Here is a 72,089-nt window from a genome sequence, read left to right on the forward strand (position 1 = left end):
TATACTTATCAATCAAGCCAGACGAAACCATTCAGTTAGCTAAACTTCAAGTATGCATTAGAGATATCAAATCATGGATGACCTACAATTTCCTGATGTTAAACTCAAACAAAACTGAAGTTATTGTGCTGGGCCCTAAACACCTCTGAACATCATTATCCCAAGATATAATTACTCTAGATGGAATTGCCATGGCCTCCAGCACTACTGTCAGAAATCTAGGAGTTATTTATGATCAGGATATATCCTTTAACGCCCACTTAAAACAAACCTCTAGAACAGCCTTTTTTCACCTTCGTAACATTGCCAAAATTAGGAACATCCTGTCTCAAAACGATGCTGAAAAACTAGTCCATGCATTTGTTACTTCCAGGCTGGACTATTGTAATTCCCTATTATCAGGATGCTCAAATAAAACTCTTATGACTCTCTAGCTGATCCAGAATGCTGCAGCGCGCGTTCTGACAAAAACTAAGAAAAGAGATCGTATTTCTCCTATATTAGCTTCTATGCATTGGCTTCCTGTAAAATCCAGGATTGAATTTAAAATCCTTCTCCTGACCTACAAAGCTCTAAATGGTCAAGCACCATCATATCTTGAAGAGCTCATAGTGCCTTATTGTCCCACTAGAGCACTGCGCTCCCAGAATGCAGAGTTACTTGTGGTTCCTAGAGTCTCTAAAAGTAGAATGGGAGCCAGAGCATTTAGCTATCAGGCTCCTCTCCTGTGGAACCAGCTCCCAGTCTGGGTTAGGGAGGCAGACACCGTCACCCCTTTAAGAGTAAACTTAAACCTCTCCTCTTCGATAAAGCTTATAGTTAGGGAGTGAGGAGCTGCAGCGTTCGCCTAGACCGAGGGGTTGGGTGTGTAGCCACAGTCATGGCGCACCCCTACCCTATCGCTGCTTCTCCCCATAGAAAGCTTACATATACTTAGGGAGTAATAAGTCACAGCGTTAGCCTAGACCGGCGGGGGAAGGTGTGTAGCCACAATCACGGAACACAGCCTCCCTATCTCCCCTTCTCTGCAGCTCTTAGTTATGCGGTTATAGTTCTAGACTACCGGGGTACCTCCTTGGACACACTGAGCTTCTCTCTCCTCTCTCTTTCCATCTGTGTGAATTCGTGTCACAGAAATGCTTGTTACTAACATAGCTCCGGGGAGCTTATTCCCCGGAGTCCTTATGTTCTTTTTCCGCCCAGCATCATCATCTTGGATCATGATGGCACCTACATCATGGTGTCAGCTGTCGCCGTGGTCCTGCCCTATGCCCTGCTGTGCCCTATTACACCCTGCTACGCCCTGCTGTGCCCTATTACACCCTGCTACGCACTGCAATGCCCGGCTTCGACTTGCTATGTCCGGCCAACGCCCTGCCACGCCCTGCTGTGCTCTACGACACCATGAACTATTATAACTATTACAATATCTTTATTGTGACTATTATTGCCATTGTTCATCATATCCCCAACCGGCACCGTCAGACACCGCCTACCAAGAGTCTGGGTCTGTCCGAGGTTTCTTCCTAAAAGGGAGTTTTTCCTTGCCACTGTCACACTTACGCATTCATGCATGCTCTTGGGGGAATCACTGGAATTCTTGGGTCCTTGTAAATTATAGAGTGTGGTCTAGACCTACTCTATCTGTAAAGTGTCCTGAGATAATTCCTGTTATGATTTGACACTATAAATAAAATTGAATTGAACCATAATCCTAAAACGAAGTATTAACCCTCAAATGGCTCTTTAGAAAAGTGGGCCAAAAGACAGATGTACACAAAGGCTATACAAATTTGCATACACATTAAAGAACATACAGAGTCCTACTCTGTCTTTCTAGCTTAAACACACTCACAAAAATGTAGTACATGCACACATATAGGCGTAGACCTGCACACAAACAAGATTTACAGTATGTCTCACACACACACACACACACACACACACACACACACACACACACACACACAATCTATAATAATAAAAAAGCTCCCCTGCCACATTCCTCCTCAGCAGCAGGCAGACAGACCAGTTGCTTCCGCAGTGGATCGATAGAAGACAAAGACGAACTCAGAGTAAAGTAGCAGAGGAATAAATAGAGAAAGGAAAGAAGAGAGAACGAAGGGAAGAGGTTGGGCAGGATTTGGAGAGAGGAGAAAATATTTGTGCGTGTACTGCTACTAGCACAGGAATAAATTCAATAACTATTGATTTGATTGTACTTTTTTGTTAATACTATATCTTTAATTTTACTTGCTTGTGTCACTGGCAGTGCAATTGTTTGGCAACATAGGAGATATACTGTAGATACGCAGAGGAAGGGAGGGGCAGGAAATAAAAGAAAAGAGTGTGAGTGAAGAAGAAGACATAGGAAGAGACAGAGAGAGTAGAGAGGGAGGAAGAGCGAGAGACAGGGAGTGGTGACAGTGATAGAGAGCGAGCGGACTCCTGGGACAGCAGTAGAGGCGAGTCCATCGATCCAGGACAGTGAACTGGCTCACATTTCACCTCCTCAGCAGTAACACCGGCGCTTTGCCATGGAACTGAGCCCTATATCCCGTCTGGACAGGGTCACCTCCACTCTGTCTGCGCGTGAGCGTGCACATGTGCGAGACAGACACAGGAAAACAGATTTGAAAAAGAGATATCTGTGATATTTACTCTATTGTGCATTAAATTATCTTAATATAAATTATAAAAAGCAAGAACAAGGACAACTAAATAGAAAACACAATACTAGATTAAATAATATTTTTGATACAATAGCCCTTGACACTATTCACAGTTTATTTACAATGAAAGGTATCCCAGCAAAGGAACATTGTTTTTATTGCGCTGCTGTTCCTCCACATGGCATCTAAACACTTTATCAAATTTGGATCGTGCCCTAAGTCACATCCCACCCTCATCAGGGGGAACTGATAGCCTGAATGAATCGCATCCATCTGTAAGTGGTGGGCTGTAAGGGGGACTAGACTCGGCTCTCAAAGCCATCCACTGTCATCCGAGAGGGGCTGAGCCATGTGACAGACGACCGAGCATGTGGCATCTCGATGACCCCTGACCCGGAAACCTTTCCCCTATCTGCCCCTGCTGTGGCTAACGGATGGCCCAGAACCTCAGCGACCACAGGCCACTGGGACTCTTTTGTGCAAGTGGTCAATCACATCAGAAAAGGTCACACGGGGGTCAGATCAGAAACAGGTGAACTTTGACCCTGCGGCGCAGGCCGTAGGTTGTGAAATTTGGGTAGGGTGTGTGGGAGCATTGATAAGATTGACACTTGTGGACCGATAACATACGATTAATAAAAACAGTTAGCAACGATAGTATATGTGTATGAAAGCAGACAAGATAAACAAACAAACACAGCTAGAAAACACTTGCCTAACATTCCTTACACATCGAGCAGAAACAGGACACCATGGGCATCCCACTGAAGTTATTTTTTTCTCGCCACATGTTACATTCAAGTGCAGACTCTGTTGCATTTTATCCCAAGTTCGGTCCAGCAACTCCTCATTTTTCCAAGCTAGGCGTTTGACCTTATTCATCAGCCACATGTTTATTTTGTCTCTCTGCCATTTCCAACTGGGCAGTTAGTGTCCAATCTTTTCTGCATTAAGCTAAGGTCCACATAGGAATTTCACATGTCAAGAGGTCTGGAAAAATATAGTACTGGGGATTTTCCAGCCAATTTTTGCTAAAGTCACAGAGTCTAGAAAAACTATTTAAGACCTTTGTAAATGAAATTTAAGACTCTTTAATACCTTTTAATGAAGCTTAAATCTAAGCTTTTTAAGTGAGAGTTCAACTTAAACAAACTACACCGAAATTTTGAAACTACAGACAGCACAAGAGAGAAAAACATTTTAAAACAGTTTGCCAAACCTGCCACGACCAAAAGTGCCAATCAATGAGGCTAGTTGCATAAAAGAGATTGTAAGCAAGTTACCCATTTAAATTCTCCACTCAGTCTACCATAAAGTTGGAGAAAATCTACAATTTCCATGGCAAATATTTTTATATCTTTCAGGAGGAGTCTAAGGGCCGGCTAAGGACTTTTTTCTGGACCCGGCCCAAAACCTTTTCAGCACCAGTTGGGTTTATAACTCCACCTGACAAACATGACCACCCAGCAGGCCAGTGACATTTACAGTGAGCCGTTTCAGCCCATTAGCCGGCATCAGATCCTCATGCTGCGGCACCTCGTGAGCGACATGACCAGCGGGTCCAGGATTTAACTGAACCCCAACACCGCCATCACCACCTCCTCTGCTTCTGGTGGAACAATAACAGCTTAGTACTGTAACAGGAAGAGGAAATGCGGTTCCCCATGGATTTTTCCCTGCTGTTCCTGCTACTATTTCACATAAATTCACACCCGAAATCAAGGCTGATGAAATGAAAAAGGGAAACCGTGGCTAACAGCTCACATTCTCTACATGAGTGAGTGAGTGATTGAGAGAGAGAGAGAGAGAGAGAGAGAGAGAGTGTGAGTGTGTGTGTGTGTGTGAGTGTGTGTGTGTGTGTGTGTGTGTGTGTGTGTGTGTGTGTGGTGAGAGAAAGACACAAGAGTTTATCCCATGCAGAATATTTTTGGATATGAATCAATGATTGATTTATAATACGTATGAAAAAAACAAATGATCCTTTAAGAAAGGACAAAGACATTATAAAAAAATATATTTTAATCCTCATAACATTTCTTGGACAGCACTGTGGACAGTTTCAAAGAGTTCATTTCCTACACTCCACAGCCTTCTGAACACAACTTCTGAACTTACACTGATCCAAAGTCAGAGTTAAAAACCACAAAGGAACCGTCACACAGGATCCCCAACCTCACAGTCCTCTTGTCCCAGGTCGGCTTCACAGCTCGAGGGACACATCTACAATATTGCTAAACTAACATCTCCCTGGTCTCAGGTCGGAAATTAAACACGAGAGAAAAAAGGGGCTACGGTATGATTTCGCCGCTTTTCACTGGAAGTTTATTTTTGTTCAGAGCCAAACGTCTCACATGCAATCAAAACATCCATGTACATAACTGCACATGCACACTTTCACACATAAACACACACATTAGTGATTAGCAAGGAAATTCTTCTGACCCTCAATCGCTATGCCGTGCTAATGTCTTGTACAATCCTTGAAATTATGTTTATTTATACTTTTTTCCCACAGGAGGAGACAAAAGACAGACTGTACATCCATTTCCTTCACATAAGCCTCCACAACATTTCTACTGTTCTCTTACAGTAAGTGGAATAAGTTTTAAAGAACTTGTTTTTGCACAATTTTTCACAGACATGAGCCCACAACAGTTCAACTCTCTCTCTCTCTGACCATCTGGCTGGTCAAATGGATAGCAGACTCAAAAGGTCAAGGCAGCTATGATCCATTGTGACCCTGTCAATATCACTGCTACACTTATCTGTAATGGAAGACCCTTTGTGGGGCCGATAAGTCAGGTGGGGGGTCGTGGACCGTGCATGTGGGAGCGGTGACTGTGTTCACATGATTGAAAGCGTGTTATGCTAGCATCCCAGCCAGGATTGTGCCCTTGAAACCGGTCAACACAAGAAAAATCTCAGTACGTGTGTCGCCTGGCTCTGGGAACTATTACACCCCGAGTCCTTGACACACTGACTAAGTACCAAAATGTATGCAGGAGTAGCGGAGCCTATAAAAAGCTTTGTTGGAATGAAAGCTGGGCTGCCCTCCCTGTAGCAAGCTGTGATAGTGTAGCCCTTCCTGCGCTGGAGCCAGATAATAATGAAATGCTGGTGTCAGACAAGAGACAGGGAGAAACAAATCAGGCCTGTGGAACAGAGAGCTAATAATAGAAGCTGAAACTGTGGTATTACCACCACTGGCTGAGGAACCATCATCTCACTTCCACACACACACACACACACACACACACACACACACACACACACACACACACACACACACACACACACACACACACACACACACACACACACACACACACACACACACACACACACACACACACACACACACACACACAGAGTTTGAACAGTAACCTGATCAAGCCACCGCAGAAACCAAAGCAATCAAGAATCAAAGCAAAGCCTGCATGTGTACAGTATGTGCATGAGCGTGCATGTGCTGCACGCATGTGAGCGTGTGCGGATGTGTGTGTGTGCAGGGAGTAGGGCAAGCGAGCCAAAGATAAATGGAAGCAGAGTTTGGTGGAAACCACTTTTCCCTCCATAAAGCTAGCAGTGCATGCCTCTGATGTGCCCTACCAGAGAGGAAAGAGGGCCTTTCATTCAGCATGAGGAGATCTGTCTCTTCTCCTTTAGCCCCTCATTTCCCCCTTGTCTTCGCTCCTAGAGAGCATCTGAAGCCCATTGTCTCCCTCTCCTCCCCTCTCCATCACCCGCAAATATAACAACGTATCTCTCCACGACAAGACGAAAGGCTTTTTGCTCCTAATTGTACCCAGACGTCACAGAGACGAAAGAGGTGAGCACATCGGGAGAGGAGGGGAGAAAAAGGAGAGGAGAAAGGAGTAAGGCAGGGAGGAGGAGTCAAAGGAAGAAAGAAGAAAGGGAGAAATGAAAGATGTGTTTGTTCAGTACCACAGGCTGACACATCTCTCTTATCTCTTGCCCAGCCAAACCATATGCCCCTAGGCCACAAGGGGAGGGAGGGGAGAAAGATGAGGTGTAAGTGTGTGAGGGGGAGGGTGGAGGTCGATAAAAATATGTCTTAGCAGGATATAGGAAATCATAAAAGAGGCACATGGCCTGCGTACAGTAGGTAAAAGTTATTCGAGGTCAGCCAGAAATATAAAGATGAATAGAGATGAAAGCATGAAGAGCGGACACTAAACAGATACATGGCGAGGCACTGACTTGAACCGAAGGGGGCTTCTGCCTCGACCCGCAGCCCTCTCGCTCTCCTACAGTGTCCCAGCTGCCTGTTGACCACACACGCCGCCTGGCACAGCGCGGACGCCAACGCCACACGACACAGAGCCGCCGTAAAAGCCTCAGACACTCCAGCAGCAGGAGCCATCAGGCACGGCTGCATGGAAGAAGAAAATCAAACAGTTTTGATTATAAACAGGCATTCACTCTCTGGAAACAAAAGTGGACACAAATTGTGAATGTCAAACACCATTTTGACTGCTACTGTATTTGGGAAAAGTTCTGTTTGGTTAGTTTTGTGTTACCGGCAAGAACCCAGAAGCCTGCCAAGACATTAACATACAGCTGGAGGTTTGATTTGTTAAGTTGAATGTACACAGTAGTATCCTGACTGGGTGACCGGGGCGATGTATGTATGTGTGTGTGACTGGTCCCACATGTTCAACTCCGGCTGAACCATGCGTCCGATTCCCCCGTTTATTGACTGGAAGCTGATACCTTAAAGGGCTTCATTCATGCTACATTACGTGAGGTAAATTCAATAGCCCAGGCATCATGGTTTGGTCATTCACCTTCTTGCCCTGGGTGATTTTTACATGTTGGATGTCTGCCTCTCCCTGCGTTTTCCTTCACAGAAGCCATTCTGTTTCCCAGCGCTCTGCTGCACAGCCTCATTTCACATAACACCTCCAGCTCAGGCCGCTAAACACGCCCAGAGGGCTGGTGAAATTGGTTTTATTTTATTCAGTGTGAGTTTTACACACCTTTAATAGGCGCAGAAATTTATACGGTTGGGGATTTTATCAGCTAGATTCCCAATGTGCGACTCCACATTACTGGAGCTCCATTAAATGTAAACTCCTGGAAAGTACGCTGCTTTTAGGAATCGATCCTAGAACTGTACTTCTGTGTGTGTGTGTGTAAGTCAGTGTGTGACCAGATAACTCATGATGTGGATTTACAGCGTGCCTCCCGACTATACTTCCGACCCAACACACACACACACGCTCTCTCTCTCTCCTGGGTGCGGAAGGTGCGCTCTTTATCACTGTGACATTTCCATTTAACACGCAGCCCAAGAGCTCTTACATTCACATCCTGCCCCATGCTGAGGCACAATACCAACCACTTAACATTTAGCAATGGCAGATCAGCCCCAAATTCTTCCAGTCCCAACACGTCCATGGGAAAACTCATTATTTAGCTTTGCTTTAGAGCGACAAGAGTTATGAAGGGACCACAACCTATACTACCAAGAAACAAAGGAAGCACGGGCTTACTGCCGGTTTATGAGGCACAGGAACAGTTGTATCTGCTCTAAACTTAAGCGCTGAGCTGCAGTGTTATGAGCAGAGTCAAAAGGCCTGTGTGCAGAGAGTGGTTCCCAAGATAAATATAAGGGGGTCATAAGATGATTAGAGGGATAATGAAGATAAAAACACACTTATGTTGCACACAATTACATGTATTTGTTCTGGCTTTGGTCTAATTTTATGAAATAGGGAATACTTTTACCTTTTTGCCCCCCTGAAAACCCCTCAAGTGAAACAATCAAAGAAGGGAAAATTACTCATGTTCATCCTTTGGCCATAACCTACGATGAGTTTGCAAGCAGGGCTTTTATAATAGTTTTTGATGAATTGATTAATTCGAAAAATTCCCGTCACAATTTATCACAGGCCAATGTGTCTACAAATGTCTTACTTTGTCCGAACAACTGTTCTAAATTCAAAGATATCAATGTTCTATCACGTAAGACAAACTTAAGCAGGACATCTTCACTCTTGAGAGGCTTGAACCAATGCATTTGTGTAAATAACTTATTTCTTGCAGTTGAAGAGTTTCTGTTGATTAATTAACTCATCATTTCAGCTCTAGATTTGCATTACAAGCCAAGAGGGTTGGGAATCTAGACTAGCCTACAGTTTCCAATGCATTTAAGAGAGGACACATACTCAATTTAAAACAGCAGTCCTGTTTAGAAAGACCCTAGTTGTCATTACGTAGGTTACTTAGTTAGCAGCATCATGACTTCGTTTCTAAACACGAAATGGGCCTACTTGTGGTTGCGGTCCATCTCTAGGAAGACTCATCATAGCACTTATTTGGTGGGCCTACACATATTTAGTATACATTTAGAATATCATATGTCAGTTTGGAGTTTACATGCCTACCTCCTGACTTAATTTATGTGTTAGACATCAGTTCAGTCACCCAACTAAAAGGAGAGCTCATGAAAAGTATGGTGGACTTCACTGTATCTCACCTCTGCCTCTAATGTGAACCAGATGTGACGGATGATGACTTCTCTCCACTCTTTCATTTGCTACCGACGGATGCTGACCCGGGGCGTCATGGCTGCCCGGGCCGGGGTCCCTGTCGGCCTGAGGGAAGCTCAGCTCCAGTGTTTTAACGCGGTGATTAATCACACGCAGCGGCGGACGTGCTGTGCTGAACACGGCCAATTCCTCCATTAAAGCGGGGGCGCTCCGGCGGACACAGAGAGCACTTTGTGCCGGGGAAACACAGGTCATTGTCTGTTGCGACGCCAGGCCCGGTGGGCAGACATGAAGGTGGACTTTGTGCGGGTGTTTTGACAACCTCGGCTAGGTTTCCGAAAACCGCATGTGTGCCACATTTCCTATTTCATATACTGTCTTGGTTACCAGCATTACATGGGATTAAAATAATAGATCACTCTTTGGGCATTGTACTGCTGCTTTAATCAGTTAAGGTAACTTCACTAACAGTATGCAGCAAAATGTTTGAGTCTAATTGTCAAGTCATTTCTATCATGATGGCCTGTAAGCATAGACTATTAAGTTAACAAAAAAGGTCAATAACTTACTTCTTCCTCCATTAATCTGCTGCAGTTTATCCTTTATCTCCACAAGTGGTCTTTACCGCCCCCTACGGATTATCTTGCCATGCTGTAGCCAGTTCTGTGTTACCTATAGTACATTGCAAATACAAATCTAATTTTTATAATTTAAAAGAAAACTACACCAATAAAAAAAAAAAAAAAAAAAACAGCTACTCATCAGGAACCAACTAACTCACTGTTTATTACACTAAATAATCAAAATGTAGAGGCTTGGTATATTTTAAAACAGCACAAAGGCAAAAACCCATTACTACCTTGCTGAAAGTATCTATAAATTGTTAAAAGGGGAGAAAGGCAAAGGTGGCAGAAGTGCTAAAGGTCCTGCCTTTAAAATCCTACCTGAGTAAAAGTACAGAAGTACTATCAGCTAAATTCCGAAGTAGAAAAGCAGCCCTTTGTGACTGATATGATGAACAAAATGATTACTGAAGGTGGAACTACAGTTTAAGATACTTTATATAGGCCTACAGTTAGGTATTTAATACAGTGGTTACCAAACTATGGGCCAGGGCCCCTCGCGAAGGGTCAGAAGATAAATCTGGGGGGTCATGAGATGATTAATGAGGTACAGTAGGAAAGAAGAGAGAAACTCAGTTGTGCTACATACATTTAAAGTGATAGTTTAGGGGGTTTTTTTGCGAAATATTGGAGAGTTTTACCTCTTTGGGCCTCAAACACTTATTTGAATAAAACAATGCTTGACGTTCAGAGGAAAAATCTCTTTTTGGAGGAACTGTTAACAACTCATAGATATCTGCTTTTGTAACATGCCACAAGCCAAAGCGTTTGGGAACCACTGGTTTAATATAAACTATTCTATTCTATAACTGGTGATATGTATTTTTTTGTTTTTAAAAAGCTGACTAAAGCTGTCAAATAAATACAGTGGAGTAGAAAGTGCATTTCATTCTGAATTATAGTTGTGTAGAAGTTTTACGTAACATAACATGGAAAGTACTTAGTTACATTCCACCACACAACATCAAATGTATGTCCAGTTTGGGGAATTGCTGTGTGATAATGGTTTGTAGTGATTATCCAAGGCCCCAAACTTAAGAAGGGACCTGAAAGCATCTGAACTAAAATGTCTTTGGTGGTCTTCAGGTTGATTGAACGGTCCACATGAGCATATTTTGCTTGGTTGTCGTAAAAATGGTCAAAAGCTCCAGAACACGCGAGTAAGTAGACTAAACAGAGTTGATTGTTTTTGTAAATGCTTTTCCTAATGTCAAAAATAAACCATCAAGCTCAAGTATAAATGTTATTTGACACAAAATGGGATAAAACAAAGACTAATCAAGTTATTGATTTTGAAATATAATACAGCTTAGTATCTTATGCAACATAAAAATAGATTTTTCTTCCTCGAATCACAAACAAATAACTACTGCTGAAAACCACTCAATGTTGTCAGGGTAGTGTCTATGAAATGTCCGGAGGTGTGTTTGAGTTAACTCAAAAGTGTAGGATAATTCCTAGTTTCACCCTTGCAATATGCAATTATGGTTATGTATCATGAAAATATGCATACAACTTATCCCCAACACAGTACAATACTTGTTTGCAGTGCATCATCATATGCTGCTGCATGAGCATTTGCATATATATCTACTGATGTGATCAATCCAGACAGTTGATAAGTGGCAGCCTGGATGCTTAGGGAGCCGAGCCAATCAAGAGAGCTGTCAAAGACGCTTTTCATTGGCCCAGCAGGAAGCTGGACAGCAGTGTCACCGATGGGGACTCTTCAGTCTGGCAGACATACAGGCGGGCACAGCCGGGTGAGCGCCTTGGCACTGGAAGTGGAGCCGGCATTCTGGTGGAGTAGAGACTGGCACCAGGAGCAGGCTGGCCTCTCCAGTGGCAAAGAGGGAGATCACACATACACACACTCTGCCACACTCCCGCTGAGGAGCAAACGGAGGCTGGCAGGGAGGGCTGCTCCTGAAAAGCTGCTGTTGTCTGTTGATGGCTTTCATGTGAATGGGAGCCTTAATAGGCGTTGTCTTGTGTGGCAGCTGCTGCACGCTGAGCACCGAGTGATCCTCTTCTGTTGGCTTATTTAATTAATAAGCAATGTTTGAAGGACACAATGCACTTGGAGGGACAACACAGCGACTCCTTGGTGGCCTGGATGCTGTTTGTTTTTGAGTCATACTCAAACTCCCACTAAGGTGACCACATAAGCTGGGAGGTACTGACATTTTTCATAAACTATTTTCACTCATTGAAAAAAAACACATCTAAGTCTAGGAGCGCTGTGGCCTGTTATAATACTGAGAGTATGACGACTCACTACCTTTTCTCAAACTGAATAACAGTTATTATGACCAAAACAATGTTTGTCAGTTAAACATGATGGGAAACTTAATCATACTCACATGCATTAAACTGTCAATCATCTAAATAAAGAGCACCGTTGTAGTCTTTCACTTCAACAGTCTTGTTTATCCTCCAGGATGTGAAGTTAGTTAGTCAAGTATGATTAAATATTCTGAACATCACATCTGAGTTTATAGTGATGCTGTCATATGCAGTACTTTTTTTTAACACTTAATCCTCATGAAAGTGATCAGTCTACCACTTAAAATTACCCACTGATTAACAGATACCCATCTGTCTTAGCTAAAGCAGTGTAGAAAGGATTGCTATATAATAGTACTGTAAGGACAGCACCAAACCAGAGCTATTCATAGACGCATGAAATGCTCACAAAATATTTTCACAGTGTTAACCTAGGCTGTGCTAAAATGACCACCATCCCAAACATATTTACTGTAAAAAATTACAAAGTACAGATGACATAATCCATGAGGACAGACACACCTGATCATTCTTTTATGGACTAAGGGTGCCACCTGGTGGATAATAGAGATCAGCAACTGAGGTCTGCCCATTAAATGAGGAGCTAAATGTATACATAAATCAGATTTTCACAATATAAGGCATTGCTTTGATTCCTGGAATAAAAATCTAAAATAGGTGTGGAACACATCTTGAAAGTTGAGTCAAATCATGTTTGACAAAACATGACAATATATTTTGTTGTCTACATGGTTTCACAAAATCAATCTAGGGAATAAATTGAATTATTAAAATGTACACTAAAATGTAGTTATTTTTACAGTTTCAGGGTGTGCTTGTAAATCTTTTCGTTTTAGATTATTTTTATTAGAAAGTACAGATAGACAGGAAAGGGGGGACAAGCTGCCAAGGAATCAAGAGTACATGGGGCGCACGCTGCATCAAGTGAGCTACAGGAAGCCCCGGGCTGTAGGTCTTTAATCTTTATAGTGTGAAGTTTAGTGGCTTGTTGAACCCAACAGCACCTTCTGTGCTACAATTACAGGGTCACATTCTTATGGTGCCAAGGAAACCCAGACTGATCAATAACAGCACAATGCAGCAAGGAAACACTTGAGTTATTAGGACAAAGGGTAGTAGGACATCTTACAGCAAAGATCATTTTAATGGTCCCAAATATTCTGAACAACTAAGTGTACACTCATGTAAAAGGAAAAAATGAAAAGATATGACAAAATTCATCACATCTAGAATTCCACTCAATCTTTAATCAAGACGGGATTACAAATTCTCCAAAAAATCTGCAGTTTCAAAGGGCAAAAAGGGTAAAACTAGCTCACCTACTGAGGTCTTTAAAAACCTGTTCAAGTGTGACTGAAAACGTCCTGAACATTTAAAGGCAGGTCTTTTTTGTTATCATTTACAAAAAACAGGAGAAAGATTGAGAGACAAATATGGAACAAAAAGAAAATAATGAAGAAACTGCTGGCTTTTTTTTCTCTTCAGAGAAAGAACGTCCGCTGAGGAACGACGACACTGATGACATCATCAAACGACAACAAGGACAGCTCTTTGCCACATGCTGCCTCCCGTCTGGTCCTATATACTAACTTAAAAAAAAGGGACAGAAAGCAACAGACAAAGAAAGGGAGAAAGAGCAGAGGAGAAAAAGTAGAAAGAAACAAGGAGGATGGCGAATTCTGGGGAGGGGGATGGGGGTGCGAGTGTTGGTTCTGGGTCTGAATTGGCCAACCCATTTGGGCCGCTGTGATGTCCTTCCCTGAGTGGGGGGCGGGGGGCAGTGGGTTATGGTCAGAGCCTGCGAGCTCTCTGGGATTTCAGTTTGCATGTACATGTGTTTTTGTATGTGGTCTTTTCCTCAAGTTGCTAAATAACCAAACTGCCACCTGTCTCATGCTGTCTGAGTGTGATCTTTTCTCTCCCAACTTTCACACGTCTGCTCCACGTTTCAGACGGTTCTTCACTCCTGGCTTCCTGATTGGCACTTGTATGAAGTGGGCTAGTCAGAGGAGGCTTCGTATCCGTCCCAACGTCTGCTCCTCTGTTGGCCACCCGCTGACGGCAAGGGGTGGCTTTCATTCATTCAATTTGTTTACAAGTTTGATCATTCCTGTGTCAAGTCTATGCGCTGAAACTGTCCGAGCACAGTACAAGCTGAGACAGTGAAGCTTCTTTAGGAACTCAGTTTGGACTTCTTCGAAGGTGGCAGAGGGTCCTCTTTACTCTCCCCATCCTCCTCCTCCTCTTCCTCCTCCTCCTCCTCGTCATCATCATCAGGATAGTCCACCAGTCCCACTAAACCTCCCTGAAACAAACGACAACACACACATCAAAATCTAGTCATGATAGCTCAGTTATATATAGAGGTTTACTCCTCGACACAGCGGGGCCCGGGTTCGACGCCGACCTGCGGCCCTTTGCTGCAGGTCATTCCCCCCTCTCTCTCTCCTTTCATGTCTTCAGCTGTCCTGTCAAAAATAAAGGCCAGAAATGCCCAAAAAATAATCTTTAAAAAAAATAAATAATAATAATTCTAGTTACCCTGACCAATTAATCAGACACGTTAAGTATTATTTGGCTGGGATAATAACACTACAAGCCACCTGGTAGACCTGGTTTGGGCTTGTTAGGCTATACTACCTGCACATTTAGTAGATTGGAAACTATAACAGTGTTGTTCTTCACAACTCTACCACACTCATCTCTCTGTTGTAGAATTCAATCAATCCTGGGACAATTTTCAACATCCAAAACACCCCGCTAGTGCTCAACAAACTGTCCCAAATTCTCTGTATTTTGTCTCAATCTGTAACTTGTTACTGTTGTTTCTTCTCTCTTGTATGGGTTTCTAATGTGCATCACTCTCATTTGATCTTAATTTCCCCCCCTTTCAGATAGCGATGTGGCTGTCTTTGGTAAATGCACTTATTTTAAACTGACTTGATCTGTAAATCACATGGATTTGTTCATGTGCCATTCCAGGGCTCCAGACTGCGACCACGAGACACTGCGAGTAATTTCAAACTACTCGCACATGTGCCACCTGCAAACTTGATGAGTTTTTTATTTCATGTTGAAAAGGAGGCCCGTGTAGGTGAGAAGATCATCTATTTTGTTTGCTAAAGACCGTACATTTGCAAGGAATATGCTGCGTAGTGATAGCTGGTAAGGAGTTAGCCTTAGCCTAACGTTAGCCCTCATCTCTTTGTTTATGGTCTTAACCTGGCTTGCCAGCACTTCCGGTCACTGAGCTGTGTTGACAGACCTCGGCAGTGCCGTTGTATTCGGTCTAGTCACAAAATCGACAGCATTCAATGTTGTCTCGGTCTCAGACATAAAGGACAGGGTTTTATTTCAACACCAAAACTGCGGGATATCACTTAATTACCTGTGCATTCACTTATTTATTTGCATTTTTACAACAATGCTAATGGAAGCTCCGACATTTGCCACACGCTACGGTACCGCTCCTTCACTTCAAGAGAGGCAACGTTAGAGACGGCAGAGAGCGTGAGCTCGTCTGTCTCTGGCTTAGGGCTGTGCAATTAATCAAAATTTAATCATGATTATGATTTTAGCTCCCAATGATCACAAAAACAAAATAATCGAGAAAAACTATTATTTAGCTCATTACGTTTTGCAAGTAAACTCTTATTTTCGCCTGTGTTCTGAATGAAAAAAGAAAGTTTAAATAGGAAAAGTATTAAGGCAAATTGCACAGTTTTATTTTTATTTATTTTTTTTTACTGTTGATTTATTTACCTTTTTTCACTGTTTTTTTAAGTTCAATAATCAATAATTAACGAGTAATCGTGTTAAATTATCGTGATTTCAATATTGACCAAAATAATCGGGATTATATTTTTTCCCATAATCGAGCAGCCCTACTCTGGCTCCCTCATCACTCAATATTTCCCACACTGGGCGTTAGATAGACTCCCCTTTCCATGGAAGTCTAATCACCTTAGAAACGGTTGCTATTTCAGTGTAAACAAAAAAAGAGTGAGGGAGACCTTGTATGGGGCTGAGGCAATAATGTTATAATTGACAATAATAATAATAATACTTTGTTTACATTTGTGAATGTGCATTTGTTAAGTACCATTCAATTAAAATGTGACTGTGAAGTGAAATAAAACAGCATATTGTAGTGTCTGTATTTATCCCCAAAGCATTATCAGTAAAACAAGTTAAAATGGGGGAAATGTGAAAAATTGCCTTGCAGGTCGATTAAGGTGTGCGTCTCTAAATGTTCTGCCTGTGCCACTAAATCTTTTTTAGTTAGGGGCTACAGTGCTCCTAGTAAAAAAAGTTAGTCTGGAGCCCTGCATTCTTAGTCTCCCTCCCTCCATTTCCCTCGTGTCTAAATAAAGCTAACAATCTGTACAGTCTAATTGCACACTGGTGGCAATGACCATTCTTTGTAATACACAACAAGGATGGTGGGAGTTGTGTGAAAATTGAAAGTCTAAGTGTGAAGACTCATAGTCAAAGCTCAATTTTCACCAAATTCTCTCTTTCCTTTCAGTTAAGTAGTGTTAGAAACAGAACAGACATTGTGCAAAATCACTTTTGGCTTTGTCCTTAAAAACGTTGTCTCTCAATAGCACTGGAGATTAGTTGTCTGACTTCACACAAAAAACAACTCAAGTTTAAGACCCACACCTTTTTCACATTTACATGCCGACACGTACCTTTGTGGTTACAGTTGTGGTGGAGGGTGAGCTCCGTGCCCCTGAGCCCGGAGAACCTGGTGATCCCGGAGAGCCTGGGTTCAATGAGGCAGATGAAGGAGGGCTGGAGAGGCTGGTTTTAGTGGAGCCAGAGAAGGAGAGCTTGAAGCTGGGATTCTGCCTGCCTGATAAGCTTGACTTGCCCAGTACTTCTTTGTCGTCTGCGTCTTTCACTGAGGGTAGAGAGAGTTCGTTTTTTGTTTTGTTTTTTTCATTTAATGGGTTAACAAAATGCATCTTCTGTAACCAGGGTGGAAAACATGCATTTCCATGCTTACATTTCTTTCTCTCCATGAACTTGCTTATAGGTTCCATGAGGTCTTCCTCACTTTTCATCTTGTCAGAGGGAGGAACCACTGCCTCACCATCCTCGAGGTCATCCTCATCTGTGTTAAACCACATCTCCTCTTCATCCTCCAGTGTCCGTGCATCACGGCGGAAACGGTGGTTCCTCAGGATGGAGCGCATGCTAGAGAGAATAAAGCACCGCTTAGAGTTAAAAAACTAAATACACATTTGTGTGTCTTAAACCAGCTTTCACTCACAAAGTGTCTTTAATATAACAAGGTTTTATAACCCCTTACTCAGTTTAACTAATATGCCCTCTCACAACTTGGTTCGCTGCGCGGGCAGACTGCTGCTGCACACTAGCTCACATTGCACACCCGCTCAATCTGCCACAGTGTTACAATGTGCCACAAAATCAACCAATCGGAGAATTGAAGAAGGTAAAATCTAACTGTCTGAAATACAATGGCATAATAATTACGCACAAAAAACCTATTCGCTGCGGACAAATACGCACAGACGCATCTACACACACACACACACACACACACACACACACACAACCAAACTCAGAAATATGTCCTGACATTGACACGAGCGCTTCTCAAGCCGTCATCGACACGTATTCTTCCTCAGTCACTTCAGTGATTATTAGCTGTAGTATTGTCAATGCCGCATTACTTTGCTAGGACACAATAGTTCCAAGAGTAAGTGCTTGGAGAGCTCATTTTTTGTAATTTAATAGTAAGTTAACATAGCGAGTACTGCAAGCCCTTGCCTCCACCAGCCAGCTCTATAAGTAACATTAAGATGAAGCACGAAGACAAAGTGCATAGATAGATGTAATATATATAAAATTTGCACCACACCACAAATCCCTGCTCATAATAGCTAGCTTTCGGTAAGGGGGTCATTAAGGTAAGGAAGAAAGGAGAGGGTGAGTGAGCGCAGCGGAGCACGAGACGGTGATGCATCAGAATAAAAATTTTAAAAAACCTGAGCGATTTCTCATTCTAAGCAATTTTATTATAATGACTTCACTTCATAAGCATAACCTTGGTCAAAATATAAGTTATTTGGTTCATTCAAATTGTAAGGGCTTTATAAGCACTTTGTCAAAAAAGGGACATTTTCAGTACCTGATTTTTCTCCTGCTCAAATTTAAGTACTTAAAGCACCTTGTATGAACCCCTGACATAATGACAATTATTGCAAATTAGGTCCTTTATGCAGACATTATAATAAACCACAAGCATATGAAAGGTTTAAGTGAGCTCTACAAAAATATAGTGTATGAAAAGGTGCTACATAAGAAGCATGAACTATTACTGATTGGTTGCAGTGTGTAGTGGTTGATTAACAAAACAAAAAAAATCAAAGGACCAAAGTAAAATAAAAAAAATAAATAAAAACACCTGTTGTTGGAAAGTATGCTGAGTGTAGGTTGCGGCAACATAAGTGACATGCTCTTGACTGTGTGTACTTCAGTCAGAGTCATAGATGAGTAAGTGGTACATACATTGCACAATCTCAGCCAGTCAGACAGCACCTATTGTATTTAGCTGAGAAATCTGTAGGACAACAAGTATACACGCAAAATGTCAAAAGATGATACACATAAAATAGCCACTATCTTAGGGCTGGGCGATATGGACTAAAAATCATAATGCTGTATTTTTCGGGCTGAATGGTGATGCACTATATCTCGGTATTTTTGACAAAGTGGGTTAAATATTCAGTTTTAAGTTAAAGGCACATGTGAGATGTCACAAGCAGTTTTTTTTAAAGGGGTGGTTCAGAATCTTGGATGTAGGACCTCATTTCCAAGTTAGCCAGTGTGTTATTTATCAGTGGAGACAGTTTAACACTTTTCATCCAGTCCTTCCAGTTGCAGAGTTTTCTGGTGCTAGGCTAGCGCAAGTCAACCGTATCTGCTAGCCTGCCATTAAAAGGAGTCTTACACAATAAATTATAATGCCAGACTATCGATGTAAATGTCTGTTGATAGAATAATGTTGGAATTAAAACTACCCTTGCATCACGTTGCAATAGTTATACTTTGTTCCCTGTAGTTGGTAGCATAGGCTACAGCAGAAACAATATATTTGTCATTTTAACAGTTATTTGAGTTATCTGACTGGAATGTCACACTGACATTGTTCTTTCCATGTACTGTGAGACACACTCACAGGCAAAGGATTCCTTTACTCATTAAATAATTAGTGATGGTGTAACAGTTGTTGTAGTAGTAGCAGCAGTAGGATTAAGGTTGATTTATGCTTCTACGTCGAATCGATGGCGTACCCCCGCAGACCCCTCTGCGTTGCCGCGAACCCCTCTCAGAGCCCTCCGCCATAGCTCGACGTGCACCTCAAAAAATGTTTAACTTTGCGTCGAGGTGACGCAGACGCAAGAACTGTGATTGGTCAACTCGTCATGTGTGTCGATAGTTGGTGTTTCAAGCAGCCTGCTGTGGGGAGTAGAAACATGCTAGTTCACTGACATACGTTTGCAAATAAACTCAGACATATTTTGGTTACAATGACGGGGTTATCCGTTTGTAAAGTGTCTACATGTCAGTAACGTTTTGAAATTAGCACTTCGCCAGCAAGCAGTACTTTGTGGGCAGTTGTGCTAAAGTTTGCTAACATAACAAACTGGCTGGCAGACACCTCGCAAATAACCTCAGACTTATTTTCTGGTTACAGTAACTAGGTCAACGGATTTTACTGTGTCTATTTCTCGATACTTTTTACAAAATCTAAGCAAGAAAAGGCCAAACAAATAAGATCAATATTTTAGCACGACAGTCTATGGGGTTTGCCATTCTGAGTACCGTTTTGGTGGTGAGCGACACAGACGACACCCCCTAGCGTTATGGCGGTGAAATGCACCGCGATGCAAAGCAACCCCGACGCAGAACTCCGAAAGGGTCACAACGCCGTAGGAGCAACGCCGTGGAGTTGATGCAGAAGCATAAAACAGCCTTTAGTAGTGCAGCCATGGCTTACTCACCTATCCAGTTTGGGGTTGTCTTGCCTCTCTCGTTGCTGTTCATACCGCAGCTTTAAGCCCTTGAAGGTTTGAACATAGTCAACATCCTCCAGAGCTTTCCAGTAGTTCTCTACTATATGAGCTGTGAGAGACTTCACGTCCTCCTAGGGGCAATGGGAGGAGAGAAAAGGAGGAGTGTAGAGACACAGTAGTATGAGAAAATGAGGGGGAAAGTATGGAAAGGTAAGACAAGTAGTTCAGAGTTTTAGGACAGAGGCAGAGCAGAAGAGGAATGAAGTGAGGAGAAAGTGAGCAAGGGAGAGAAAGGGAGGGGAGAACACACCAAACTAGTTAAAATGAATCGAGAAAATGTTTTCACTTATCGGGATGTGGTTTGAGAGCCTACAAATATTGGTTCCTTTTTACAGAGTTGATCTAGAAATTGCATAAAAAAATGCATTAAAAAGCTTTTCATATCAATTCACAATCATATGCAGTGTACACATGATCACATCAAATAATGTGTACTTTTGAGGTGTATACAATGACTGGCTGGCTGCTAATCAATTTACCTGATCACTTGTCCAAACGGGAAAAAAAACATATCCATGTTAACTGTTTGGACAAAAAAAAAAAGAATTTGTGCAAAAATTCAAGAAAATACTCACCACACGGACATACTCAAACATCTCAATGATGGCTGAGTTCATAAGATTGTAGCGTGAGCCGTTGTTAAGGAAGGCCTTGATGACAGGCTCGAAGAGAAAGTTTCTCATGATGTAGCGATTGTAGAATTCATCCTTCAGACCAATGATCCTCCGCATGAAGCGTAGGGCACCTGGGCACAGAAAGATAAAGATGAATATATTAAAGCTCAAAACAAAATGTTCAAAATTTGATTTAAAAAGTTTAATGGTGCACACATGATGTTCAAGTTGACAGTTACTAAGAATTAAAGGGATTATATGTGACTCACATAGTGCCAGGAAGGCGTGCTGAGAGGCAGTGAGCACCAGTACCCTCCTGAGAATGTCCTTGTTGATGATGTAGTTCTTAATGTGATAGGTGTGGTGCTCAACACAGAATGTAAGCAGCTCCAAAATCAAGGCCAGCAACTGGGATGTTTGAAAATCATCTAATAGAAAGGTAAAGGTAGTAAGCAACATAACATACTTGTGCATTATTCTCAAAGTTGTATTTACAGAGCCAACAAACACACCTCGCAGGTATTCAATACCTTTGCTTGGTTTTTCCTCCGTGGTGTTGGCCAGTAGGGGAGCTGAGAGGACGTGCATACAGTGCTTGTAGAAGAAGCTCAGGAACTCGGTTTTTTCTGTTTTCTGGAAAGAAAAATGAAAGAACACTTTTTTTTTTTTTTACTAAGTAACACGATTTTGATATCTACGGCAATTCATGTTTTTACACAACCCAACACATGTCACAATGTTCACAATGGTGAAGGTGCAGAGCTCTGTCCCAACGTGTAAATTGATTATCAGGAAAGTCCAGCTCTATGGTATAGATATTTAATTTGTTTCAGCCAATATCCACATATGGATCACATTCTTCTCTTTTGCATGTATAAAAAGCAAATGTGGCACCTGCATATTTACACCACCACCTCCCTTTGCTCCTTGTAATAATCCTGTTGTTGCAGTGCTGCCTAACTCTTGGCTTTAGAATGGTAGACTCCGTGTCCGTGTCTCTTCTCTCTTGAATCTTTTAAACGTCCTTAAACGAAATTTAAGGACCATAAAGGAGTTTTTACTTGATCCAGATTGACTGAACTGAATTGAGCAAGCAATGCCACTTCACTCACAACAAAAATCCAACATTCAAAAGTGCTTCTGGACATTGTGTGTATAAACGGACGTGTTTAGGAGTAAAAACGCAAACTCACATTTGCAGTAGCCAGCATGTTCTCAGGGTCCACCAGAGTCCGAAGCAGACCCATCAGCTGCACTGCTCCACCTAGCTCTGGGTCTGTATCACAGATCATGTGTTCTATGATCAGGTTGATCAGGAGGATGTCCTGAAGGGCCAATAAATAATCAGTTAATAATAATAATAATTAGTAACATGTAACTAATTTATATCTACCTATGTGATGAAATGATGAACATCATTCTCTGATATTTCTGGCAGACTTTGTTCATATACTTACGTCATCATTCTGCTGAGACTCCTGCATGACAAACTCTCGTACCATGGAGGGGTTGTACTCCACCAGATAAGAGAAAATATCTGTGGCTGCCCCACGCACCTGAACGTCATCCATTCCCTGTTTAATGAACATGAATTATATATGTCAGTGGATTGTGAATGTGACTCTCCCCTCAGGGATCAAAAAAGTCTTATATTATCTGGATCATGTTAAGCTGTAAATTATGTTAGAGGGCAGATTAAGAGCCGTATTGCCTAATTTTGTGATTGAGAGTTTTTGTGGTATGTAAGATTGTTATGCTCTGTCACTGTATATGGCACAACGTTACACTAGCTGAATGCTAAGAAGTGTGTACTGTCAGTATGAATAGGGGAGGGTGGTGGTGGTGGGGTTGAATAGGGGGGGTGAATAGGGGGTATGGGGTTATTTGTGCGTATGTGTGTGTCTGTGTTGGGGGGGGGGTATTTTATTTTATATATTATTGTATGTTGTCTGCAACTTTCATATATTATATTCTGTTTGGTTTGTTTGTTTTTGTCTTCTACACTCCAACTGGTCTGTACAAACTTGTTTGTTTCAAATAAAATAAAAATTGGATCACAAAAAAAACAAATAAAATGGAATAAACAATCAGATTGCTTCACCAATTAGTAAATCATCCTTCCTCCAACATGCCCTCTTTTCAGGCTGTGAACTTCCCACCCAACCACCACATACACACAACCACTACACACATTGCAGCTTATCTAGGATTCTTATTTTGGAGAGCTAGAATTTTTTTTGCAATATCTACATTCTGGTCAGATTTACATACACACACATACGTGATAAGGAATGTGGCATTGCCACCTCTGAATGTACATATTTGAAACAGGGTCTTGAGTGGCCAAGAGCCGACCTAAGAGCATACTCCCCAGACAAATAAAACAACCAAGTATGATTAGATGCACCAGTTCAATTAGTGTTTGATAAGACTTGGGAGAAGAGTTTAGTACCATGACAACCTGCAGCAGCCACCCTGATGCTCAACTATATATGTTCAATGAATGGCAATCCTCAAGGTTTAACATTACACAGACAAAATCAGTATTTGGTTTGTTTTATTACAGTACAGGTTCATTTGCTTGTTAAAGAAAAACAATGCTGTGCCATGGTCATAATGAGAAGTACTTAAATACCCTTAAACTAGAGACTACCACTTTTTAGTCATTCACCTCAAACAAGTGCTGCACACAAAAAAATACAAGTCATAAAACTGGTTCCTTAGTCACAACACAATGTAATTTAATACCAAAGTCAACATGTTCTTGTGTTGTGCACAATCCTTGGTAACCGAATAGCATTGTATGGATCAGTTACACTGCCAACACATTCACACAACACACTGTTTTGCTTCATATTTTTCTTCTAGGAGTACGTCTTAATTTATCTAGGCACATTCCATGATCCTAATGCAAAAAATGGTCACCCCACTACCAAAGCTACTGACACCAGGAGCCAAATCCTTTGTATGTCTGAGCAAACTATCCAATTAACTTAATTCTGATTAATGTTGAGGTTTCTGCACTCACCAGTATGACCTCTAGTGCAGGTAGAATGCCCATGTTTGACAATGTCTTGAAGAACGCGTCTCTGTTTTGAGGTTGTAACGTTTGTGAGAATGCACAGAATTCCTTTAGGAAGTTCACCTGTGAGGAAGAAACAAATCATGCGTCTATGAAACAAGGGACAAGGAGAAAAATGAAGACAGCATTTGATAAATAATCTCCGATTAAGGTCTGCCCTACCAGTTCATGTCTTTTGTCGTCATCTGTAGCCTCATCTGTTAGCTGTGCAAAGAGGTCTGTCAGGAACTTCTCATCGTCCTGACATCAAAAAGGAAGGGGAGATGAGACGGGGTGAGTATCACATTGAGGGTCAACAAATCAGGAAACGGAAAAAATTACCCTTGACCCTGACATTTATCGAGGGTTAAATCTATCGTAACACAGCTGTTGTTGATCTTTAATGGTATGAGTCAAATACAAATAACCAGCAAACAAAAATAACATTCACCGTATTTACCAATGACTGATTTATAGTTTGTTATAGTTTGACATAATTTGTCATTATAAACATTGCTTTAGATTCAATTCACAACCAGAAATCAAAAACATGTATTTTGTTCACTGTTATTTAGTACTATTGCAGTTTACATTAATGCAATCTACTTTATATAAAAAGTCTGAAAAAACTCCCACGTAACATTTGTGGGGGTTTTTTTACTGATGGGTTATGTACATTAGATTTTTTTTACACAGATAACTCATAAATAGATCAAGTGTTATTTTAAATGAACAAAGACTTGTGTGCATTTGTGACAAGACTGCCTCAGGATAAGTAAGGAAGAAAAGGTCAGTATCAGTAGTGTTTGACTTCAGAATTTCACATAGAACAATACGTACTAGAGTAAACAGCGTGCCAGTTTTCCTCTAGCGCAGCATAACTGATTTACACAACACTTCTCCATCTCTATGGAGACAGCCATACATAAACACTGCTGAGTTGACACAGTACAAAAACACAAAGGTCACATGACCATAAAAGACTAGCAGACAAACTCAGACTGGGTAATGCACAATCAAAAATGCAATCCTACAGATGTGTAATTTCCAGTCCTCACTGCATAAACATTTTTTTTAATTTTTTTTTATATTCTTTTATGTGTGCCTTTTGATGTTATGTGGTATAAGCATTTGTATCATTTGCTTTTGCAATGAGAACATTTTAAAAATGAAAATGTAGTGCACACACACATTTTATATGAAAATAATAAGAAATACCCTTCACTGGCAAACCTTAAAATACATATCTGTCTGTCTCACCTGTAGCATGCCCACAATCTCCACCTTGTTGAAGAAGATGAAGGAGTGCAGGGTGGACAGCATGTTTTCCTCAAAAACAGAGGGCGTGGGCAGCACCATGTCCTGAATATACTGCACCCGATACGTCTGGTGTATTTTCTGACGCAGTTCAGGATCCAAGATGGGAATCACCTCTTTAAAGCGGGCTGTCTTAGTAAGAAACTCCCGATGCCGCCGTGGCTGTGGGAGTGCTGGATCAAACTCCAGACAACCAATGATGTCCATAATGCACTCCTCAGAGAACATAACCTCAAAAAGTGCAGTACGATTGAGCAGGAAGATGCCTTTAATGATTTCATACAGGTGGTGCAGTCCCTCTCTGTTCTCCAAATCCTCACACACACGGAACAGTTCCAGAAGCTTGCGAATGTAGCCCTCGTTTTCCACAGCCAGTGCCAGTTTCTCACGCCGCAGTGGGGATGGGAGTGAGGAGGCCACCAGCTCAGCAAGGTCCTCCAAGCGGTTCAGTTCACATGGTGGTAACTCCAGACCTGGCGACGACATGTCGTCAAAGCGTTCCTCCTCAGACTCGTCCACCACATCCTGGGTGATGTCCACTGATGGGTCCTTTCCCTGCACCTTAACATATGAGTGATGTGATTAGTTACAGAACCTATTACCAGGAACACCCAAACACACTTGATATCAAATGTATTCACAGAGAGCAGACAAACACACACCCACACAAAAGATAAGTGCAGCTACCTGGCATATTTTCTCCCAGATTTCATCACAGCCAGCCTTCTCCTGGAAGCTGAGTGCCAGATCATAATTTTCTGCCTCTGACCATACTATCAATGTATCCTTTCCAAAAGAAAAACAAAGCCAATTTACAATTAGTACACACAGAAGGAAAATCCATATTCTAGATGAGTATACTGACCTGTTGTTTCTGGTAGGCAGTGTTTGGATTGATTTTGGACTCCAGCAGTAGGGAACCTGTCAGGTTAAAAACAAAGGTAGCCCACAAGTGTTGCCAAAATGACATGAAGAGAGTAGGTTAGGGTATTCAATGCATACAAGTAAGGGTTACATGCATGGTTTAAGCTGATTAAAATAATTATGTGGAAGGTATTAGTTACATATAGTAAGTATTGAGCATCTATAACGATGACCAATACACTGCAAGTGATCTCGTAATTGGCATATGCCAATCCCTTTTAATAATTACTTCGCCTTACCATCACTCTCTGCTCGCACCAGTAGAGACGTGCCTTTCAAACGCTCCACATAGCCCGAGGAGACATGCCCGGTCCCACGGTCATCCCACTGTCTGTCCTCATTGAGGGTATAGACTTTGACTCGTCGACGAGTGTCAGTCATCTTGGCAGGTAGTTGTAACCGGTTTCCCCCTTCCGGACCTTCTTGGCTTTTACAGGGTGCCTGCTTCACCTAACGTCAGTAACGCCACAACTTCAATTCACGTTTAACACCTGATCACTTCTACAATGCAGTACTAGCTAACTTAACTAGCTAGTGTCAGGGGTCAACCAGCTCAGGTCAACAGTTCTTTGAAGGAACTTAAAAGCGGAACACCCGGACGAGCATCCAGGAAGATTCCCCGATCGATTATGCAGTTACAACTACAATATCTGATTATTTTAACGAGCTGCCTCAATACTTATATCACTCGTGTTAGAGGCAACGCGCCCCACAAAATCATCTTACAGATCATTGTAGCAAGCTGACGACAGTCTAACGTTACTTTACAGTGAGGAGGGCATTAACATTAGATAGCGTGTTAATCGACAAAACAAGGGATGACATATATTGCGGAGTCCTAGCACACAGTTAAGAGAGGAGTGACGCTATCCAGAATAAGCCCCACCGTTACGCTATCTGGCCCCCAAAACAATCTGCCAGATTATTAGTAACGTTACAGCTTGTACGCTAGCGGGCAACGTTAGCTAGAAAACCTAACGCGTTAACTAGCTAGCTAGCTAGTACGCTAACTGCCTACGCTCTATATAGTCAATGTTAACAACCATTTGAAGCAAAATGACCAGAGCTGTGCAGCGATAACATTATTTTACAATTGCGGACCGCAGACACCGTGTTTACCCTGGACCGATGTTACTAATTGCGTCTGAATAATGCGCCAGCTAGCTAGCGTTAGCGGCTATTTCTTCCCCAAGTGTTCCGCCATGTTCTGGCTCGGGGCCGCGGAGAGACCACTCTCTCCTTACTGGTATTCATGCATTCCAAAACAATATGCAAACCAACAAACTGTAGTCGTGTAATTACTTTAAGGTTACGCTTTACATTACAACGCTATTTGCCATTCATTCCCGATGTCTTGCTCAGATAATGGCTAACTGCCCCCCCTGTGAGTATTCAGCCATCTTGGGTCCCTTCAGAGTCAGTACGGGGTTTCCAGCACAGCAACAACAGGGCAGCCCGCCACATTTAAAGAGACAGTAACATAACAGCCCACAAATTCAATTTCTAATGAATGGTGATCAGCAGAAATGACTCGAGAGGTTCCAGCAACATCCAATATCATTCTGCCCTTTACCTTTTATACAACTTACCATCCAGCCACTCTGCATCATATTTAACCAGTAGTGCAACCGTTTGACAGATACATGGATCCCAATGTAGATCCCTGTCAAACAGCCATTTCTATACTGAGACTCCGAATAAACAAGAAAATGTATTGTATTATAACGGTTGTATATTCAAGAGCTGAGACCATTAAGAAAACAATAGTTTATTTTGTTCATATCAGAGAAAACAGAAACGGGGACAGTTGAAATCAGATGCTACTAAAAACAGCATTTTACATCATGATGGTAGGATAAAGTAACAATAACAATAATAATAATAATAACAGATGAAACATGAAAAATAAATGTTCTGGGATCAGTTAGTCAGTCTGCAGACATGTATGTCAAACAAATCATATGCATTTGAAATACACAGCATGTTCAAATCCAACTGCCCAGTACATGTATATAAAAAGTGTCAGAACTTTTAAGGAAACTGAAAGCACACTACTAAAATTTTGACCAAAAAAAAAAAAAAAAGTTATCAAGCCTGTGGAGCATTTCTCAAAGCCCAGATCCCTCTCCATCAATAAGTTAGTCCTTGCAGCACTCTGAACTTAGACATACATATGCTGCCAAGCATGGCTCCATTTTCTATATAAAAAGGCCCACATTTCTGATGTTTCCCCAGTCTGACAGCCCCTTCCTTTCCCAATGTATAGTATACGGAAACCCTTCCCTTGTCAGTCTGACAATGTTGTTCTTATACACAGATCTTCAAGAAACATAGTGCAGCATAAACTCCTTCCAAGTGTGTGTAGCAGGACAACTCCTCACTTATGCTTTTACTTTGCTGCCTGCTGAGCCTGACGCCGCAGCAGGACATATATCTTTTCCTTGATCCAGTCTTTGTTGTATGGTTGGTATGTTTGAGTGTCAGCTCTGTACCTGTATAAACATGTAATTGTTATATTTACTGGAAGTAATCAACACTTCAATGCAAGGTTGATTTGTATTCAAATCGACAGACATTGACCAACTAAATCATACTTACACAAGACAGCTCAGATCTGCCAAATCGTCAATAAAGTCAAACAACTGACTAATGTCATAAGTGATGGAGGGACTGTTTGGATTCATCCTCTTGAGATGCTCTTCATACATTTTGCAAACACCTGGAAGAAAGGTGCAGGACATGCTGAATGAAAGTAAAACTATTTCCAAAAGTGTGCATCAAAAGAAAATGGCTAAAATTGTGCATATAACAATAAACTTGATTTAAAGTATATAGCAGCTTTTGCAACAATGTAACAACGTTTGAGAGACTGTAAATAACAACACTACAGATTTCACTAAAAAGGAGAGAGAGAGAAAGGAGAAATAATAGATAAATAAAATGAATAAAATTCCAAAACTATTAATGAAATATATTCCAGTTGATTGTGCTGTGAGAAATTACAAAATAAATGTAAAAACATATAAACCTAATAGTTCTATACACAAGGGCATTACATGGCTGCAACGTTTCCTCACAGGTCCTAAATGGTAAAGGGTCTTATTTTCTTTTAAATCCGAGACAAATAAGATATTTAGTGAGTTTACCCCCACACGATGACAAATGAATGTTCTGTGGGTTTAGACTACACTCAATACACCAAAAGGCAAAGACAAAACAGCAACGTGAATTATTAATTAGTGTAAACTATTTTAAAACAGCTGAAGACTCACCTTCCATACATTCATTCACTGACTCATAGTCAGCGTATGTGCGGCCCTCGGGTCTCTTGGTTGGTTGGACAAGCAAAATTGTGTGCGACTGTAAAGATGAATAATATTAAATAACGTTACACAAAATAATGCCAGCTTATTATAATCACACATTACCTGAATTATTGATGCGCTGATTTATGTTTTGCTCTGATGCATCTAAGCATGACGAGTAACGTTACGCTTCTCCCAAAGGTTTTCAAACAGGAGATAAACGCTTGTTATTGAGCAACACTCAATCACCTACTGAGATGTCCCGCATAAGTTACTTTATTTAGGATTACAAACAGAGACAAGTAAGGATAATTCAGAGTTGACCTTAAAACTAACGTTAGGTGTTTATAGCAAGGGAAGAAACTAGACAAAATACATGTTTGACTGAGTAACGTTAACGTGTTAACGTTAGTAAGCATCGTAGCTTGTTAACGTTAGCTTACCTACGATGGACTAACAGGAGCTAATATAGCGAATACTGCATGTTTTCACCTCTTAAAACGTAAAACAAAACACTCTTACCATTTTTGTGCTGACTGCAGACCCTGTCTATTTATTGAGGATGCAAAACTGCAAAAAAAATCGTTGATTATTGCTTCTCAATTCCCTGTGCGATATAACGTTAGCTAGTTGTTGGAAAAGATTTCAGAGGAAATGAAATACGTTTTTTTCCGGTTGTAAAGTAAGGTGTTTTCAAAATAAAGTGTTTGTTTCAAAATAAAGTTCTGGCCTTAAAACAAAGGATCAATGTTATTTCTAATGTGTTTAGAAACGTTTTGTCTGTGCTGGAAAATGTATTCATATACTTAAGGTAGCAATCCCATAAAGTGAAAATACCCTATTGCAAGTAAAAGTCCTGCATTAAAATATTATGCAGTAAAAGTACTTAATTATCAGAAAAATAAGTATCAAAAGTAAAAGAGGCAATGTAGGCTATAGTAATGGTTCCTGTCAGTGTTATAGCCTATTGCTGCATATTTGGATTATGATTACCAATGCAATCATGTGTAAATAGTATGCTAATATGATAGCTGGTCAATGCTGCTGTGCAGTTGATAATACTGTGCAATTTCATTAATGTGCAATATCTGTATACTGTGCAATATCATTCCTCCACACTGCATATCACACTGTATATAAAACCATACTATCTTTTTATTTTTTTATATAAACTTTGCACAAAAATTAAGGAAATTTGTGTTTAGTAGATTATTTCTTTGTGGTAACAATGCTTTTTAGCAATACATTTTATACCGTTGGAAAGCCTGTTTAGTTCCCTTTCAAATGGTGCCCTTTTGCAAGGAACATGCATTTGTGTGATGAGCAGCAGTGCTGAGTATGTGGGTTGCGCCCATGAAAAATTTGCCAAATCTTCTTTGCCAATGCCAAACAGCTTATTCTGCAATGAACTTGTTATTCTATTCAATGCCACATATTTTTCATCACAATATGCCACATATTTTATACATCTAAGAAAGTACAATATTTGCCTCTGATATGTAATGGAGTAAACATATAAAGCAAAAGTGTAAAATAACAGAAAATGAGTATCCTCAATACTTTGAAAAAGCAGATGAAGACAAAGATAAACCACACTATTTTTATTGATTAGGTCGATGATTTAACTTGGGTAATCACATTGACATTATTTTATTGTAGTCCAGATCTAAAAGTAAAAATATATACGTGAATATATACTGAGCATCACAAAAAGATAAGAAAATCAGAACCATCAGCTGCAATTACGTCACTTATAATGTGAGACTATCTAGATCATTTTTTTATGTAAAGTCTGATGTTTAAACGAAAGGCAGGATGTGGTTAGTTTTAATTCATGTTTGTGTGTGTCTTCATATATGTAAATACAAATGTCACGTAATAGCTTCATAGAGATGGCCCTGATTTGGGTTGATTAGTGGTGAGCATGGTTATGACCTTGCCCTCAAAGCACCACTGGTTGACCCTCTCCTTGGGGTCCCTCTTGGGGTCGCCACACCCCCACACTCTCTCTGGCATGCTTCCAGGGACACAAAGTTATTAGCATTTCCCTGGCAGCTTCCATACCAGAACTCAGTACATTTGCCAGTGCCTGAGTGATAGTAGAAGCGGACCATCCAAGTATCACAGGGGCCCTCATCACGAGGCATGGAGCACATATTACCAGTGGATGGAGGGGCAGGAGGTGGTTGTTGTTGCTTAGAAACAAGGACAGAAAGAGAGAGATAAATCACCTTGTATATCCAGTAAATGTAGCATAAATATTTACATTTATATGTAGCAGGGACAATTTACATGTAGAGGGTCAGTTCTATTTTTTAAATGAGGTATTACAGTGATATAGTGTTGCGCTTCACTTGTGAAAGACAACTTAAAATAATAATGATCAAAACTTGTGCAGCAGACACCAAAATATCCTGATTTTTAGTCGTTAATATGGGTCAAGCTCTAAAAACACTGGATCCTACATTTCCCTTAATACAACTCAATAGTGTCTTTCATCAGACCCTGCTTACCTGAATGCCTACATGTTTCAAACTCTTCACCCGCAATTTGTAACTCATGCTTTCGGTTATGAATTTGTACTTAAAGTCAAGATAAACCTGATGACATCACTTTGGTTATATTCTCAGATATGCCAAAGCTTTTCCTTTTATTTTTACTGGCTGAATAGCACTTTCCATTAAGAGGAAACTAATTTTGACTTGTAAAGTTAGTAGAGAGTCCCTTTAATAAATCTGCATTATTTAACAACTTAAATGAGTTTATTGACACAAGATGAGAAACAAATGTGATTCCTACCACAGCTATCAGGTACTCAGGACATCCAGCCCTTCCAAATCCTTGAGCTGGAGTCACACCATCCAAACAACAGCCGTACCTAAGGAAGAGATTTTTTTTCTTCATGTTGGACACACTTAATATTTAGCCAATATGCAATTCATCAATTTAATTTATGTGATATATTTGATCCAGGGAGCCGTGTTACCTAGTGCGAACACAGTCATCTTGGGAGCAGCCCTCGTTTCCTGGCCCTGTGGCAGATGTTTGGCCGTCAGGACAGCAGCCATAGAATGACTGTGCACAGCGAGGACCAATCACAGGAGGGTAGGTATCAATGTTTGTCTGTGGCCTGGAAGCTAAAGCAAGTAAACACAGACGTGGTCAAACAAGCATGCCATAGACCTGTGAAAATATGTGTTCATTCTTTTTAGGATATAGGATTAAATTTAGTCGTAGTTAGGTTTGGCTGGATATTTTTTTAGAATGTAAATATGACTTTCAGTGGTAAGGTAGTAAAATAAACACGGGGTTTTGTGTTTGTGAATGAGAAACAAGAAATCCATGAGAAAGCAGTCCAATCATGGTCTAGATATCAGATAGCAATAATTACAACATAAGGGCACATTTCCTTGACTGCTCGTGAATGCATTCAAAAAATGCATGAAAATAATCTGAGCAATACCTGGGCTCAAATAACTAGTTGCGCATTCATTTAAAAAAATCTTTCTATATCTTCTTAACTATTGCTTTGACTGCACATATAAAAATAAGTTTATGTTCAATCACGCATAGAAAGAAAATAACATTTCAACAAAACATCCTCCACATGCTCTACATACCTGAAGGGTCTCCTGGAACATGGGGCACAAATCCTCTTATGGTGCTTTCATCTGCCCTTGGGTCCTGTACACTTGGGACCACTAAACATAAAGTACATTGGTTAAATACAAACAAGCACAGACAAACAAACCAAAAGAGTGTTTGATTGGTACAGATTTGGCTCACTCTGTGCTCTGGGACATGGCTGTGCGTTGCATGTCTCCACAGAGAGAGGTCTGCTAGCTGTTCCACAGCGGGCCTCTGAGTAAGGGTTTAAATCTGTGTCAAAACAGCCCACTCTCCTCTCCCTCACACCACCACCGCAGCTTCTGGTGCACTGCAGAAAAAAACAGGAGAGGGTAAATAATGTGGAGATAAAGGAGAGGCACGAGCTTTCTTCCCAGTGCACAACACTTTTTATGCTTGATTTCACCTACCAGTCCGTAGTCAGTCACATGCCAGGTGATGTGTGTGTGACAGGCAGGTCTGCGGCAGGACTGGACAGAAGTGGGTCTTGCCAGTCCACTACAGGCATGGTCAGCCAGACGTTCACCACCCGACCCAACACAGGTCACCTCCCTTGTCTGCTGGCCCTCCCCACAAGTCACCGAGCACTGACCATAAGATATTAAATTAGTTTTCAGTCCCACAAAAAAACTACAATTAAAATATCATTAACAATTCAATTTGGATTCCTCAGCCTAATGAGCCTAGATAATTGAGACCACAGTCAAGACAATTGGTACTGAACCAGTTAAAACAAAATCTTCACTCCACTCTTGGACAGTGCAAAAACACAGCAAAAGTGAACATAGATTGGTACACTTATGTTTTGTGTTCCACTGTGCAAATATATACCAGAAGTCTACTTTTGTTCGGCCTTCTTCCCATTCTGTAGCCAGAAATAATATGTCCTTGCCTGTCTGTATGATACTCAAAATGTAATGTTCTCTAATGTTGGGTACAAACCACACTGAAGCTGGAGACACTGTACTCCGCAGCACACGGATGCATGTTGCAGTGCTGCTGGCTGTGTGGCCTCTGCAGGCGCTGGGTGATGCAGTAAGACTCTTCCACCACACGGGGGTTCACTGGGTCCTGAACCCAACACTCCACGTTGCGATACTGCATGCCTCCATTGCATGAGGCAGAGCATTGTTCATAGACACCAGTTTTGTAGATATATGTGAGTGTCTCCCTTGGGTGAGGAGCAACAGCAATGGGGGCAGCAGAGTGTATGGAATTAGTGTCCTCATCCAAGCCCATAAACTCTCCCTGGATCAGTAACTGGAGAGAGACAAATTATTTTCGATTACACTACTGTTCTTGTGCACTTCTGAATATCAACAAAGCTACTAATTAAGTAAAGTCGACAATGATATTCTACAGATGAACAGTACAAGAGTTCTGAAAGTCTTTCATTATATTTTGGATCCCAGTTTTTCCCCACCCTGCAGATGCCGTCCACACAGATATCAGTGCGGCCCACATAGCATGGCGTCCCATCCACCACTGCAGGTCTGTGTCGGTAGAAGAAGTTCTCTCCTCTTGGGACACAGGTCAGCTCACATGGATTGGATGCTGTAAAATAAATAGTAGATTGATAGATCCATTAGTATCCACACTAACTTTTAATATGTTTTGACTGCCATGAACCAGGGTTTTCTGTATAGTGTAGTGCAACACAGATAGTATCAGAATGTCTATTATGTAAATATAATTCTTATTCGATTAACACCTACACCTCTGGTAATCAAAGGAGGTTAAATGAAACACTAAGTAATGTGGATGTACCGTATATAATAGGTCTTATACCTCCATAATAAGGCACCCATGTCTGCCGCTTGCTCTGAAAGTCCATTCTGTCGAACTGGGAGCACTGCTCCTCCCTGAAGTCCCTTGATCCAACTGGACATTCCTGTAATGACACAACTTGTTGGATTATTGGCATATTTTAGGACACATTAGTGCAGGTTGTGGGTGGATGTAATTTAATAGGAGGAGAAAAAATAGTTTAAGGATAATTACATGTGTGTTGCAGGTTCTGAAGGACTTAGAGGAGCCTATGCAGTTATGTCCCCCATCTGTCCTTTAAGAGAAAGGAAAGAATGCTTTACACTTGCAATCCAAATATCTCTCTTTATTTTTAAATGTGTTGGGCTTTATTGGTTATGTGTGCAATAGATCATGTGCATAACTTTATAATTTATGTTGTTGTGATGTTTTATAAAGAACAAAGTAGTAACTGAAAATCAAAAGGCAATGCAAGATAAAGGAGAGCGAATGGTATGGAAGATTTAAAAAAAGATGATTTAAAACACAAGTACTGTGCTACTTTTATTCCTAATAAAATCCCAAGGACCCTCATTGTAAAATCTTTAATAGATAAGACATCCCATCCTATCACCCTACATCTCCATGTCCTACCTCGAAGTGATACATTTCCTGGTTCGCATCGCCACTCCTGTGCCACAGGTGCGGCTGCAGGGCCCATAGGCTCCAAACTCTCCCCAGTAGTCATGGGTTGGCTGTGTCAGCTGAAAAAAACGACAGTACAACTCTGATTCTGCAGCTCAGCCTCTGGAACACACAGTACTCTCACACACCATATCATAACCCACCACGAACCACTAACACACACTGAGGGCATGTTAGAAACACCAAAAATAGAAGCTGGAACATTTAACCTCAAACTGTCCCTTACAGGTTGCATAAACCCGCTTTGTGGCATATGAGCAGCATCATTGCTGGCACGTGTGTCAGAAAGTACATACTGTACTAAGTGTTCTTTGCTATTTCCATCTGTACTAAAGTACTTATTACTGACATGAACATTCAAATAGTACAATGTTATTAATGTTGTTAAAGTGAGACTCACAGTGATAGCAGGTACAGCCAGCAGCTGTAGGAGAACCAGGACTTGTAGGGTCTTCATTTTCACCAGAAGCTACAACAGCACTATTGATGAGGATGGCTACAAAATAACTCAACTTTCAATACAAGTATGTCCATTCATTATGAATGACGAGTACATTAAATCAAATACGTTTCATGATATCCTTGTTGATTTCTTTGCTTGTGTTTAATGCATGCATTTACACTGCAAAGTGTTTCACCTGGATAGATTATGTAAATAGCTAATAACATCATCAGATCTGGTTTTGTCTTACCTTCTTGAAGTGAATTCTCAGCTGGTCGACCAGCAGTCCAGAGGGATGTGCACCTCACTAGTGAAGGTATAGGCACTGACGCCCAGCTTTCTGTCTTGTCACCCTCGCTGCTCACCAACACCACATCCCATAAAGTGTCAGGTTTCACCCACACAGAGAAACTGTTTCCCCCCACCAAGAAAACTTGACTTCTTTTTTTAACGTTGAATATAGGCTGTGATTTCATCTATTTGGAGCACATAGTTTTCACTTAAAACCTTCAGGCTGTGAGACTATTTATAGTTTTATATCAAGTCTGCAGCCATGAGTTTTAGTTAAAGATGTCAACATCAAAAAAGGGGTTTTGTGCAACAATTGAGTGAAATTATTGTTTGTTCCAACACATTTAAAAGATTATTTTTTGGGGGGGCTTTTTTCCCCTTATTTCAGAGTGGATAGACAGGGAAGGTGGGAGAGATGGGGGATGACTCACAGCAAAGGGCCGCAGGTCGGATTCGACCCAGGGCCGCTGCAAAGGCCTCACCCTACATGGGGCGCACGCTCTTACTGGGTGAGCTAGAGGTCACCCCAGAAAGAGAACATTTTGATAAACAAATTTAATGGTTGCATATATACATTGCAAATGTTGAAGAAATAATATCCATTACATAAGAAACCCATTAAAATGAGATTGAGGGTAAAAGACATCTTGAAATTACCCGTTGATTGATTTTTTTCTCCTGGTTGCTGGCCACTGATTGTAACTTTCACACATCCCATAACCACTAAATACAGACTAGTACGTCAGCAGAGGAGCTGGTGGGAGGTAAACATCACCCCAAGGCTCTATTTAGGTTTATTTTAGTGAGAAACCACAGTAGAGCCTGGATGGGAGAAAAAATAGTTTAAGGATAATTACATGTGTGTTGCAGGTTCTGAAGGACTTAGAGGAGCCTATGCAGTTATGTCCCCCATCTGTCCTTTAAGAGAAAGGAAAGAATGCTTTACACTTGCAATCCAAATATCTCTCTTTATTTTTAAATGTGTTGGGCTTTATTGGTTATGTGTGCAATAGATCATATGCATAACTTTATAATTTATGTTGTTGTGATGTTTTATAAAGAACAAAGTAGTAACTGAAAATCAAAAGGCAATGCAAGATAAAGGAGAGCGAATGGTATGGAAGATTTAAAAAAAGATGATTTAAAACACAAGTACTGTGCTACTTTTATTCCTAATAAAATCCCAAGGACCCTCATTGTAAAATCTTCAATAGATAAGACATCCCATCCTATCACCCTCCATCTCCATGTCCTACCTCGAAGTGATACATTTCCTGGTTCGCATCGCCACTCCTGTGCCACAGGTGCGGCTGCAGGGCCCATAGGCTCCAAACTCTCCCCAGTAGTCATGGGTTGGCTGTGTCAGCTGAAAAAAACAACAGTACAACTCTGATTCTGCAGCTCAGCCTCTGGAACACACAGTACTCTCACACACCATATCATAACCCACCACGAACCACTAACACACACTGAGGGCATGTTAGAAACACCAAAAATAGAAGCTGGAACATTTAACCTCAAACTGTCCCTTACAGGTTGCATAAACCCGCTTTGTGGCATATGAGCAGCATCATTGCTGGCACGTGTGTCAGAAAGTACATACTGTACTAAGTGTTTTTTGCTATTTCCATCTGTACTAAAGTACTTATTACTGACATGAACATTCAAATAGTACAATGTTATTAATGTTGTTAAAGTGAGACTCACAGTGATAGCAGGTACAGCCAGCAGCTGTAGGAGAACCAGGACTTGTAGGGTCTTCATTTTCACCAGAAGCTACAACAGCACTATTGATGAGGATGGCTACAAAATAACTCAACTTTCAATACAAGTATGTCCATTCATTATGAATGACGAAAGTACATTAAATCAAATACGTTTCATGATATCCTTGTTGATTTCTTTGCTTGTGTTTAATGCATGCATTTACACTGCAAAGTGTTTCACCTGGATAGATTATGTAAATAGCTAATAACATCATCAGATCTGGTTTTGTCTTACCTTCTTGAAGTGAATTCTCAGCTGGTCGACCAGCAGTCCAGAGGGATGTGCACCTCACTAGTGAAGGTATAGGCACTGACGCCCAGCTTTCTGTCTTGTCACCCTCGCTGCTCACCAACACCACATCCCATAAAGTGTCAGGTTTCACCCACACAGAGAAACTGTTTCCCCCCACCAAGAAAACTTGACTTCTTTTTTTAACGTTGAATATAGGCTGTGATTTCATCTATTTGGAGCACATAGTTTTCACTTAAAACCTTCAGGCTGTGAGACTATTTATAGTTTTATATCAAGTCTGCAGCCATGAGTTTTAGTTAAAGATGTCAACATCAAAAAAGGGGTTTTGTGCAACAATTGAGTGAAATTATTGTTTGTTCCAACACATTTAAAAGATTGTTTTTTGGGGGGGCTTTTTTCAGAGTGGATAGACAGGGAAGGTGGATGACTCACAGCAAAGGGCCGCAGGTCGGATTCGACCCAGGGCCGCTGCAAAGGCCTCACCCTACATGGGGCGCACGCTCTTACTGGGTGAGCTAGAGGTCACCCCAGAAAGAGAACATTTTGATAAACAAATTTAATGGTTGCATATATACATTGCAAATGTTGAAGAAATAATATCCATTACATAAGAAACCCATTAAAATGAGATTGAGGGTAAAAGACATCTTGAAATTACCCGTTGATTGATTTTTTTCTCCTGGTTGCTGGCCACTGATTGTAACTTTCACACATCCCATAACCACTAAATACAGACTAGTACGTCAGCAGAGGAGCTGGTGGGAGGTAAACATCACCCCAAGGCTCTATTTAGGTTTATTTTAGTGAGAAACCACAGTAGAGCCTGGATGGGAAAGGAATATTGAAGATGTACCACCAGCCATTGGTGAAGAGCAACATTCCTGTGCCATAAATTCAACAAAGAAGAAGCTGGAGGAGCCAACCAGGCTGACAATAGTAACATATCTACTTTAGACTGTCAACAAAGTATACGTTGGTGGTGGAAGGTGTGTGTGTGTGTGTGTGTGTGTGTTTGTGTGTGTGCGTGAGTGCGTGAGTGTGTGCGTGCGTGCGCACGCTCGTGCATGTGTGGGTGGGTGACCAGAAAAAAAAACATTTATGACAGCAGAAGTCATAGTAAATCATTTGTTGACACGCAGCACAGATCTTGGTGTTGATTCAACTTTATTCTTTTTCTTAGGTTTTATGCATTGTAATACTGGACAAAGTGTAGTGATACAGAATCACCCATTTTACAAACTCAGTGAATGTGTTTGTCAGATACAGACCTAAAAAGTACAATTTGCACAACAAAAATTGTTATATAATGCCATTCAAGAATCCTATTAAAGCAAACCTCAGCATCTCACCCCACCTCCACATCCAGATCCACACCCCTCACAGTTTTGGTTTTCTCCTCAACAAGAAACCTTAAATTCTTTCAGTCACTTTCTGTCCTTCAGAGCTGCCGGCCCAGTTTCTCTGCTTGCTTCTCTGTGACTTCGAAGGCACTCTTGGTGTTGAACAGGTCGTCCACTGTATCTATGATCCCCTGCATCTCTCTAGACAACTCAGAGTAACCCTCCTTTAGCTCTTCTTGCTGCTGCCTCAGGTCCACCGCCGCACGAATCAGCTCAGTGGCCTGGTGGCTGCAGTGGCTCCGCAGCTTCTCCACGTCCGACAACAGCACCTCCATGCTCTTCATCAGCTGCTCCAGCCGGTCGCCGGTTACCTCGAACCCGGATGTGTCCAGGGTCCCGACCTTGGTGTCGTCTATAGCCTGGGCCTCGGACTCCAGGTCTGCCTTTGACGCCATCTTCCAGTTATAGCAACTCTCAGGCACCTGATACTCAAGTCAGACTTCAATGAAACAGATATCTGGAAGAAAGGGGAATCATTTAGCAGGTAGCCAATGACCGTAAAAGGTCAAAGGGTAGAAAGAACTCAAATATTGAGAGAAAGGCAGAGAAATGTCAAAGATACGAAGCTGCTCCAACACCTCTTGTCTCTCTCGGCAGGGTAATGACATTAAGCTCCTTGCAGGGGGTGAAAAATGCACTTCTGACTAATCCCCTACGCTTGTGCACCTGCACATACATTGTGTGTGTGTGTGTGTGTGTGTGTGTGTGTGTGTGCGTGCGCGTGCGCGTGCGCGTGCGCGTGCAGGTGGCCTTTCACTGACTTATGCTGTTCTGTAATCCATTTAGGGAAGTTGTCCAGAGGCACACCCTCCCCAGTCCAGACCATTGCTGGTTCAAGTGAGCGGCAGGCGGGACATCAGATTATGTGGTTCTTCCTCCTCCGAGCCTATTCACTGCCATGGCTGTCTGACTAGACAGATTAACCCACATCCTTGTGAATTTATCTGCGGGTGGCCTTGACGCTCACATGCACACACTCATACATGCAATATAATCTCCATTTTCTATTCTCTCTAACCCCTCTGTCTTTCCATTTCCCTGTTTACCTCAGGTATTGCTCTATTATTGAACTTCTCACTGTATGTTTGGGCCAAACTCTTGTGAATGTGTTGAGTATTTACAGTTGGTGGTATCATCAGTTGGTTTAAGACATACTTTGACTACTTTGAGGACACAAAGCTGATGCACAGCAGCAGTTAAACAGATCTATCAAAGATGACTTTTCGACAGTGCTGCTATGTACACATATTTAAAACTTAAAACAAAATATTTGACAACCAAGCTATAGCCACACACATGTAGAGCATTCTTTCTGCTATCTTCTATCAATACCTTACACATGTAGTTTTAAGGTAATTTAAATGGTCTACTCAATCAAACACAGACAATGGTTACAAATAATTTCTCTGGATTCTCAGTTTTCAAGTTTTAGAAAGAAGATTGTGAGATGACGCCCTCTAACGGCTTTATTTGTTTAAGGGTGCTCCATTAAGAATAAAGAAAGAAAAAAAATTACATTTGGTAGAAAATTACGACATATATTCATTCACATGTCAAACAGCATATTCCAACAGTTTTTCTTCAGTCAATGAGAAAGTGATGACGAAAGTCCACGTGTTTAAACACAAGTTAAAGAGCCAGGATGGGTACCAGCCCTTTAAATGGCTGTAAAGATAAAGAGTCGAAATGGTGACCTCACCACCTTCAATCTCTTATCAAAGCAAACCAACTTGCTGCAACGGGGGCCGGTGTCAGGGGAAGACTGCACTCTTTCTGAGAGGTAAATACAGCAGTGTAAACACTAGCTGTATCAGAATGGACTTAAAGGAATTAGTCATTTGGGACTAAGTTTTGCATCATTAACCATAAAACCACCCAGTGGAACAATTCAATTAATTAAGACAAAATATATAAACATGAGCATACAGTAAAGCAAAGTGTTAAAATACAGGACAAGAACAAGAATAAAGTAGTTATATATATATATATATATATATATATAGCACCTTAGATCAATGCAGAGATGTAACGGAGAAGCTTACATTTGTTTTATATATATACACACTACCGGTCAAACGTTTGGGGGTCACTTAGAAATTTCCATTCTAGACAGAATACCAGCTGAGATCAGTTGCATTGTTTTTTTAATCAGGGCAGCAGTTTTCAGATTACATTATGTGCTTATACTCCAAACTTTTGACCGGTAGTGTGTATATATATATATATATATATATATATATATCACAGGGACAAACAACAGCTTCAATACCAAGAAATATGGCGAGGAATCTCTGATCTCTTCCATATCAAAACTTTAGCTCGGCGAAACTGACACATAAAACAAAAAATGAGAATAATAGAAAGAAAGCAAACAATAGGCTAGTTATTCAGTAAAAACGCATCAGCAATAGACACACAATCAGCACAACAGAGCAAATTAAAAGGAAAACTGCAAATATTTGGATTTAATAATGTTGTAGACCTAACTATTGAACAAAAACATTTTTTTAGCAGATATAATTGCCTATAAGCATAAAATGAGAAAAGAAAGTCTTACTTGTTCCTGTGGTTGTTTACTGTTAGCATCCAGGATGTTTCAACATGCAGGCTGAAGATCAGATAGTGTGTGTCCAGAACACAGCGGCTCTGCCCACCTCATAGCAAATATATTCACTCACTATGACGATGGTCTTGATCTATTTTAGACTGAACACTAAATGGTGCATATCAACAATTCACACAGAGGCTTTAGTCGTGCGAGTGGTGTGACAGGGGGCAACTGTATAATTCCTGCATCCTAAAGGCATCTTCAGACTTTCTATGATGAACTATTAATCCAATCAATAATGTGTATTACTATTTTTGCCTAAATATGTTTCTTGAGTTTGCAGAATTATTTTACAAACTACATAGTCACTATTAAATGTTCACAGATGAAGACACAAATGCATGTAGGGCAATTGGACTTTAAACACACTAATGCAAACGTGCATACATGAACAGAGTGTGCACATATACTATTACAACCTGAACACATGTGATCATACCTTTCTCACTGATAATGAAATTAACGGTGTTCTTTCTCTGCCAGCTGTTATTATTCTGCAGCTGACCTGTCATTGCTGTAGAGGTTTAGCAATGTACTTCTCAGACATCAAACACATATGCCCAATATTATGCCTAACCAGGGACCAAGACTACAAATTAACTTCAGCTAGATGTCCTTAATATATTACATGTGAAATTACCTTTTTTACATTTGAAAGATTGCATTTAACGTGTGCTTTAATGCCCTTTTTTACCCTCTTTCAATTGTATTTTTATCCTTCATTTGCAGTCTTATAAGTTTAATGTTTGTGGGAGTTTTGCCTTTGCTTTTATTGTCCTGTGTAACAGGGCGCCTGTGCAAAAGAGAGTGAACTACTCTTATTTAACCACACTGTTTAAATAAAGTAGGAATGTAGGAATAAATCAATTAATTAATTAATCTAAACATTACAAACACACTTTTTTTTTTTAATTGGTCTGGTTTATCAACAGAAATTGTGGCAAATGATAATTGCGAATGAATTGGCAATAGGTTGAAATACTGTTTTAATACCAATATCTTTTGAAGCAAAATGTATTGTAAATCCTTATATGGAATAAAATTGTGGATTAGGTTAAAAATCACACAGATGTAAATATACTTTTTTTTATTTTTTTCAGACTGCAATACATAATTGTTTCCAGCAACAGCTTCCAGTTAGATGAACACCACAGTGTCTGTTGACAGTTTAATACGGTGGACATGTTGCCACATTACTGAAAGTTAGATTTATGTTTTCATGTCTTCAGAATTCTATGTCCCCATGTCAAGAGTGGACACTGTTATGGTACTTTTTTTTTAAACTAATTGTGAAGAAGAAAATACATGAAGCAAAGCATTTGTATTTCTTCAATGTCTCCACATGAGAGCAGTGTTGTAATTTCGAGTTTTCTGATTCTGATTTGCGCTCTTGTATCCTCAGAGTGTGAGGTGTGTGCTTGTAAATTCTACAAGAAGTGAGACTTACGTTTAAATGAGCCCCCCAACACGTGTGACTGTTTAAGTGCCAACATGTGTATTCATATGTGTGTGTGTTTCTATGTATATGTGAGTGCTGTGTGGGGGTTCAGGGGTATGGATTATTTTGCCCTGGGTCGTATTCAGAGAAGCCAGCCAAGCGTAAGGCAGAGAGGAGAAAGAGGGCATTGTTGTGGTCCAGATGAGTGTCATAGGTGCCTCAGAAAATAGATTCAGTCATGGGGGTTTAACAGAAACACACTTCTAACAACCGCCTGACCCCTCCGACTATGCTGAACCCCTTTTCACAATAGTGAAGTGATTAAATGTATCAATTATTGTGGTCTAGTATCTGTATGTGGTTCATGTTGGCTGTAACTGATTGGTTTTACAGTGCATTGATTACCAAGGAAGTGTTTGGAAGAGGAGAATTGACAAGAAAACATATAAAAAGTGTATTTAGTCTGGTCTGAAATAAAACTTAATGACTAAAGGGGGAATTCTCGAGTTTGTTTTGTTTACTGAAAGCATCAGGTGGTTCAGGTGTGTCAAATCAAGGAAGCAAATATAGTATCAGGTCAGTAATAATAAACCTTAGCACTTTCAGGCACCTATTCCATCCTACTGTGGGCAAAAACTCAGTCGTCTGGTATTGGTAAAAACAATCCTATGAATAACTTGAAAAATAGCTTGTCCCAACCTCCCTGTCTCTGTCTTCTGCTATCTCTGCTTTTCTTTGTCTCACACAATCTCAACTGAGACATCTGGTTTATCTCTGCAGAACGCTTCCAGACAATCCACCATCATCACTGGCCGTAGCTGAAGAGAAAGTGCATGGCATGTGTTTCCCCTCTATGATTTACTCACAAGTAAATGAGAGCATTTAAAAGGCTCACTGTCATTGAAAGAACGGGAGAGTTATGGGACTGTGGCTCACATGCAGCCTCGGCCCTCTGGACCCTTGGGGGACCAGGGGCTCGCCACAATGTCTTTACCCTCAGAACTGTTACACTATTTATGGACTCTCCTGGGTGTGCATGGGGCTGTGATTTATGGCTCTCCATCTGGTGCTGTGGGGGCATTGTTGTCGATACTTGTGACATGGAGTTAAACATGGAGTCTTTCTGCTGGGAGGTTTATGGGTAGAAACATGGGGATCAGCGTGTGGTAAAGGGGGTAAGTTGTTTTTTTTGACTGGAGATTGAGTAATAAAGTATGCATTTATAGATGTAAAGTGGTTGAGACTGTTAAAGGTAAAGGCTTAAGACATATATATACAAACATTCAATGTGCTTCATCTAATGCATTAAAAACATTAAAGCTGCACTAATGAAACTGTTTACATCAAAATTGAATCACACTACTATGTGTAATGTTAAAAGGCACACTTGTAGTGATGAACCCACACATAATTATCAACCAACACATCTCTTTGAAGCATTTTAGCATCTTTAAACTCATTGTTTTGGTTTTACGGCCAGAAACTTTACCGTTTGGTTTCACTGTCAGGTTGCTTGAAACACCAAACAAAAGGTTATTTTGCTCTGTGTCTGCAGATGTCTAAATAGAAAATAGTTTGCCAACACGTTCACCAACTTTTTAAGGCGATAAATATGTCTGTGTTTTGTGTTTACAGCGTGTTGTGCTGCCCCCAAGTGGCCAAATTAATAAATTACTGCCGGTTTAAGTAAACAGGGCTTTGAAAAAACAGTCACACAACAGCCTCTTTACCTCAAAGACAAGGAAAAGGGACAAACTGTACATACACACAACAGGGCAAAACCTTGAATACCATTAACACAGAGATGTTAATCATATCCACATGTTCATATTCCTGAGAGAGGAACACACGGCACCACCATGACATGCTGTTTGAATGTGTAGGCCTTTACACACTGTCTCATGTCGCTGGTATTCTCTATCTATCTGTAGAATAATGAATATGCTGTGTGAAGCAAAAAAAGAGAAATGCTCTGTGGATGAAAATGACGCAACAAAAACAAGTTGACCTTCAGAAAGGGGCTATTTTTACCTTGAAGATTTGAGAGGTATTTCTATTTAAACGGTCCTTTACAGTTTCTTTCAAATGACAGTCACTCTCAATAGGCGTGACAGTTAAATCCATACAAAAGAAAGAGTTAATTCCTTTATAGATAATGTTGAAAAGCATTGTAGAAAAGCAAGCAGTGAAAGAAAAACAGCTAAGCAGCGCTCCACCCAGAGCCCTCAGATCTGGATCAGTTTCCTTGAGACGTTGCCTTTTTCTCGTAAATGGGTGGGATTCCTGATCTCGTCCCTCCAGGGGAGTACAAGTGCATGAATAGCTAATGTTCCAACGAGAACGCTTTCATTTGGTGCCATAGAATTTCTTCTCCACTGTCAGACAAACAACAATGTTAAATTTACACTGCTTATTGGTCAGAAACCCGATTCAAAGGGGAAGTTAAAATATTTCACCCCAGATTCCTCTGGAAGAACAGGCCCAGATTGTTGAACATGTGGGATTTTTGTTCCTATTGGCACCTGTTGAAAGAAACAATGACTCATCTTCCTGTTACAGTATCAGTTGCATAGTATGGGTTGGATACTTTAAGTTAAGCTTATAAAACTTACTCACTTGATCAGTGGACGAGGCCAGAAAAAAACCCCACTGTGCAAACAGTAGTGATCCCGAGTAAAGACCTTGGAAGATAAGCAGGAGTATCCTTTTCAAATTACAAGAATGTAACTTAAGGTGGAATGCATCAAGTTGACCTTCCCGTGACTCGAGTCCATTATGAATGTCTAATGTGTCCAGAGTGTCAGTCAAGTGAAGCATTTGGCCCTTTTTATGATAAGCAATACACATGACATTGACCTGCTCACCAGCCCAGAACACTCCATTGTTGGGTCTCAGTTGCACCTGATGTGCAATGCCTGCCAGCGCTGTACTCCCTTAACAGAGCTTTAATTGTTTTTATATCTATTCAACATTCTTAGGGTTTGAAATGTGGCCTTCTCAGGAATTGCTAGTCCTAAAGCAAAACCACATTTTATCCAAGCAGAGTTGAGTAAAGATGTTAGTATGAGAGACATTTACTGTAAGACAAATAATATTCCAGCTCCCCTGATTGCAACACCCAGTATACTGTGGATATATAATATGTAAATTAGTATATTAAATCTATGAACCTTTTGCTCTTCTATAATAGCGGTTCCCAACATGTTTGGCTTGTGATCCCTTAAAAAGAAACTCAGCTGATTTTCACACATCATAATTTGTTTACAGGTATTGATGAGTACAACTTCATATGTGACAAAAAGCTGTCTGCTAGAAAGTATGATAATTTGCCTCAAGTGATGTCACTTGAGTCAACGTTGGTTGAGGCTGACGACAACGAGTTTGGAAATGATAAAAATCTGTATGTGTTAGAAAGAAGTTCCAACCTCTTGTGGTTGGGAACCAATGTTCTATAAAACAGAGAAAGTCATTCTAGTAAACACTGATTAGGCAATGTGAAATATTTTTCCTTGTCATACCACACAGAATAATACAAATTTCCATTCCCATGCTCCATAACTAAACCACACTTACATCAACTGTTAGATAAACCTTTATATATCACAGGAGCTACCATGTTTTTCTTTTTGTATATTTCCTGCTGCTGCTGCCAGGACCTCATTTACTCTTTTTCAGGGCTGAGAAATGGGTTTTAGACACCGGGGAAATCTAGTATGCCTCTGCTCCTCTCACAGCTAATTAGTGTGTGAACTAATTGCATTGCTAACTTTAGCAAAGCAACAGCCTAGTTTCATCTGTCTGCTATCTATAAAGTAGGGAGGGAGATGGAGTTGAGCCTACTGGTGACATCCCAACACCTTTTAGAATATTCTAGCAAGAACTTTTATCTCAGGAGCCTTCAAGCTAATCCAGTCTGGTTCAAATTATTTTTTTGTCAGTTTGGCAATATACTTAAGAAGACGGACACCTTTTGCAATTGACCATGCATCTGGTTTACTGAGACTCAACATCAACTTTTCAAATGGTGTTGTGTCTTGGAACATATGCAAACTAAGTCCTTTAAAACACAGCTGCTCTGAGCATCCATCAGGCTGTCAGACCTCTAATGTATTAAAGAAATACAGTAGTTAGTCATTTTGGGAAATATGTTTCTTCGCATTCTCGGTAGCTCATTCTCTGTATGCCAAAGCTGGCCACTAGCCAGTTAGCTTAGACTGAAAGCAGGGGTAAACAGCTAGCCAACATAATGGTGACAAAACTCAGAGAGTCACTGCTTCCAGCCAAGATTTGTGTTTACCCTCATTTTATGTCCGTCCTAATGCTAATCTAAGTTAATATCCTGTTAGCTCTAGCTTCATAGTTAGTGTACAGCGATGAAGAGTGGTATCGATCTTCTCGTCTAACTCTCAGCAAGAAAGTGAATTTGTGCATTTCCCAAACTTTGTTTCCTTTTGAAGCAACTTCACTGTCCATGGTGTACAACTTAAAGGATCGGTTTACCCAAAATACAAAAAAACACATCTTCTGTTCTACCCTTTTTGATATTTAGCCATGTAGATAGTTTTGTTTTTATGTGCCGAAGTCCATTTCTGAGATTTCTGCCTTTCATTTGTGTGTTCATGGTGAACCCTTTAAGGCCTGCTCCTAAAATCATGTCTTTGCTCAGTTGTGTTATGATGTTGTATTTCCTTCTAACTGCATAGACTCACCAAGTGATACATATAAAATTGCATACTGCTGTAGGCAAATAAAAAAAAAACATTATTCTGTCACCAAGTCTTCAGATTGAAAGATTTCATACAAATTCTCACTTTCGCACCGTGATAATAATGGCCCTTGTTTAAAGCTTTAAACACTGCTCCCTTTGTGGCAGTCAGGAGAAACCAGAGTTTGTCTGAGGTGAGCCAGAGGCTCTTGTGGTTTGATGACCTAGACTTCCACTGATGAAGAAAACAGACGACGACTTGCAACAGACCCCCCACCTGCCATTCGCCTTCCTGCGGTTAAGGTTGGGTGGGTGGATGAGACTCAAATATGATATGTAACGCAACACGTGACAGGAGAGGATTTAAGTCAAAGTTTGTAGCAGTGGATCAGCTTTCTGGGAAACTGAGGTGCAGGTTGTATGGGGCTGACTACAGAGGAGATGCAGCACAGTGGGACGTCTAACTTACTCTTTAAAAGTGAACATGTAAATGTATCAGTCACAAGAGATGGTGGTAAAGTGGCACCTGGTTTAGAAATGTCAATACCAGGTCTTGAAAGGTATAATGTGAGAGCAGAGGTCAGGGTGTGGGGTTGCTGCTGCTGTACAGTGATCCACAAGGAAAAAGGAGAGACATGTTAACCCTATGTTCAGTTTGTTTCCGTATTTTGTCACCTTCATGAAATGTGAAAGCCCAGTTTGTTGCAAATGAAAGGGTTACCACTTCAGTACTGTTATTTATATATTAGTTTTTAATAAAGTCAGAAGATGTGATGAAATCTGAGATAAAATTTGTCTTTGTTTTGGGTTTCTCCACTGTTTCTGTAATATATCTAGAGCTAAAACAAGCCTGAGATAAGTACTCACCATGCATCATCATTTTAGTTAAAGCATTTTTAACTTTTGATAATTCATTGATTGAGCAACAGATTGTTTTTTTGTATGAACAAGCTGAGGGGATCATCCTTTCAGTGCAGTCAGGTACTTCACCCAGATGACATCATCATATCTGTACAACTTGACACCAGGTAGTGATGTAACAAAGAAAATGTTAAAAATAGAAGAAAAGGGTCAAGACACCAGACATGATTCACAGAAATATTATCTATTTAAAGTTAAACACTACTGGATTGTGTGACACCAGGTGTGTCTGTGCTACTCTTACACTGATGTCTTTTACACAACACCTCTTGTCATATTTCTTCACAGGGATGTTACATTTATCATCCAATCTTGTGTCATTGTTGGCTAACGCACATGCGGGCATTACTGGCCCACAAAGTAGCATAACCTGTACAAAGTGGATTTATAAAACAACTCATGCTGGCACCTGCCAACCAGCTGCTTGGATGTTCACCTTTATTATTTAGATCATTTCACAACTGCTGAGCCAAAAAACAAAAGAGTTTCATTGTCAATCAGTAAACTCAGTAGAATAACAAAGTGTGAACCTGTGTTTCCTGAGGATTTTGTATGAGTCTGGTGACGCTGATGACAGACCCATGGTAGTTTCTTCCTGTGCTGATTAGATAGCAACTCGCTGTCTCTGACTCACTGAGTGTGAAATACACACATAGGGGGCGAGACTGGGCTCAGGCACCTGTGAGATATCGAACTTTCTGTAACATGGATTTCGTCATTTGCAAGTATACTGTACAAATAACGCAAACAAATCATACAATAATAATAACACAGAATGTATATAATGAGTTGATTCTTGTCTGAATTCAAATGTAATGCTACTATCTCTGAGGCTCTTATTTAGACTAAAGAACAATCTTTAAACAAGATGTTTGGTGGGGACAAGCCAAAAGCAAAAGCACTGATACAAAGATGTACAATGTTTTGTTGGAAAAAGATAAATAGAAAAAATTAATAAATATGAAGCTGTATGTATGCTCTTTCTTTTGTTTTTCATTCAACTAAAATTCTTTAATTTGAGACCAAAATGTAAACAGTTACACATTCTTACATAATGATAATTTCTTCTGTTTTAAATTATATTTCAACTGAAGGCAACTACTGTATTGTAAAACATACATTGCTAAAAATGAATGTATAGAATAGGGTATACAGTCTTTAAAAATCACTAGAATACATAGTGTCTTTTTTTTCAAGATATTGTTTTTTTGCATTTTAGGCCTTTTTCTGCTACAGAAATTCACCATAAAACGGAGAAGAGCATTGTCACTTCCACTTCCCATCATAACATGACTAGCTAGACTAACGTTCTCTTAATACATCCATGGACTATAATAACTTTCACTGCTTTCATTGCTCATTTTATAAAGGCCTCCGCAAGAAAACGTGTCTTTGTTTACATTGTATAATGTGCTGTTGGATTGCTTTTTATTTTGCAATTCTGTCTGCCATCAGACATGATTGCAGCGCGCTAGCTGGCAGAGCTAACGTTAGCGGGCTAACATTACCTCTGCTAACTAGCTAACATCGGCAGTCAAACAAACATCAATGATCCAATGTCTTTTTGATAATCTACACGTTTTTCTTGCAGTAGCCTTTCTACAATAAGCCGTGCTAAAAGTTACTATAATCTGTTCAAGGAGTTGATAAGCAGACAGATTAGCTAGCTAGTTGATATGTTGTCTACTTCCACTTTATAAACAGATAACCATAGCAGCTAACGTTAACGTAACGTAGCTGCTTTAGCGATGTTTAACGTTAGCTACATAACGTTAGCAATATATCTTGTGTAGAATCCAGGATCGGCAGAGCAGAGACAAACTATTAAGCTAGATGAAGTGAGCTGGTTTGACCATTGAGATGGCATATGCTCGCTTAGCTTCACCGCAGTGAGTGAAGTCTTGTGTGGCTGTGCACTAGAGGTCGAGGGGTGTGGCGATGACATCATCGATACGGACGTATTCGCCATCCAAACGAAGCCAAAAGAGAGCCGTTTTCGAATTTTTTCACCCTGGGACCCGGTTTCAAAAAAGTGCGTTTTAAGGCAGTGCATTTACTGGATCCATGTGGACGACGGGCCCAAACGATGCAAAACGTGCGTTTGCATCAAAAAGCGTCTCCGTGTGGATGGCCCTTTAGTGTATTATAACAGCAACGATACAATCACTTTTTCTAAAATATCTCAGTATATTTAGCATCTCAATCGTGTGCTAAACGTACAAAAGCCCCCACTATTTTCCCACCGCATCAGCATACATAATGCGGGAGCCACATGGGCAGTGATCAGAGATAGCATTACACACCCTCTGAGGCATTTCCTGTGGTGTTTCCTGCTTTCTTCACAACTAATGTCCATTAATCCTGGAAAACTCTCGACAGCTCTGTCTGTCTCAGGGTCTGATCTCACAAAGGCTCTCTCTCTCTCTCTCTCTCTCTCTCTCTCTCTCTCTCTCTCTCTCTTGCTTTCTCTCACCCAGTCTTCGCATTGAACTGAAAGCAGCAGACCAGGGTTCCCAGTATTTCACAGCCGATGGAGGAGATAAGCTTTCTAATGAGTGTAGGTGTACAGTATACTTTTGTGTGCATGTATGAGAGGCAAAACAAAGATATGCGGAGTATACAGCCCTGGAAAAACTGTCTGGGAAAATGTAAAACAGATGCCAAACTGTACAGAATCTGTGTCAAAAACGTCTGTAAGTGAGTACTAATCCAAACGGATGTATTGAGGTTAAAGACATGGGGGCATGAGCTAACCACAGTGTTTGAACCTGCAATGCATTTTTTTTCTGTATTGTTGTGCATGCAAGGCTGTGTTAAAGAGTTTTTTCAAAACCAACATTGTGTGTCATCTAATCATATCTAGCATGCACAGTTTTCTTTATTATGGCTGCCCTCATCTTTCTTTCAGTTACAGCCTTTGTTTGTGGGAGAGCAAAATCTCTATTCCTATTTTTGGCTTCTCATCTGTCATAATGCCCTCTGACACCATAAACACCAGACATCATTTATCTCTAGCGTGATTCAATTCAACAGCAGTCCTTGCTATATCTCCTCCTCAGTCTGCCTCAGATAAGCTCGCCCTTAACCTCGTCGCCATCCATAGGCTTTTACACAAGTCAGCTGAGTCACACACCAATATAAGGATTGGAACTCTAAGGCAATGCCCTCACATCTGTCTCTTTCCAAAAACAAACAGCTATAATTGATGATGGGTATGAACGGCAGAAATTTAGATCTTTAATTAAGATATAAGGTGTTTCTGCATCCTTGTTTTCATCCATCCATCCATCCGTCCATCTTCGTCAGCTTATCCGGTATCGGGTTGCGGGGGTAGCAGCTCCAGCAGGGGACCCCAAACTTCCCTTTCCCAAGCCACATTAACCAGCTCCGACTGGGGGATCCCGAGGCGTTCCCAGGCCAGGTTGGAGATATAATCCCTCCACCTAGTCCTGGGTCTTCCCCGAGGCCTCCTCCCAGCTGTACGTGCCTGGAACACCTCCCTAGGGAGGCGCCCAGGGGGCATCCTTACCAGATGCCCGAACCACCTCAACTGGCTCCTTTCAACGCGAAGGAGCAGCGGCTCTACTCCGAGCTCCTCACGGATGACTGAGCTTCTCACCCTATCTCTAAGGGAGACAACTATGGAGTCCCCGACTGGAGCCCCATGCAGGACTCCACTCAAGGTCTCCAAGAAGGCCGAATACTCCGAACTCTTGTTTGGTGCATATGCACAAACAACAGTCAAAGTTTTCCCCCCACAACCCGCAAGCGTAGGGAGGCGATCCTCTCGTCCACCGGGGTAAACTCCAACATAGCGGCGCTCAGCCGGGGGCTTGTGAGCAACACAGCCCTCAGGTTCATAGGGACACACAAACCTCTCCACCACGATAAGGTGATGGTTCCCGGAGAGGTCTTCAATAAAACATAAATAACATTAATAGGATCACAATAGGATGTGCTCTTGGAGTTGAAGCTTTACAGTAATACTAGTAATGATAAGGCTGCTGTTCCAAATGTTTTCTTCGCATATGTTGGGACTTTGTTTGGGGAGAATTTTACTACCACATAAAGCAGTGTTATCTTCTGCTAACCTGCTACTTCATTGCCCACCTGGCCAATTTGCATTTTATATGATGCTATCATCTTACTTCCTGTTATACAACTTGGATAGGAAAGTGATTTTCTTCTGCAACTATTCAGTGACCTAAGAACACTTCAAATAAAAGTTTAAGACAAGATTTGGTACCATACAGTAAACAATAGCTAGTTGAAATATAGGTAGTCCTAATTTTAAAAATAAATTTTTACAGTAACAAGGAAACTGAATTCACAAAAAGAGTTTGCAGAGTAAAAAAACACAAAGTTAACCCAACAGTAAATGAACGGTTTGCCTACTTAGAATGTTGAAATGGCATAGCTTGGGATAGCTAAAATGGTTAGCAGTAGCCTACACAGATAGACAAACTACATTAACAAATCAAAAATCAACATTTACAAAAATAACTGTAAAAAGAGTACCTACACATGATGCTAGTATTAGCATTTGAGGAGTAGATAAAAATATGACAAAATACAGAATGGTCAACAGCAGAAAAGAAACATTAATATCCATTTTTTAGCAGAAATGGCAGCAAGTGCTGTAAACAATATTCTTCAGAAATACATTTATATACTGTAAAAATATGGTGGGAACAAATAGACGACTATGGCCTGAAATGACAACAACTTATCAGACGTGCATAAACATCGTTAAACGCAGGAAATATCTATCTTGAGGTCAGGAAGTCATTTTCTGTGTCTCACAGCCCAAGTCATCTGAGATAAATGCCTGTTTTCAACAACACATCATTTCCTGATGTTGCAGAGTGTTACTGTACATGATACAAGTCACTTTGAAGTTGTAAAGTTACAACCAAGTGAAACCTATTTCATCAGAATCGCCTTTATTTTGGAAAACCACAGTTATGCCTTAATGACAGGATGGAATTCATCATCAAATGATTAATCAAATGGGAATAATCATGTTAGCAAAACAGCAACTGAACCAAATTTATATACTTTTTTGAATCTGATAACTGAATATATTTCTTTGAAGTCACCAGCAGTATGGTGGTAATTGTTTTCAGGCTAAAGGTTCATGACCGCAACCTTTTTACTTGAACTCAAAACTTTTTGGACTATGGGACTCCATTTAACTGAAAATGGCCAAGCATGCCTACACACGTATGGAGAACAACAGTTATCAGCCAACTACAATTTCTTTCACTGGAAGATTAGACACTGACATGTTGAGAGGACAGCAACATTAACAGACAGCTTTGGCATTGTTTGTCTGTTCAGCTGCTACCTGAGGGGAAATCCTCACCACTTTCAGGATTACAGCAGTTTCAGTTGACAATGAAGTCACCTTGCTATGAGAAAGATGATATTGTATGGAACGGCTGTGGGGCCAAGCCTATCCTCTGTGGGCCAATCATTTAATCCGCAACCTCACCAGTGCCAAAGGTATTACTCACCAGTCGGCAGAAAGCATGAGACCGGTAAGTCACAATGTGAAGAAACTGTGTCAATTTTATTATCAATACTGTCCAGACAAAGTGATATGAATGAGTAAGATGACAATACAAGCTGCAACACCCCCTTCATTACAATAAAACAAGATTACAGTGAAGTGTGAAGACAATAGGAAGGAGGGGCAGGGATATGACTCGAGGAATAGGTACAGGACTTTTTCCATCCTCATGGCTTCCTCACAATGATCCAGTTTCTATTCAGTAATCACAGACATGTCTTGCCCCTACACTGTGTTTTTGTGCCCTAACAATAGGCTATCAATAAAAACAAAAGGACTGAGTTTGGTTTTGGGATTCCTTTACTTTCTGTTTGCATGCTGGAGGTTTCTGGAATCAATTACTGGTACTGTATGCCTGTGTGACAAAAAACTGTTTTCCAAGGTGTTACATTTAAAGCAAGGATTCAAATGAGTGATCTTCAGTCCAGCTTGTCCAATCTCTAAATAATGATACCCATTTCTGCCAAATGATTTGATCTGAATCATTCTAAATCATTGCTTCATCCAATGCAATGAGAAGAGATCAGTAATATAAAACCAAGGAAACTATCTAGAAACAAAGTGAGGATAATGATATAAGTACAGAAAGATCACACCTATGTAATTGGGTTGTTAGTCACTAGTCTAAATAATTCATTGAGCTTATATAAGGAGATAAATAGAAAAGAACTGCTTTGCACAGAATGTTTTCTGTTTAAGGACCTTTAGGGACTAATTCTCCCCCCTCCCCTCGAGCCAACTGTTAGAGAGAACATTAAACTATTAAGTTGAAAGCATAAAACAACATTGTATACTAGGCTCAGTGTGGAGACTGTAAACAGGTTCTGTGTTTTACTGCCCAGTTCAGCTCAAATCCTATGTGTCATTTGTAGGCTGCAGAAAACATTGTCATTGTCATTTTTCTTAAGAGTGAATTTCACTCATACCAGTATCTTGCTGTGTCATCTTTGTGTTTAGACTTGTTTTCCACCACAAACTAATGGGTTCTGCAGTATGTATGGTAATGATGTATTGTAATACAAGTAAAATATTGTACTCAATTGAAGTTAAAGTTTATAAGTTAATATTATTGCATAGATTTATTATTTATATAGTATTTTTTTGTATTGAATTAAAGGATAATGCCAGAAAACTGTCATGTCTCCACCCTATATCAATAGGCACACTCTAAGTAAGTGCAGTAACTTTATAAACCAACCTAGGATTTTTATTATGTTTTTAATTTGTGTGCCTTTTCTGATTATAGTTGTTTGCAGTGGTGGAAGGTAAGTACATTTACTCAAGTACTGTACTTCATTAGCCAACAATTTGGAGGTACTTTATATAAGTACTTCCATGTTATGCTACTTTACTTCTACGTGAACTTTACTACATCTTAGAGGAAAATATTGTACTTTTTACTCTACTTCATTTATTTTACAGCTTCAGTTGCTTTGATTTTACAAACAAAACATATGATCAACTTATTTAACATGATCATATATAATATCCCTGGGATAGTCCCTAAGGTCCCAGGTTATAGGTTATATATTCTTTTATTTTGTAGCAGACAATTATTATCTTGTGTGCAAGAAAAATGTTATAATCTTATAATCTTTGGGGACAATGAAGGCTCCATAATTAAACACATGGACCTTTGCTGGCATTACTTTTATTCAATTTCAAAAGCAGGACTTAAGAGTATTTTCACTGTGTGGCCTATTGTTACTTTACTTAAAGCACTTTGAATTGTACCTGATGCTAAATAAAGATTGATTTTTGATTTAGGTTGAAAAAATAGCATTTGTAATTGACCTAAAACTTGTATTGTTATTAGCAATTACTGTGCCTCTGAGGGAAACTTTGGACCCCTAGAAGTGTCTCAAAGTCAATTGCAGACTCCCCACCTATCCCTACTCACATCAGTGTAATGATGATGCAAAGTAACATGGACCTGTGCAATGTGATTGACAGTTTAACAGCTGGCAAACGTGCAAAGTGGGTCAACATGAGAGCAGTTTAGTGAAGCGAAAAGGAAAACTTTTAGGTGCTTTTAACGAAGAACGACTTGTCTCCAGTAGCCACAGGGAGCCGACGATTTGCTCATGTGCCCTCTGCAAAGACATTGAAGAAAAAGAGTGAGTGAAAATTGTCTAATGTCCAGTCCCTTTTCTGTGTGTATGAGTCGGCCTACTAGCTTAGTAGAAACACGTGTTTTGTTGTTGTTCAATGCTGTTGTGCCGCTCAGGTATGGCGCACGTGATCCGCCTGCAGGTCAGACTGCAGTCCTGATGGACTAGAGAAGTAGCCTGACTGCTGACAGATGGATGCTGATTGAAGATAATAGAGAGATTGATGGTGGAACAGGTTGCATAAGAGGGAGACGTAATGAAGACGTAATGAATGGGGCAGTGAAATTCACTCTTTGTTATGAAATGGCATGTGTGTAGGGGTGAGTGTGGTGGACAGAAGGAACATGGCGTTATGCCGAAGATTGATGTTGTTCTCTGGACACAGACAGTATGTCATGATTGACAGTTTCAAATCATGCTTTTTTTACTTGGACAGACTTCAGGATGTTATGCAACAACAGCAGATGGAGGGAGGAGGTAGAACTGAACAGTTTGTTTGGCATTCAAAGGTCACTTTCACACTTCACAAGTGATGATTAATGATGAACACCATAAAACCACATTTTGAAGTTTTCCGTCCCTATTTGACAAGACCCCTTTGCCACCTTGACAGCCACTCCTGCTGTTGCATACTGAATTAAAGTAGGCTAAATGTCTGATAGTTTGACATATTCACTTAATTGCCGAGACACCACTCTCGTGTAGTATATTAAGCTACAGCCAGCAGTCACTTATATTAGCTTAGCATAATAACTGGATACATGGTAGGCCTGGAAAACTCAATTCCTTTTAAGGATTCAGGTTTTTCTGAGTCACTCACTAAACTGATCTGGCTTGTGCAAGTCACTTGAGTCAGTATTGCTGGCTTGCAATGTTTCGGACTGTCTGCTTGACCTAATTGCATTTAAACATATTACATTTATACACCAAAACTAAATACTACATTTATACACACAAACCTACTGCTACAGAGCCACTCATAGCGATTGACTGACTCGCGCTCACTCACGAGAGCTTGTGAGTCGTCAACGACTTGTGAGTTCTCTACAACTCATGGGTTCTTGAGTTAGTCCCATGGTCTGTGAGCTTACAATGTTTCCGGCTCTGAGCCTGCGGGTCGGGAAGTTCCTATAACCTGCCTCGGACTATCTCTGCTCACTCAGTCGCTTGAGTTGACTTGTGGAGTTGTCGTTGCATACAAAATTGTAAGTTATAAAGCTTTTAGCAGCTAAGATAGCTAGGACTAGTAGTAGCTAATGTTGCAAGAGGTTTGTGTGTGGCGCTGTTATCATTTTAGATTGAACTGTAGTAGGACTCAACTGATCCAAGTTAATGATACTAGAGACTTGCGTTGCCAGGAGATGAGCTGAGACTCCAGGAAATTACTAGTGCTGAAAGGAGGATTGTGTTACCCCTTGTTTCCAGTCTGTATGCTAAGCTAAGCTGACTGGCTACTGGCCTTTATGTGATACCAATGTTCACATTCATCTCTTGACAAGAAAGTAAATAAACCATGCAAATGTCTGCAAAAGTATTCCTTAAGATTATATACCTTATTCAGGGATCATCGTGTGCTGTGTCATATTAATATTGCTATGAAAAATAGGTCATCTTTAAATATTAGGCTAAGCTGTGTGTGTTTACTCTGATTCTTCCCGGATTAGAAATAAATTAGTTTCCTTCCCTTCAGTTAGAGAAGGATGGCAGGTGTTCTTCCCACTTCTAAATCTCGTGAGAATGTAATCTGAGATAGGACGACCTTAGCTCCTTCACCCCCCGGTGTGCCACCCTGTAACGTAAAACCCAGTACAGACCAGACTCTCCTTTAATGTCCTGTCAGTAGTTCGGTCGTGGTGAATTACAGTCTTCCGCTTGTCTTCTAATGACGTTGTGGCTCTGAGTTCATAGAGCATGTGGCTATAGGTTCTTCTTTCCTTTTTAAGATGAACTGTAATCACTTTGATTCATTGACCTTTAATCTAGCACCATCATTAGGACAATATTTTAATTTGTCAAATACTTTACTTTATGACCACATACAGTCATATGAAAAAAATTAGGACACCCATGCTAAAGTTGACTAAAAAGAGGAATAAAAAAATCATCTTTTGGAAATTGATCTTAATGCCTTAATTAAAAAAATTAGGAAAACTCCAACCTTTAAGGACGCCAATTTTGTTTGTGAATGAATAATGTATCGTAAATAAATAAATGTTCTTCCTTAAAATACAGGGGGCATAAGTAAGTACACCCCTATGTTAAATTCCCATAGAGGCAGGCAGATTTTTATTTTTAAAGGCCAGTTATTTCATGGATCCAGGATACTATGCATCCTGATAAAGTTCCCTTGGCCTTTGGAATTAAAATAGCCCCACATCATCACATGCCCTTCACCATACCAAGAGATTGGCATGGTTTTATTTCAGTTACCCAAATAGCTGGTTTGATTTGCATTGAGAGATGATTTTATGGAAAGTACCCCATGCCAATCTCTAGGTATGGTGAAGGGTATGTGATGATGTGGGGCTATTTTAATTCCAAAGGCCAAGGGAACTTTATCAGGATGCATAGTATCCTGGATCCATGAAATAACTGGCCTTTAACATGGTAAACATTATACCTGCTAAACCTCTGCATATTAGCATAGGGTTGGGTGTTTTTTTTTGCGATACTAGTGCCTGAACCGATACTTAAAAAACAAAAACAAAAAAAAAAGAGCACAAAATGACAGTTGGCGACATTAAAGAATGGCTTGTTTATTGTTAAGGCCATATTGTCAAATTTAAATTATTTATTTAAAATGTAATAACTAACTTATTTCACCATCAGTCAATTGCTGTCAAACAACTAGAGATGACCCGATACCATTTTTTGCTTCCTGATACTGATTCTGATACCTGAACTTGCGTATCGGCCGATACCGAGTACTGATCCGATACCAGTGTGTCATATATTTTATTATGTTTTAACAACTGTATACTACTATCCCTGTATGGATGTGATATCATTTCTATCTTTGTTGTCAGTCTGGCTTAGATTAAACTCTTTGTGAAACATGAACAAACACAAACAATGAATGCCACAGAACTTTCTTCAGTTATAATGGAAAAAGAACATAAATAAACTACTTTAACGTAGATTTTCTTTAGGGCTTTATTACGTGGTATCGGATCGGTATTCAGCAACAATTTTGACGGTCGCAACCAAAATGTGACAACCTAATCATCACCCCTGGTTGATGTGATTTGAGTGGTGAGTGGCTTTCTATCTCTGTCTGCACTATTTTACCCCCAAAAAGGACACAGTGAATAGGTTGGTCAACAGAACTTCAAACCATACTGGACATTTAGTTTTGTGTGGTCTAACTAGTTACTAATAGAACTCCTACCTGATGTCATCACTGGTCTCATCTCTACCTGATGTCATCACTGGTCTCATCTCTACCTGATGTCATCACTGGTCTCATCTCTACGTGATGTCATTGCCGACCTCATGTCTGTCGCATTCACTCCTTGCCTGTGTTCTTTTTTTTCCCTCAAAGTAAAGTCTTGCAGCGTTGCATGGCTGTAGACCCTGTGTGTGTGCATTTCGAAATACGAGAGTCAGTCAAATGTATGCAAATATCGTCTCACAAGATCTTAACATGTAATTAGGATATAATTTCTGTGGAAACTCAGAGGTGACACATGTCCTTGTGTACCATTGCCTCAAACCGCCTACCGTACTCATTTTGTCACATGGAAACAAAACCGTATTCATGATGAGCTGCAGCTGTCAGGTAGCTTTATCTCTCTGTCTTCTGATTGATGTTTTAACTGGAGGTCTTTCAGACGGATGGCTCCACAGGATGTATTTGGTGCCACGCTGTATCACGTTACTCTCTCTTTAAGATGATCTTAAATCACTCCACAACCTGCCCTATTTATAATGAGGTCCAGGTGGTGTGTGCGCAAGTGTGCAGCACTGTGTTTGATGGCGATGGTTTGTATGAAAAACAGTTAAGCGTGTATGTGTGTGTATGTATATACATATGTTCAATGAATATATATATATATATATTAGGGCTGTCAATCGATTAAAAAAAATGTATCTAATTAATTACATACTCTGTGATTAATTAATTGAAATTAATTGCATACATAATTAACGGTGCCTGAACCGATACTTTTTAAGAAAGTAAAAAAAGAAAAGAAAAAAAAAGGGTACTAAACAACAGTTGGTGGCATTAAAGAACGGCTTGTTTATTGCTAAGGCCATATGGTCAAAATTAAATGATTTAATAATAATGTATAACAATAACAATAACTAATTTCAGTAGTAAATTGCTGTTGAACCATCAGATGGGAAAAGGACATTTACAATAACTTCAAATGCACCACGAGGCTGTAGTTTACCAGTTTCTTGAACGCACGGTCTGTGTTGTTTCTCCGACGGCAGCTGCAGATTGTTACATACCGGTGTTGAATCCTCTACAGTAAAACACAGTCAAACTTTACACTGTTTAGCGTTAGCTGTCAGCATTTTAACCGTGTTTAATCCAGCTACTAGCTAGCGGTAGGCTAACGTTAGCTGCTGTCGAGTATAGTGTTAACTAGCGTAACGTGCAGCGGTGTTTGTGTTTCAGAGCATCAGAGAGAAGCGCAGACATATCGGTGGCACCAGATTTCGGTAGCCAGGGTTGGCAGGAAGAAGATTTTTACAAGTAAATGTTCCAATTAATAATCCAGGCAGAACATTCTCGTCTCCCTCCTTCATTTTACAGTCCAATGGTGGCTAGAATGGCTCCGGGTCAAACGTCAATATGGAATGGATTAATCTGCGTTATTTTTTTTAACGCGTTATTTGTTCTCAGATTAATTAATCGAAATTAACGCGTTGTTTTGACAGCCCTATATATATATATATTGATTGATTGAATTGATATATATATATATATATATATATATATTGATTGATTGAATTGATATATATATATATATATATATATATATATATATATATATGTCATCCTGATGACCAGTGTGATCCAACACTTTTATCTGTTCTGCCTAAAGCAGTTCCAGATAGCATGCAGAGTTCAAATACACTGCATGCGGAAGAGACCCAACTGTGCTTTCAGATGTGGCATGATACATATCTGGAGCATATTGGATGACTAGAGCAGTTACAGTACGTTTTGTGAGACTCATACTACAATAACAATAGATTGAAAGGAGAGTTCACAAGAAAATTATGGTTTATTTTAAAGGGGTGATAGAATGATTATATAGGGTATTTCACACTGTTCCTTAAGGTCTCCTAATAGGGTATGTAATATTGGTTGAGCTGAAATTGCTCGATTGCTATTTTATAGTAATTTAAATAGGATTTATTTTATCCTTAACTACCCTGTGAATATGGCCCTATTTGTAACAAGAGCTTTTCTTCCAAATATGGTATTCTCATGAATATTTAGATGCTGCGCGCTGATTGGTTTGAGCGAACCACATACACATCCATTGGAGACTAGCAGGTCTCATATTTCAGACACTGCAAAGTTATACGTTGTTTGTCTGCTATTTTGTTATTAAATTCACTTCTGAGACTTTTTATGCGAGAAATTAACTATATAAAGCTCAAGTATTAATTATATTTACGAAAATTGATGGCTAATTGCAAATTTGGTAAGACGTGTCAGACTTTAGGAGCTCCACACAGTCTGACGAGAAAACGGCAACTTCCATACCCAGTGAAAGTCACCGTTTCTCGGTTACTGGACTACTGGGGCTCAGGGCTCCGCGGAGCTGGCTGGCTGGCTGCCAGCTGCCGGCATAATTAGAGGATATTTACAGTTTGAATTTCGTAACGCCACTTATATAACATCTACCCCAAGGTCTTATAAAGCTAACAATGGTGTTCGATTTCAATTTAATGCATTTTTGTGAACATTAGCTAGGGATTTCGTTAGCTGCTACTGTCCCTTCAATCCTATGTGTACAGATCACGGCTAGTTAGCTTCACTTTTGGCATAATTAGAGTATATTTACAGTTTGAATTTCGTTACGCCACTTATATAACATCTACCCCAAGGTCTTATAAAGCTAACAATGTTGTCCGATTTCAATTTAATGCATTTTTGTGAACATTAGGGATTTCGTTAGCTGCTACTGTCCCTTCAATCCTATGGGTAAAGATCGCGGCTAGCTGCAGGCCCTGGAGCTCCATCAGGGCCTCGGCATTTTGTAGTCCAGTAACCCAGAAACGGTGACTTTGCTATGAAGTAGGACACGCCGAGCAGCGAGGCAGCACCGGCCGCTGTCACGTAGCCTGCTGAGCTCCTGCTGAACTGCGACACACAGTCGGACAAAATTTGCAATTAGCCATCAATTTTTGTAAAATGGCCCATATTTGACCTCTACATAGTTGATTTCTCGCATAAAAAAAGTCTCAGAAGTGAATCTAGTAATTAAATAGCGGACCTCTGGAGATCTGCATGACCTAGCTAGATTCAGAAGACTAAGCTGACTTCAGGTCAGTGGTGTAGCCTATGCAAATGTTGGGGCGTGACAAAGACTAGGAGTTGAGATGCTTACGTCAACTTTTAGCTTTGTTCAGATTCGCCCGTTTTCAACGGCAGTTTCAAAATGTGAGATTTGCATAGTAAAGGGGTATCAATGGGATTTTGAGCTTCTATGTATGTCCTATTTACCCACTGAACTGTCATTATTCAACTATGACAAGGTAAAATCAGTTTTGCGTTCTATCACCCCTTTAAGAGGCAAACCGGAAATTGCTTATTTTCTCTATTGTTTCCATATCAGCTCTTCAGTTTCAGTTCATGGTCGCCTTCATTGTAGTAGCAAAATGAAGGCAGTTTGATGATGGGATTTGCTGAATCTCCTATTTTCCACAAAGAGCTACCTGTTGATGAGCTGCATCTCATTTTGCTTAAATTGCTTCCTCGAGTCCTCCACTTGTCTCCCTTCACGGGAGGAGAGAGGCAACGAGCAAATGTGTTTTGGAAGGATGAGACGTCCTTTCCTCTAAAGTGTCACATTAATTCGTCAGCTGTTTGGGCGGAGTTAGCAACTCCTTCGGCTGCACGGCTTCTGGGAAGGCTACGTTGTATCCTCGCTTATATCTCCTTGATGATCAGGCCTCGATGCTTGCTTCTTGGTCCTCAGGGAAGAAGTAAGAGCTTTGAGATGGCCTTCACTGAGGAGGGACAGAACAACTTCTGGTGCAGCCGAGGACCGAAGAGTCAAGGAGCTATCAAATAAGGGCCATTGGATGTACCTTTAGTGTTTTGAAACCCTCTCTGATAAACTATGATGTGATATCCCACTGTTTTTCTTATCCCTGCTTGAGGCTGGAGCTGAGCTCTCTCTGCCCCGCAGGAGGAGGGCAGTGAGTCTTTGTGTGGGGTGTGGGGGGTCATAATCTTTCACCTGCTGCTGGCAGTCCTCCCTGCTGGGAGGTCACATCTAGGAGCTGAGGCATGAAGGAGTGGACAAGAGAGGGGGAGCAAAGGAGGATGGGAAGAGAGGGAGCAAGAGGAAGATTGGAAGAGAAAAAAGTTAGTTGAAACAGACTTAATTTTCTGCTGTTTTACCTCCAACATTTTACGTAGAACTTAAAGCATGATGTATGAGTGTTTGTAAGCAGGGCTTTAAATTAACTGTTTTGATCACCAGCCAACAAGGCTAGTATGTTTTAAAAGTTACCAGCCAATCAGATTTTCCACTAGCCACGTTTGTTTGTCTAACTTTTAAGTTCAGCTCCTCTGGTTTGTTTCTCGCTGATCCGTTTGCCTTCTCTGTTTCAGCGTAGCTCGTAATCGATACCACTAACTTTAGACAAGTAGCCAACGGTTGTATGACAAGTCACGACATAGTGTTCATGGGAAATGTAGGATTAGTACTACAAACAGTATTGCCAGATAAAGATTACATTTATAAGCCAAACATACACAAAATCGCCCCCGATGTCTTGGCGGAAAAGAGAGAGAGAGCTGACAACACTGACTTGTCGTATCATTTCTGCAGCCTGCCAATTCAAACAGACGCATTATTTGCTTCTTCATCACCAGCCAAATTGGCTAGTAACTTTACAGTGTTACCTGCCAAAGTCAATTTTAACCTGCATTTGGCGGGTTGGCGGGTGTCAATTTAAACAATGCTGTAATACTAGTGAGACGAGCAGGAATAAAATGCAGTCCTGGGAAGCCGCCACATTATTGCACATCTATCATCACCTTATTTTGTCTCAATCAGACAACCCTGGTTTCAGCTGCACAGTTGAATGACCCTTTCCTGCTCGTCATACAGGAAAAGGAAGCGAGCTGTGCTAACAAGCAGGTCATCCAGCTTTAAATTTAGCTTCTTCATAGATGCATACAGACACAGGACGCACACTCCTTTACAAAATCCCTGCATTGTGTGAGGCGTAAAAGTTTGCTCTATAGAGTGTTGCTAACCTTGAATGAAAAGTGTGTCAGAAGCCTTAGCACAACCCTTCTATTAAAAACTTGTCATAGAACTTGTCTCGGTAGAAATGTCAGCATTAAGACACGTACTGCCGCCTCTATCAGACATTAAAACACCTGTCATTTTCTCACTACCTGTCGTGAGTGGAGATGCAAACAATACCGCCGATCTGCACCGACATGCAAAGCAAGCCCTTTCACATGCAAAGCTGTGTGGCAGCCATACAAGGTGCAGCCCGGCATCATAGGTAGAAATGTAGAGACGAGGTCTGCAGTGTTTCAGCATCATTCCTGGTTAAATTCATTGATATGTGACAAGGTACAAATACATTTTACTGAAAAGATTTTATGAAACACACATTTTTGGTAGGTTCTGATCATACATGTATATGTTTTAAAAATATTGCCTAGATGGATGAGCTGCTGTGCTTGTGCTTCCTGATTTAATTTCCAAAATCAACGGTTTATCGACACTTTACGTCTGTGTGTGTGTATGACGGAGGACAAAAGGTTGATGTTGATATCGCCATGTGTTTCCTGTCATATACTAAGGTGCGTGTGTGCGTGGATGCACATTTGCGGTTGCTCATGTGTCTCCAGGTCCAGCCCATATTTCCGTGGCCCAGACTGGAGCAGCAGACAGACATGCAGAGACCTGTTTCGTGCTGCACAGAGATATTTTTGGACTGTTGTGTTACTGTGAGACAGGCTGTTGGAGGAACTTCCTTTTCAAAACCCAATTTTTTTTCCAGGTCTTGAAGGCTGGATTGCCTACATAGCTTCAGGCTGCTAAGTTTTTATTTGAAGTGTTTAACTACATACAGCATTATAGTTCACTGCAGTTATGAGATTAGAGGATAAACAATTCTCTCAAAGTGAAAAAAGGAGACTGTCCTCTGCCAAGACCTGATCTAGATAAACTAACCCAATCTCCTTACCTTGGGGCTAAATACAGATAACCCACATAGGGAACCTTGGCCTGATCTGTACTGACTCACATGTACACACACACACACACACACACACACACACACACACACACACACACACACACACACACACACACACACACACACACACACTCATCTAATGAACTTGCACATAAATGGGAACTACAAATTTGAAAATGTTCGTCAATCGTCATCCTATACTCCTAATGCCTTCTGCTTTCTGGCCACCATTAGTCCCACAAAACAGAGGTGACTACACAGCAACTACTTTCAACACAATTTTAGCAGACTTAATCTGTTTTGGGGATTTTCTTTTTTAATGTCTGGTTTTGCATCGTGTACCATGTTTTTATACCTTGTTTCAACCCATTTGATGCTTGTGTTGACAGTGGGATTTTTTAAAACTATTTTTTCTAAGTGCCTATGCACCACCTGTCTATACTTTGTATATCACATTGCACTTTTCTTCTTTTTTTCACTTCTGGTTAGACGCAAACTGCATTTTGTTGTCTTTGTACTTGTACTCTGCACAATGACAATAAAGTTGAATCTAATCTAAAAAGTTAATTTTTTTAGTATTGCCTTGTACTTTCTTTTGGAGTGAACAGCGTGTGTGTGTGTGTGTGTGTGTGTGTGTGTGTGTGTGTGTGTGTGTGTGTGTGTGTGTGTGTGTGTGTGTGTGTGTTGGGGGGGGGGGGTTTGAATCAGTGAAAATGGCTTGACTTGAGCTGTCAAAGGACCACATATGAAACCTGCTGATTACATACACGCATCATGCATCCCCTTTAGATGTGAAATGAAGCTTGTGTGGGCATAGGCATATTTGTGCGTATGTTACGACTTATCCTGCGCATCTGATAACACTGCTGTCGATATTTGTTTAGCAGGGAAAAACATTCCAGCAGACATACCTATAGGCTGGGCTTTAAGTGCATATGTGTCCTCAAGCTTTTTCTATACTACTAACCACCACTTAAAGTACTTTAGAGATCTGCTGTAAAAACATGTTTCACGTAATTACAAGGTTTGTGACGAGGACAGGGAAAGTTTGGCCCACTGACTTTAACATTTAAAATGGTAACCTTAGAAAATATTTTAATGAATGCTTTCAGAATAGCTTTTCATACCCACCTGGTTGAACAAGAGCTGTTCTTAAGAGAAAGATTACCAAGATAGTAGTTGCTTAGATTTATTTAAGTGCCACTCTGCAAAGATTTATAGTTGTATAAATTACAATGCCCATAGGGAAGATACTGCTAACCACTCCGGCATGTTATACAGTGTCAGAATGGACAACGCTTGTAATGCAATTCCTCTATAGTTGCATTGTATTTGCCTGTTTTCCTGCATATTCCATGTTTAATTATTTTAAATGTTTTATCATCTCAACACCTGTCATTACTTAAGTATTCTGCCCTTAGGGGTAGGGTTGGGTACCGTTTGAATTTTTACGATTTCGATGCCGAACCAGTACTTTTAAAACGATTCCGATTCCTAACCGATTCCTAAACCGATTCTTGAAAAACTGAAAAATGACATCAAAGAAAGGCTGTTTTAAGGAGTTTTTTTTTTTTATTTAATTTTTTTTAAATTTAACAATATATTAACGTTTTAAAGTACCTAAATATATAATAAGTAAACCTAAGTCACCTAACACATAACTACAATAATTTAACAAATAACAGTTACACTATTAACAAATAACAACAAAATAAATGTTGTTGAGTTGAGATAAAACAGAAAACTTTAGGTCAAACTGTCAGCGATCGAGATTGCATTGTGGGTAATGTAGGCGCCAGGTTTTCACGAAAAAGAAGAATGTAAGGAATATTCTTTTAACACGTGAGGAATAATATAATATTCTTTTAACACACATTTGTTATACGGAAAGCACATGTTGGGGAATCTGAAAAATGTAAAAACAGGGTGATGCAAAGAACCAAAGCAACTCTTTGCGTGGTGTCACTGCACCCTCCTTGTAGTGAGAGGCACTTGCCTCTCACTGCTCCCTGCAGGTTGTGGCCGTGTAAACTAAAGGCTAAAAGGTCGGAGGTCAGGGGCAGGGTGAGACTGAAATACTCCTGCTCTTAACCCAGCAGGCTAATTCCAGATAGCCTGAAAGGAATCCTAACAGTAGTGGCTATATACGAGAGTCCGATATTGTACTGTGGCTGTAGACGCTATCACTAGCTAAGTTTCATCCACTTGTCAATCAAATTATCTGAAGTTCGGTAAAAAAACTCATGCGAATAAAGCCGTTGAAAGTGTGTTTCCATCCAACGGCTTTAAAGCAAATAAAAACCTGTGCGTAGTGACGGCAAATGCTGTTTTACGGTCAAATTGGTATATCGAATTGATTTGAGACATTTTAAGGTGTTTCCATTCATTTTCGCACTGAATCGCACAACATTCAAGCAAACATTTGCAAACAAAGTTTTGCTAGACAAAATGGATCTACCAACAAATGATCAATATTGCACAAGTTGTAATAGTGCTTATGTGCCAGCTGATAGCGACATATCAAGCTATAATAAGAAAACAACGACGCTATCAACACATTGCTATGATGATGCAGATGCAGATGCACGTAAATGCCATTATATTTTGCTTGTAAATTAAATTCAAAAATTCTATCGTCTCCTCGTTCGTCCACTTCCATCTGTCTTTGTTGACACCCACCATGTGTGCAAACAGAGCGGAAATACTGGGCGGAAATGAACTAAAACTTCTTCTTCTTCGTTTTGTGGCGGGTTACAACTATAAAATGACCTAAAACTTAATCGCAATTCATTATCTATTCGGCAAATAACGTTTCCATCAGCGTTTATCGCATAAGCCGTATATCGATCAAGATAAAATCCGATGAGACCGAACGTATTTCCTTTGAGTCGATATTCATGAAATTCATTCGAATTTTACTGTTTCCATAAGGCATTTTTCATTTGATATCACTTAATTTGGATAAAAACGTGTGGATGGAAACATAGTTACTGCCCACTAAGAGTCTGTAAGCATTATGAAGGGCTGAATGTGGTGCTCTGTGTTTTTTGCTGAGTGTATCCCAACTGCCGTCAGAGCTCCGGTCTGCACTCGCTGCACAGTGGAGAGTTAATTCTGTATAATGGGCATGTAAACACCTGCTTATCAAGTGGCTAGTGGTACTTTGCTGTGTGTGTGTGTGTGTGTGTGTGTGTGTGTGTGTGTGTGTGTGTGTCTGTCTACCTTTTGTCGCCTTTCTGTTCAAGGTAAAATCTATTCATCCCTAAAATCATGGACATTACAGTGCTTCCCTTCTAATCAACCAACACTCATTACAGAATATAACATAGATAAAATGCCTATAAAAACAACATGAAACATATTTCATATCTTAATGCTGTGATGATTTTAGTACAATTTGACTTATGTGAAGGACGCAAGCAAGGCAAAGTTTTCTCTTTTTTTATTTTCAGTGGGATGCGAGTGAATCAGCGCTCAAAGAATTGTGGGATAGAAGGGAACGTGGAACGGCCCAGCAACGTGAAACAAAAGGAAGGCTCATAAGATTTTTTTTTATGCAAATGAGGGTGATATTTGCCTGGAAGATCTTTCGTGCAGACAAAATGATGGGCCAAGAAGTTAAGTCTTGTAAAGAAGATTATTGTTGTTGTAGTTTCTGGGATCCCTATTTGTACGTCCTTTGCCTCCAATATTACGGATACAAACACAACGTGGTGCTTGGTTAAACGTTAAGTAAACTGACTAGTGGCTAGCTTGTATGTAATGTGTGGTGGAGGGTGTATAATTTCGCCTCCAGTCTTGAATATAATGGATGACCATCTACCTCACCGCAGCCTTACCGTGTTCACTGACTTATTTTATTTTCAATTGTCATTTTAATTTAATAGCTGTTCTTCTTGTGCAATAGAGCAGCTTAAAGTCAAATTCCCAAGTCCATATTGAGAACTGACCCTCATGGGGCTTTTTTTACTCACTTAATCACGTTGCTCAGTGAAACAGTCCTGTAACGATGCATCGGATTTTTCCTGCTGGCTAAAAAAAAGAAGAAGAGGAAGAAGAAGAGGTCAGGGGTCACCAGTTCACTAAAGCCAGAGAATGTCCCATGACAACCAGTGGCATTTTTATGCCAGTCGGGCAGATTCCTTGCTAAGTTTATCAACTTGATAAAATGAGAAACTATGTGGAGTTGAATTTTGCGTTGGAAAAGAAATTCCTTTAGTTTTCTTTAGCCCTACATTGGCAGTGGGAATCTTCTGATAAAGACGAGGAGGTTAGGAAGAGGGACTATAGTCGCCATTTCTTTCTTTTCAAAATCTTAGCTCTTTCCATTCTGTGATAATTTCTTGAATTATGAAATCTATGAAATCCCCCCTGTGTTCTTCTCTTCTCGGGCAGGTCAGTCACTGGTTAATCTATATCCTTGACGTTCCACTTCCGGGATCGCCGCTCCCTTGCCGCCGAAACCCACCGGATATCACTCATTTGCATTTTTGCACACCTTTCTGCACTACCAGACCACATCATATAACAATGTTTGCTGCTTGTGACATTCTTGTGTTTTTGTCTTGTGATCTTGTCTTGTGATATTGTTGCCGTTTATTGTTTTATTGTTTTGTTTTAGTGTTAGGAAAAATCTATCTGTCTATCTGTTGAGCACCTTTTTTACTCTTGTGGTAGGAATGTCTTGTCTTATCTGTTGTGCATTTTTTCTTCTTCACCGTGAGATGGTGAGAAACGACTTTTGATTCCTCTGCATGTCTAGTATATGTGAAGAAATTGACAAATAAAGATGACTTGATTTAGGCCGGATATCCGTTGGCTTGGGCTTCATTTGTGTTGTCATTTTAAACTCCAGTCAATTTATGAGGACTATGGTTAACCTTTTCTCAGATCTCTGCAGGGTAAATCCAGACAGCTAGCTAGACTATCTTTCCACTCTGAATGTTCTGTTGCGCAACTAAAACAACTTTTAAACGTACACGTTCCACCAAAACAAGTTCCTTCCGAGCCTATTTTGCAGCGGCACCGCGACTTTTCCCATCCCCGAATGCTATGTGGAGTAGCCAGGCTCTCCTCCAGCGCACTTTGGAGGAGAGTCTGGCAAAACGAGGCTAGTCACTGGTTAACCTCAAACCTGAGATGTCATCAAGTATAAATAAGACAGATTAAAGTCTGATTACCCACTTCTGAGATGAAGCTGTGGGAGGGACACATACAGGTAATATCACATACAGGAAGACCACAGTGCAGCCGGATACTTTACAAAAATAACACACATAAAAAATTAAACACCTAGGTTCATGGTGATTGATCTTGATTTCACAGAGCGAGACGCGATCAGGCACACGGATAGAGACAGACGGACGGACAGGGAGAGTGACACACACACACACACACACACACACACACACACACACACACACACACACACACACACACACACACACACACACACACACACACACAGGAGATGGATTGCTTTGTGACCGGCGTGTAGAAATACGCGTCCGGTATGAATGGCCAGGCTCACAATCAGGCACATATCTACGCTACGCGACACTTACGCGCCCGGTGTGTTCTAGCCTTAAGATGCCACACTAATTCCAGTTCCCAGTCACCCATCTGTTGTTTATGCTACTCATGA

General features: G+C 40.5%; 4 protein-coding genes across 8 annotated transcripts; all 4 read right to left on the bottom strand.

Moving 5' to 3' along the window:
• Window positions 1-13,242: 13,242 nt before the first annotated feature.
• Window positions 13,243-27,568, bottom strand: smek1 (SMEK homolog 1, suppressor of mek1 (Dictyostelium)). Of its 4 annotated transcripts, none has more exons than XM_078274102.1 (15): window positions 27,444-27,568; window positions 26,381-26,591; window positions 26,083-26,138; window positions 25,905-26,003; window positions 25,161-25,778; window positions 24,084-24,161; window positions 23,868-23,984; window positions 22,297-22,413; window positions 22,033-22,164; window positions 21,109-21,472; window positions 20,801-20,970; window positions 20,154-20,296; window positions 17,129-17,319; window positions 16,812-17,023; window positions 13,243-14,422 (listed from the first exon to the last, which is right to left on the bottom strand). In XM_078274102.1, the coding sequence occupies exons 2-15, from the start codon at window positions 26,520-26,522 to the stop codon at window positions 14,291-14,293; spliced, it is 2,571 nt and encodes an 856-aa protein (XP_078130228.1). In that variant the 5' UTR covers window positions 26,523-26,591; window positions 27,444-27,568; the 3' UTR covers window positions 13,243-14,290. The 4 variants fall into 4 exon arrangements, with proteins under 4 accessions (XP_078130228.1, XP_078130231.1, XP_078130230.1 ...); XM_078274105.1 differs by having other exon boundaries at window positions 21,109-21,267; window positions 21,370-21,472; window positions 26,381-27,568; XM_078274104.1 differs by having other exon boundaries at window positions 20,154-20,293; window positions 21,109-21,267; window positions 21,352-21,472; window positions 26,381-27,568.
• Window positions 27,569-27,893: 325 nt separating this feature from the next.
• On the bottom strand, window positions 27,894-30,106 carry erh (ERH mRNA splicing and mitosis factor). The gene is made up of 4 exons (XM_078275260.1): window positions 29,969-30,106; window positions 29,414-29,501; window positions 28,740-28,860; window positions 27,894-28,633 (listed from the first exon to the last, which is right to left on the bottom strand). Exons 1-4 carry the CDS (start codon window positions 29,969-29,971, stop codon window positions 28,531-28,533), a joined length of 315 nt encoding a protein of 104 aa, XP_078131386.1. The 5' UTR covers window positions 29,972-30,106; the 3' UTR covers window positions 27,894-28,530.
• Window positions 30,107-31,040: 934 nt separating this feature from the next.
• On the bottom strand, window positions 31,041-36,323 carry paplnb (papilin b, proteoglycan-like sulfated glycoprotein). Of its 2 annotated transcripts, none has more exons than XM_078274498.1 (13): window positions 36,217-36,323; window positions 35,925-35,993; window positions 35,474-35,583; window positions 35,075-35,135; window positions 34,862-34,964; window positions 34,497-34,627; window positions 34,016-34,333; window positions 33,484-33,660; window positions 33,233-33,383; window positions 33,067-33,147; window positions 32,433-32,583; window positions 32,246-32,324; window positions 31,041-31,641 (listed from the first exon to the last, which is right to left on the bottom strand). In XM_078274498.1, the coding sequence occupies exons 2-13, from the start codon at window positions 35,979-35,981 to the stop codon at window positions 31,375-31,377; spliced, it is 1,686 nt and encodes a 561-aa protein (XP_078130624.1). In that variant the 5' UTR covers window positions 35,982-35,993; window positions 36,217-36,323; the 3' UTR covers window positions 31,041-31,374. The 2 variants fall into 2 exon arrangements, with proteins under 2 accessions (XP_078130624.1, XP_078130625.1); XM_078274499.1 differs by having other exon boundaries at window positions 35,925-36,020.
• A 3,098-nt stretch (window positions 36,324-39,421) lies between these two features.
• LOC144533658 (uncharacterized) lies at window positions 39,422-42,343 on the bottom strand. Its single transcript, XM_078275180.1, has 2 exons — window positions 42,234-42,343; window positions 39,422-40,133 (listed from the first exon to the last, which is right to left on the bottom strand). Exon 2 carries the CDS (start codon window positions 40,069-40,071, stop codon window positions 39,715-39,717), a length of 357 nt encoding a protein of 118 aa, XP_078131306.1. The 5' UTR covers window positions 40,072-40,133; window positions 42,234-42,343; the 3' UTR covers window positions 39,422-39,714.
• Between the last annotated feature and the right edge of the window lie 29,746 nt (window positions 42,344-72,089).

The sequence above is a fragment of the Sander vitreus genome, chromosome 18 (genome assembly GCF_031162955.1).
Source record: "Sander vitreus isolate 19-12246 chromosome 18, sanVit1, whole genome shotgun sequence".
NCBI classification, from domain to species: Eukaryota; Metazoa; Chordata; class Actinopteri; order Perciformes; family Percidae; genus Sander; species Sander vitreus.

Bases quoted from the DNA above. Each gene is read 5' to 3' on its own strand.
- paplnb (XM_078274498.1), bottom strand. From the start codon at position 35,981: ATGAAGACCCTACAAGTCCTGGTTCTCCTACAGCTGCTGGCTGTACCT. The intron at 35,584-35,924 runs GTGAGTCTCACT...CGTTTTTTTCAG, and splicing joins TGGCTGTACCTGCTATCACT to CTGACACAGCCAACCCATGA. The intron at 32,325-32,432 runs GTAACACGGCTC...TCTCTTCCTTAG, and splicing joins GATGACTGTGTTCGCACTAG to GTACGGCTGTTGTTTGGATG.
- erh (XM_078275260.1), bottom strand. The intron at 28,861-29,413 runs GTGAGTCTTCAG...CCTTTCTTCCAG, and splicing joins AGTGAATGAATGTATGGAAG to GTGTTTGCAAAATGTATGAA. The intron at 28,634-28,739 runs GTAAGTATGATT...ATGTTTATACAG, and splicing joins GCAGATCTGAGCTGTCTTGT to GTACAGAGCTGACACTCAAA.
- LOC144533658 (XM_078275180.1), bottom strand. From the start codon at position 40,071: ATGGCGTCAAAGGCAGACCTGGAGTCCGAGGCCCAGGCTATAGACGAC.
- smek1 (XM_078274102.1), bottom strand. From the start codon at position 26,522: ATGACTGACACTCGTCGACGAGTCAAAGTCTATACCCTCAATGAGGAC. The intron at 26,139-26,380 runs GTAAGGCGAAGT...TTAACCTGACAG, and splicing joins GGTGCGAGCAGAGAGTGATG to GTTCCCTACTGCTGGAGTCC. The intron at 22,165-22,296 runs GTAAGTATATGA...TTGGCCCTTCAG, and splicing joins AGTCTCAGCAGAATGATGAC to GACATCCTCCTGATCAACCT.